Source organism: Mauremys mutica, chromosome 1 (assembly GCF_020497125.1).
Source record: "Mauremys mutica isolate MM-2020 ecotype Southern chromosome 1, ASM2049712v1, whole genome shotgun sequence".
NCBI lineage: Eukaryota > Metazoa > Chordata > Testudines > Geoemydidae > Mauremys > Mauremys mutica.
The window spans coordinates 187,853,055-187,925,143 of record NC_059072.1 but is presented as its reverse complement, the minus strand read 5'-3'; the positions used below and the strand labels follow the sequence as shown (position 1 = coordinate 187,925,143).

The following is a 72,089-nucleotide window of genomic DNA, read 5'->3' as shown; positions in this document are numbered from 1 at the left end:
ACAACGGCGCAGCTGCATCAGTACAGCTGTGCTACTGTAAAGTCTCTAGTGTAGACATGGCCTTATTTAGAGATCAAAATTATCTTCAGCTGACCCATTCTCCCCTGGTAACAGCATTTTCAAGTCAGGTGTTATGTTTCACAACCTTCTAGAAAATCTGTTTTAGCGAAAGCTAACTTTAATAGAAGCAATGGCATCTGGTCAATTAGGAAACAAAGAGTAACTAATTAATATCAATATTTGCAGACAACTTTCCTCACAAAAGTTGTCCATATACGACATGCTGGGAAAAGGACCTGGACAAACAAATTACTCCAGAGTAGTGTGGTTTGATCTGGAAGACAGAATCATCAACCTTCCTTTGTAGTACAGTAGAGGGGTCAGCGGGGGTCCAAGGAGGGTCCCTTTACGTCAGCAGCAGCATCGCGCAACAGTGAGAATCCAAAAAGGGGCCGCTTACTTCAGCAGCTATATTGCGCCTTGGGCAAGAGTATATGGCATTGCCCCTCATGACTGCAGCATTGCCCAACACCGAGAGACTTGGAGGGGGGCACCTCTCCTGGTGGCCGGGTTGCCCAGTGGCGAGAGTCTTAGGGGGCCGCCTCCCTTGCCAGCAGTATTACCTAGCGGCAAGTGTCTATGGGGCTGCCTCTTCTGTGGCAGTATTGCCTGGTGGCAAGTGCAGAGAGGTTAGTGGAACCTGGACCAACCCTACTCCACCAGATTCCGACCTGGGACCCTTTGAAACCAGTTATCCTGTTACAGGGCTCAAGTATCCATATTCCTCCAGCGCGTCTCCTGGGTTGCTTCTTGGCCTTTGTTCCAGCTCTGGTATCTCCTTGGCTGGTACTGGCTCGTCATCCCCTTTGGTCCTCATGATCAACTGGATTCCCAAGGCATAGTCAGGGTGCTTGGTCTTGGCAGTCTGGAGCCCTGGTGGCTTCTAAGCAGGAGCCTGCAGTATACAAGCACTCTCCTGCTCAGCCTGCCCAGATTGAACTGAGATGCTTCCTTTTATATGCTCCCTCCTATGGGAGCATGCCCAGCAGCGGTATGGGGGTGTGGCCTCTTGGACCCAAAGCAGTTGGTTAACCCCTGCATTGCCAGTATGGGGTTGGTACACCCCATTACAAGCACAATAAAACAAAATTTCTTTAAGGTACAGTTTCAATGGTACCTCACACCAGACAGGTTAAAAATAATAGTGAAGAAAGAGGAGATTCATGCATATATGGTGGACATGTCCGGCCATAAAAGAGTACTGGAATGCAATTCGTAATCTCACATTACAAATTATTGAATATTTATTACCACATGATCCTTGGGTAATCCTCCTGGGCCTTTCTAGTGGAAATGGTTATGCAAAAGGAAATGAAGAATTAATCTCTCATCTGTTAGTAGCTGCTAGGCTGGTAGCCTCCCGCTGAAAAAAGGAAAACAGTCCTACTGTAAAGGAATGGTTCAAAAATATGGGAGGTGGTTGTGTGACTCTCTGTACCTCAAAGAAGCATCTTGGAACCTGCATATTTACTACTCTCATATAATTATGATATATTTTGAGATATATTTATGAGATATCATTTTAAAAGTCTGGATTTGTTGAACATTAATATCCAGTTGGATTGTATGTGCTGTCACTGTATGTGAAGTTATGAAGTATTGCTATATGTGTTACTGAAATATGTTGTGAGGCTGAGAATGCTCATTGACAGCCTTTCAGTTGCAACAAAGGAGGGCACAGCATCACCAGATTATCATTATCCCTCACCCTGGAAAAACCCTTTCTAAGGCCTTGGCTACACTGGCGCTTTACCGCGCTGCAAGTTTCTCGCTCAGGGGTGAGAAAAAAACACTCCCCTGAGCACTGCAAGATACAGCGCTGTAAAGCGCCAGTGTAAACAGTGCCGCAGTGCTGGGAGTGCGGCTCCCAGCGCTGCAAGCTAATCCCCACAGGGAGGTGGAGTACGTGCAGCGCTGGGAGAGCTCTCTCCCAGCGCTGGCGCTGCAACCACACTCACACGTCAAAGCGCTGCCGCGGCAGCACTTTGAAGTTTCGAGTGTAGCCAAGCCCTAAGAAAGAAACTGAGGGCTTGGCTACACTTGAAAGTTACAGCGCTGGGAGTTACAGCGCTGGTCGTGCAGCTGTGCAGGGCCAGCGCTGGTGTGTGGGCACACTCACAGCTACCAGCGCTGGTGTGTGGCCACATTTGCAGCATTTACAACGCTGTTGGGAGTGCTGCATTATGGGCAGCTATCCCAGCATTCAAGTGGCAACAATGTGCTTTTCAAAAGAGGGGGGTGGAGGGTGGTGTACTGTGACAGGGAGCGGGGAAGATAGAGAGAGTGGATTTTTGGAGCCAACACTGTGTGTTAGCTTCCTGGATTTAAAAATCACAAAATGTTCGCGAGCCCTTAGTCTTAACTCTTAATTGCAAACAGCCTGCCTCCAACACGGACTTCCCGCTGTTTCACTCACTCCCTGTGGTGTACTGTGACAGGGAGCGGGGAAGATAGAGAGAGTGGATTTTTGGAGCCAACACTGTGTGTTAGCTTCCCTGGATTGAAAAATCACAAAATGTTCGCGAACCCTTAGTCTTAATTGCAAACAGCCTGCATCCAACGCTGTTTCTCTGTCAAGCAAACTGCTTGCCTCTCATTTGATCGTTCACAGCCAGGTACAGATAGCTCCTGTTTGCTGTGATCAGTGTTTGTTTTTTAGATAAGCAGTTCAACAGAGCTCCGATCGGAGTTCACAACAAAACAAAGAGAGGCTGCATAACAAAACAAAGGAAGTAATTTAGTTAAAAGCATTCTGGGATATCTCCTTATTCCCTGGAGGCCAATAAAAGCGCTGGTGTGTGTCCACACTTGATGAGCAGCACTGGATCACCAGCGCTGCAATCGCTACACCCCAACCTGGCCAGGTGTACAGCCAGCGCTGCAGCCAGGGAGTTGCAGCGCTGGATGTGCCTTGCAGGTGTGGACGGTTACTAATTGCAGCGCTGGAAAGCCTCTACCAGCGCTGCAACTTGCAAGTGTAGCCAAGCCCTGAAAGAGAGCTCAGAAGCCAGCTTTGCACTATGAGGACAGCTTTGTCCTCCATTTGTAACGCTGCCTGAGACAAAGCCTGGATCACAGCTTGCTTCCTCCTCTCCAGCACTCTGGTATTTTGTATTGTGGTCCCAGAACCCCAGACACAGGCTGTGTTTTGTACTGTAATCTACTTTAGTTTCCATTCAATGGTCAACTGTTCAGACAATCTCTGGAAAAAGCTCCAAAGTCTCTTAAAGACTCAGCAAAATTATTCTTTAAAGCACTTCAAGAGGCTTGAGAAACATTTATGGAATAATTTTATTCAATACATTTCTTATCTTTTCCTACCTACTTATATATTTGAGGTAATTATACATTCCACCTTTACCAAAGTATCTGAACCCTGCATAATCTTTAATGTATTTATCTTCACAACATCCCTATGCAGTGGCTGGGTTAAAGAATTTTGATGTCCTGTGCACTATGGAAATTGCCTCCGTCCACACACCTAGATTCAAATTTGGCCCAGTGCCCTCCCCCACATGATGACAGAGGGGCAGCCAGGCCAAACTTGAGTGGTGTTGCAACCCAGTGTGCCAGGTTGCCATTCCACCCACCAAAATCTGGTAGTTGGGGCCCCCAATCAGATAGGGACCCTGTGCAAGTACACCCAAGGCACAGTGGTTAATCTGGGACTTTCTCTGTGAGGTAGGAAAAAGACAGTTATCTTTTCCGTAACTGGGGTTCTTTGAGATGTGTTGCTCATGTCCATTCCACAATAGATGTGCGTGCTCACCATGTGCACTGGTGCTGGAAGTTTTTCCCCTAGCAGTACCCATAGGGGAGGGCCCGTAGCAATCACTGGAGTGGTGCCACTATGGCGCCAAATAAGGAGCGCTGTGCGCTCCCCGCACCCTCAGTTTCTTCTTGCCAGACAACTCTGACAGAGGGGAAGGAGGGCAGGATGTGGAATGCACATGAGCAACACATCTCGAAGAACACCAGTTACAGAAAAGGTAACTGTCTTTTCTTCTTCGAGTGACTGCTCATGTGTATTCCACAATAGGTGATTCCAAGCTATATCTTTTGGAGGTGGGTAGGAGTTCACAGACAGTCGGGACCCAGTTCAGCCCTGGCAAGCCTGGTGTCCTTCCTAGTTTGAGAGACGATCGCATTGCGAGGTGAACATGTGAACCAAAGACCATGTGGCAGCACTACAAATGTCCTGGATGGGGACATGGGCCAGAAATGTTCCTGAAGGGCCGCCCTGGCAGCAGCCGTACCCTCCTCCACCAGATTCTTGAACTCTTTTTTGTCACGCTTTTGGAGGGAGTCCTCAAATTTGGGCAGAGACCCCTACAAATTGAACTCGTATCTTCTCAGCAGGGTGTGGTGGGTCACCACGCTCGGTTGGAAACTTGAGGACAAATAAACCTTTCTACTAAATAGATCTAGTCTCCTCGAGTCCTTAGTCTTAGGAGTAGGAGCTGGTTGACCTTGCCTCTTCCTATGGTTGACCGACTCAACCACAGGGGAGTTGGGGGCAGGGTGTATATACAGGTGTTCCATTCTGCCCTCTTAGAGATGGGGGGCAAGGAAGCCGGGGTTTGCCACAAGGCATTCAAAATCTTTTCCACCCCTTCATGGAGTAGGAGAGCCACCCGGCCCAGTGCCGAAGCCAACAGGATATTGAAGAGGGAGTCCAAGGATTCTTCCACCTCCTCAGCTTGAAGGTGGAGGCTTGATGCCACCCTTTTCAACAGTTCCTGGTGGGCTTTAGAGTCCTCCTATGGGACAGGTGGAGGAGTGGCCGTGATCGCCTCATCCGGGGAGGATGAGGGTGAGGGTACGGTACTCTGCATCCCCACCAGTGCCGCAGGTCCTACCACATGGTCCCCTCCAGGTGCGGAACTGGGGATGAATGCTTCACTGACTCCTTCCTGAAAGGTTGAGAAAGGGACGCTGATGGTCTCTCTGAGGCTCTGGCCACTGAGCGAGCCACCGCCGGGTGCTGCATCGGGGGCCACAGGGCCCATTGGTACACATGGTGCTGGCCAAGGAACCCGGTGCCACAGCACCTGCTGTGGCACCGGCGGAGCAGGCTGTTCAGCCTGACTAGCCTGGCCCATCAATTGACGACACCGAAGGGAGGCCAGGATGGCATATGATCTGCTGCTATCCTGGGGCTGGGACGCGTGGTGGCATCGGGAACAGTGCCAACCATGAGACTGTGATCCTGGTGTGTAGGAGCAGGAGTACCTGAGAAGTCAGGAGCAAAAAGCTGAGACGTCTCCAGGAACTACTTGACTGATGTTTGTGTGCAGCTAATAAGGTAACCAAACAAAAGTCTTCACATCACATCCTGTTATTATATAAATGCCCTTTTGAAGTACACTGTGTACTTTCAAGTTGTGTCACACCATGAGCTGGTCAAATGCTTCATTCTAACTAACATTCACTGTTAATTGAAATTTTTTTTTTTTTACTGGTGAATTATTTGTGAACTGATCCTCATTTTTGTGAATGTATTTGTTATTTGTAACTAGTTGGTGGTTAGTTTTGAATTAACCATTTCAGAAGCTGTTTAATTTGGCCATTGATGTTGTTTGGTTGGTCGCATAAGCCACACGTATTACTTCTCTTCCCTGATTATGTGGCAATTTTCTTTTCAGCAGGAGAATAGTCTTGGTCACTTCAAAATATACATACCTCTATTTTCTGGAGAAGAAGTGTAAGAAAAACAGAAATCTCCCACACCTTTGGAAGAACAAAATCTGTTCACACAAATGTTGGAGACTTATACTTAACAATGGGTATGAATATGGGTAAGCCAAACAATGGTTTACAGTTTGAATGCTTGTTCCTGAATGCAACAAACAGCTAGAGTCAAATCTTCTCGTCTCATGCCTTGAGTAAAGCTTGTAGTTCACCACTAGAGGACCCCCTCTTCTTTTAAATGAGAAAAACAACTCAATGAGAAACCAAAGTGTATTCCTTTGCACATAAAAATGTGTGAATGTGGTCAGTGTTTAGAGACTTGTGGGCTGTCGCAAACGTTCAGAGCTTGGTTTAAGATGAAAAGAGATTTCTGAAGCAGTTTCTGGTTCAATTAACCAACCCATGTAATTAAATGTTTTAATGTACTGAAAATCTCACTCTCTAAGACATGTAATGTTTTATAGGATTGAACTGGACATAAAAGTGTTACACACCAAGAGAAGAATTTCAGCCTATTTCTGCTGCAACCTCAGAAAATGCTCACCTCCTCTCCTCCCCAAAAATCAAACTTTACCCTCCCACATCACTGAAACTCCTTGACATCTTAGGACCAAATTCTGATCTCATTCAACTTCAATAGGTTTGTGGAGGTGTAACAAAACAGGTAGCATCAGGGGTGGGAGGGAGGGGGGTTTCTATGCAGTTCACTGAAGCTATCATGCAGAAAAAAAAAGCAGGGGGGAGCTCGGGGGAAAGAAATTGTAGGCCCTGTACCTGAAGGGTGATCAGTGAGGGCAGATTCATATGCCTGTGCCTGTGTAGAGTCCCATTAAGCTCAGTGCTCCATAGGGTATGATGTCTACTCACACTAAAGCAATTGCAGGATTGTGACTTTGCAGAATTAAATTCACCATTAAGAAATGTGTGAGGTAAAACTTGGCCCTAAAATAAAGAAACCATTGAACATTTTAGTGAGGTGCTATTTCTTTCTCTCACTCTCAAAGACTATTTGCCTGAAGGATTTGGTCATTGCAATAATAATATGTTATGGGTCCGCTGTCAATAAAAGTTACCTGTTAGGATATGATAAATAACAGAAGTTAGACACTGAACTCAATAGGAAGTTTGGCAAGAAGAGAGACTGTACTACCTGACCCTTCATTGAGACAGTATCTACCATACTTATTCAAACGATCTTGAAATGTCTAATTTTCATATGGTAGGGATAAGAGCCTTTTAGACCAAAGAACTCAGTTGAGAAAGCAAGTCTAGTATTTGATATTTTCCTGGGATTAACAGATTTACCACCACACAAACTCATTTGTGAATGGGATAGAGATGATGATTGGTAAAACAAATGATATTACAGTCTCTCTAATGTCCATTATTCAAATAGTCTCAAAGTGCGCTTCAAAAAATATTTTGCCCGTTTCTCTTGTATTCTCATAATAGTGGGTGGTGCAGCAAACACTACACTTTCATTTTATTTCTCTTAGGAACATCAGTTTATATAAGTGTCCTTTAAAGAGATTTATCCCTTTATTAGTCTAATATTTAAAATATTTAACCTCAAGCATAATTTTTTGGCTCTCAAATTTAGCATGCGTTTGTTAGACACACTTGTAAAAAGAAGATGGTTTATGAAGTCACAATTTCACCTGACAGCCCCACAGTTCATAAAGAGATTATAAATTAACATTCATCGCCTATTACACTATTCAAATATCTTACCTTTCTTCTTTATGCTTCTACAATCAGCAGATTTTCAATTAAAAAAAACCAAACCATGTTAGACCTTGCAAGTGTTGGTCACTTAGATACTGAATTACTGGTTTGATTTAAACGTACAATAGATGCAATTCCTTAGTGATGTATTCTCAGTTGAATAGCCCATCGCATACAAAAAATGCTTATATGGATGAACATTCTATGAAAATCATCTTTCTTCTAAAGTGTAAGAGGGAGGACACTACAGTAGAACAATATGACCCAATCATAACTCCCTTTAAGCAGTAGCATTGGAACAATTTGTATGGTGGGGGTGCTGAAAGCCACTGAACCAAACTGTAAACCCTGTATATGATGGAAACCACTTCAAACCAGGGGGGGCTGCTGCACCCACAGCACCCCTACTTCTAGCACCCCTGCCTATAAGAGCAAAGAACAGAACTACAGGTAAGAACACACATTCTACTCCTCCTGTTGAGACAGCATATTGTTGGGCCATTTATTTTTAAAGTTATCAGTTTTCTGTAATGACATATATCAAAGGGCTTAGACTATGACTAGGATCACAACTCTGTAATGATCTTGGGATTCATTAAATAACAAACCAGTGAATGAGAAAGAAATAAAACTTTAATAAAACATGGTTATAGCTGCCTGTTGTGTCCTGCATTGTGTCTGTGAGGCCAAGGCCAAGGGAACGCTGGTGGTGTGGAGAGGCTGTTTGCTGAGTTTGACCAGCCAGACACAGGGACTATTAGGGCTTGGCTACACTTACAAATTTGCAGCGCTGGGAGTTACAGCGCTGGTCATGCAGCTGTGTAGGGCCAGCGCTGGAGTGTGGCCACACTGACAGCTACCAGCGCTGCAGTGTGGCCACACTTGCAGCACTTTCCAGCGCTGTATTGAGAGGTGCATTGTGGGCAGCTATCCCACAGAGCACCTCGTCCCATTTTGGCGCTGAGTATTGTGGGAAGGGGAAGGAAGTGTGCGGGTCATTCCGCTTCCTGTTTGCCAGCGCCCCGTGGTGCATCGCTTCACATCCCAGCATTCACTCTTTCCGGCAGCGTTTGGCGCCATTGTGAGTGTCTTTCTGTTTTACTCTCTGTGTGAATCGCGATTTCTGTGGCAAATGGAGCCCGAGCTGCTGAGGACTGTGCTGATGAGTGTCGCCAGCACAACACGTTTGGCAGTCGAGCTATTCCTTCAGCTCCAAAGTGACAGTGAGGAGTCTGACGATGATATCGATATCGATTCTCCTGCCGCGTGTGACACCAAAGTGCTTGTGGCATTCATAGAAATGCTCAGCACCGTTGAACGCCGCTTTTGGGCTCGGGAAACAAGCACTGAGTGGTGGGATCACATCGTCATGGAAGTCTGGGATGACGAGCAGTGGCTGCAGAACTTTCGTATGAGAAAAGCCGCTTTCATGGGACTGTGTGCTGAGCTCGCCCCCACTCTGCGGCGCAAGGACACAAGATTGAGAGCTGCCCTGACGGTGGAAAAGCGGGTGGCTATTGCAATCTGGAAGCTGGCAACTCCAGACAGCTACCGGTCGGTCGGGAACCAGTTTGGTGTGGGAAAGTCGACCGTGGGAATCGTTTTGATGCAAGTTTGCAAGGCAATTAATCGCATCCTGCTAAGAAAGACCGTGACTCTGGGGAGCGTGCAGGACATTGTGGATGGCTTTGCACAAATGGGTTTCCCTAACTGTGGAGGGGCGATAGATGGGACGCATATTCCTATTCTGCCCCCCCCCACCTGGCATCAGAGTACATTAATCGTAAGGGGTATTTCTCTATGGTTCTCCAGGCGCTTGTGGATCACCGCGGGCGTTTCATTGACATTTACACAGGCTGGCCTGGAAAGGTGCATGATGCACGCATCTTTCGGAACAGTGGCCTGTTCAGGAAGATGCAGGCAGGGACTTTTTTCCCAGACAGGAAGATCACAGTAGGGGATGTCGAAATGCCCACTGTGATCCTTGGAGACCCCGCGTACCCGTTACTGCCTTGGCTCATGAAACCCTATACAGGGAAGCTTGACAGGAGCAAGGACCGGTTCAACTACAGGCTGAGCCGGTGCAGAATGACTGTGGAGTGTGCTTTTGGGCGTTTAAAAGCCCGCTGGAGATGTCTGTATGGGAAGCTAGACTTGGGGGAAAGCAGCATCCGCGCGGTTATATGCGCTTGCTGTACCCTCCATAATATTTGTGAAGGGAAGGGTGAAACATTCAGTCAGGCATGGACCACCGAGGTTCAAGTCCTGGAGGCTGAATATGCACAGCTAGAGAGCAGGGCTAATAGAGAGGCCCAGCACAGGGCTACAAGGATTAGGGATGCCTTGAGGGAAGAATTTGAGGCTGAAAGCCAACAGTAATGTTTGCTGCCTTGCATGGGAGTGAATTGCACTGCTTACACTGTTATTCTATTATCCCTAATAATAATATGATTTGCAGTGCCTCTTTCTTTACTGGGCTAAGTTATCTTTAACTATCTGCTATAATAAAGACTGTTTTCAAAGCCAAGAATTGTTTTATTGAAAAGAAAAAAACTTCCTTGACAGACAGACAGACACACAACATTTCATGAACACAAGAGGGCAGGGGTGTGGGTTGGTGAACTGTACAGTCACAAGTTTGCATATGTCCTGTCTGGAGTGCTGTTTAATGAATCCTGCACTTCAGGGTGCATATACTGCATGGTGATGGGAGTTGAGTGCAGAGGGTAAGGGTGGTGGTAGGTATCAGGGCTGGTTGGTGAACGTACAGGTGTTGGAGGCAGCTGGTGGTGGTAAGAACCTGAATGCTGGGGAAAGGCGGTTTGAGCTGACATTGGGGCACAAGGCAAAAAGCTTTGGGACGGGGGGGTGGGGGAGTAGCACGGTAGTGCTCTGCTTGCATGGCAACGAGTGACTCTATAGAGTCCGCTTGGCGCGACAGGATGCTTAGCAGCCGCTCCGTGCTTTTCCTCTTGGCCACTGCATTTCTCTTGCGGATCCTGCTTTCCTTCTCTCTCCACTCCTTCAATTCTTTACTCTCTCGAGCAGAGTGATGAAGAACAGTTTTCAGCATGTCCTCTTTGCTCTTTCGGGGATTTTTTCTCAAATTTTGAAGCCTCTGTGATGTTGAACATCTGGGCAGTCCAGTAGTCAAGGTCACTGTAGAAACACAGAAATGACAACATTTAACACGGGCAGCATTGTAGCCACTATCTCCAGACATGAATTGTTACACTGAGGGAGTTCTCAGTTTAGCATTCTTTTCCCAAACGCATAACACAACAGAAGCCACGAAATGGTGAGTGAGGGGTGCTTATAGAGGGAGAAGTGGGGCTTGAGTGATAGAGGGGAGCTGGTTGCTTCGGGTAATCTGGAGTGCTAGAGGGGTTGAGTGAAGATGCAGCTGCAGGGGTGATCTTATCTCCCTATCTCTTCACTAAAGAGTCTCCCAACATTTTTCACAGGAGTTAATCCTGGAAGATGTCTCCCTGCTGCGAGTCACTAGGGAACAGCGGGAGGCTCTTTTAGAGCAATGTGGATTCCGCCCGGGACCCTACGCGGCTTGCCTGTGTTCAGAAATGGTCCCCCCACCACTGGCAGCACAGTGGCGCGGACGCGTCACCGTCACTGGGACAAGGGACACAGTGGCTCTGCCTATAAACCTGCGCAGGCATATTGCCCATGCTCTGGATGAAACTTTTGCTGAGATAACTGAAGCAGATTACCGCGACGTGATAGACCACATCAACGGGCTATTCCACATCTAGAGGCTGGCATGCATGCAGCCATAACCCCCCTTCCTCTCCAGAAACATTTCCACCCAGAAAATAAAAGCCGCTTACCGTTAACCCGCTCCTCTGCTTGTCCTTCTGCAACTGCTGGCTGCTGTGATTGGGTACTTTCCTCCTGGCTTGAGAAGAGCTCCTGGCTGCATGCCCACTCTGGGGTGTCTTCCCCCATCCCAGTAGCTTCACTCGCGGTTTCCTCCCCCCCCGCCGCCGCCGCCGCCGCCGCCGCCTCCGCCTCCGCCTCCGCCTCCTGTCCCCCAGCCTGCTCAGAAGTGTCCATCGTTATCCTGGGATTGGCAGTGGGGTCACCCCCAAGTATCTCGTCCATCTCCCTGTAAAAACGGCAGGTTGTGGGGGCAGCTCCGGATCGGCGATTCCCCTCACGGGCTTTGTAATAGGCACTCCGCAGCTCTTTAACTTTCACCCTGCATTGTAGTGCGTCCCGATCATGGCCCCTATCCAGCATGGCCCTTGATATCTGCTCAAAGATATCGTAATTCCTACGGCCGGAGCGCAGCTGTGCCTGCACAGATTCCTCCCCCCAAACACTGATGAGGTCCATCAGCTCGCCATTGCTCCATGCTGGGGCTCGTTTGCCACGTGGAGGCATGGTCACCTGGAAAGATTAACTGATTGCACTCCACACCTGGCTGCAGCAAACAGGAAGGAGATTTTTAAAATTCCCGGGGCATTTAAAGGGCGGGTCACCTGAGGCAAGAGCAGTAGAGTGCAAACTGATGAGCAGAGTGGCTGAACAGGAATTCTGGGATACCTCCTTATTCCCTGGAGGACAATTAAAGCGCTGGTGAGTGTCCACACCTGCTGAGCAGCGCTGGATCACCAGCGCTGCACTCCTTATACCCCTGCCGGGATGGGTTTTCAGCCAGCGCTGCAACCAGGGAGTTGCAGCGCTGGTTGTGCCCTGCAAGTGTGGATGGGGTGTAATTGCAGCGCTGGAAAGCCTCCACCAGCGCTGCAACTTGTAAGTGTAGCCAAGCCCTTAGAAGAGGTCAATGTGGAGTTCTGTGGTTGTGGAGGCCTTGAAAACAGCACTTTAATAGTGAGCCATAGTAATGAAGTGTGGTCTGCTGTGATCTAGCTGGACCTGCACTTTGGGGGCCAGTTAGGAATTGTGTGGTGCTTGCTGTACATTTATGATTATTACAATGTGGTTGTCACTGAACCTGAGATCTGCCGTCCTGTACTATAAAAATTAGTGAGTGCTTTGTGTAGCAGTAGGATCTCTGCAGCATATGTTGTGAAGTAATAAAGATGACTTAATTTCCCCAAAATAGAATTTTATTGTGTTCCAAAACCAGTGCAAAAAAACCCAACAATGTGCAATTAAAAAACAAATACAATAAAAACTTCTGAAATAAATTAATGGAACAGAACTTTACAAGGGAAAAGAACACTCCTGTCCATTTCAGTTCATTCACATCAATCATGGCTCTCCAAGGTCAGTGTATGTGAAGCTAGGGTTGTCCTTACTGTCCCCCGGCTTGGAATGGTAGGGGTAGGGATGTGCCTTTGATGCCACGTGGAATGTGGTGAGGTGAGGTGTGGTGCTAAAATGGAGTTCTCCATTGACTGCAAAGGGAGGTGAGCCTGTGCTTGTTGAACCTGTAGCTCCACAAGAGCCTTCAGCATTTGTGTTTGTTCCAGAAAAGCCCCATTATGTTCTGGTGCATGCCCCTTTCCTCTTCCTGAGGGGACTCCTGGGCCTTTCTCCTGTCCACTCTTTCCTTCTCCATACTATCTTCAGTATTCACTCTCCAGGTCCTCTGTTCATGGTCTGTTGCAGCATCTCACTGAACATATACTCCTGAATCTTTCTCCTCCTCCTCAGGGTTAGTCACTTAGTGTGTGTGGAGGGGCACCCCTCCAGGCCGCAGAGGCAGCAGCTACAGATAAAACACAGAAATGGACCATTGTATTTATAGTCACAATGTAACATGAAAGAAATTTCAGAACTCTCTTCTCTTAGTCCCCTAAAAGTTTTAAACAAGACAGCTTTGGAGCACCTCTGCACAGCACTGGTCTCCAGTCCCAACCCTGGTGACCATGGCCTATAGGGGGTGGGGTGAAGGGAATGAGGAGGGACTTGTTTGGTTGCATAAAGCAATAAAATTTCAGCCCCTATTTCCATGGGTATGAATACAGGGCAATGGCACTGAACACGGGCACTATTTTCCATAGGAATTGGTGATTTTTAGCTGATAGCTCACTCCTGAGGATAACAAAGGCACAGAGAGCATAGCTGCTGCTGGCGTCCTGAAGGCAACCTGGCCTATATGTAGCTAGCCTGTGTACTGCAATGGATGGCTGCTGAAGTCATGGACTGGTGTGGGAAAGTGTCCTAGCGCAGAGAAAGAAATAAGGCAGCCATCCCTAGAAACCATCAGGCTTGCAGAGAACCTCCATGAAAGTTTGATTGAGATCTCTCAGGAGGATTCAAAGGACATCCCTGTGGACATAAACAAACTGCTCCTCATGTACTTCCTCCACCCCTCCCCACCTAATTCTACAGGGGAATGGAAAGCAGATAACAACACTTTCTGTTTTTTATATCACTACTACTTTTAGTACAACAATGACAAGTTGATAATGGTGTCCTGCTAACCTGGGGTTGGTTGCCATTTAAATTCTGTAATGGAAAATGCATTCATACACTTATTTGAGTTTCCTTCCCCAAAACTGGGCTCAGCTGGCAGGTCTGGCTAAACTGCAATGGAGTCCCAAAAACAAGTGCTGGCTCGAGGCATAGCTGGACCTCACTGTAGCATGCCTCTCCCCATCTCCTCCTTCTTCTGTTAATGGCAGGGGTCTCAGGCTTCTTGGAGGTATCTATTGTCTTCCATAGGATGCTGGTGGGGACATTGTAAAAGCAGCAGATCTGTGGTTTGGCACTAGATCTACTCTTGGCTTCCCAGGCCTTGTGATATGCCTGCTGCAGATGCTTCACTTTCACATGGCACTTCTGCTGAACCCTGCCGTACCCTTTCACTTGAATCTCCCGTGCAATCTTTTTGTAGATGTTCACGTTTCTACAACTGCTCTGTAGCTGTGCTTGCACAGCCTCTTTGCCCCACAAGACCAGGAGAGCCAATATCTCCTGTCTACTTCAGACAGAAGCATGTAACTGGCATGGTTGGCTGGGCAATTCCACACAACAAGGAAGAGCTGCTAGGTGTGCTCACCAAGCTGGGCAATCAGGAAAAGACATTTAAAAAATACGCAAACTTTTAAAAAGTGTGTGTGTGGGTAGCTTCAGGTGTCTCTGACCCCTAAGCAGTGCAGTTCATAATTCGTGAGCAGAGCAGAGCACTCAGTGTCAGGCATTATGGGACAGCTGCTGAAGGACTGTTAGGGTCAATATAGGTCACGCAAAGTCTACACTTACAATGCACTGACTTCAGAATGTCGACCATGGCTTAATGCTGCTTGCAGAGGTCTGTGTCACCATAACAGAGCACTTACATTGGCTGGAGACAAATTTGAGCATAGATATGTGCACAACTGGTTGACACAAAAGTGATTTATGTCAACCTATTTTCTATTGTAGACCAGGCCTTAGTTACAAATCTCAGAGGGGGTACTAGTATATTGGAGTTTATCACTTCTGTTGTAAACTGCCAGTGTGAATCCAATCAAGGTTCACAGTGACTGAACTGTGTTATCTGAGAGCTGTTCAGTGGTCCATGTGAAATGAATTCACTGGTCTCAGTTCAGAGCTAATGACTGTCCACATTACAGAAACTGCCACGCAAACTGTCACCCTTATAGGGAATGGCCAAGGATTGAATGGGCACTGGGGAAGCGTATTCTTGCCATCCAAGCTGTACCTGGTCTCAGATCAAACGGAAGGCCTCATGCCCCAGGGATGATGACTTGGAACCATTCATGAGTATTAAAAAAAAATCCAGGCACAGTTTTTCTTTAAAACAAAAAATCTATCCCATCCTGTATAGTTAAGGAATTTAGGAAAAATTATCAGACTCATTCTAGGCCTATTTACAGGTCTAGGATGAGTCATTCATATGATCAGTATCTTTCAAAGGGCATGTCTAGACTGCAAAGTATGATGTGATTGTAATATGACGCAGAAATTACTGGGTGAGATTCTGTGGCCTGTGTTATGCAGGAGGTAGGAATAAATGGTCATAATAGTCCCTTCTGGCTTTTTAAATATATGAATCTATGAGCAGCCTATGGAAATCAGACTGTCTTCACCGTCAGCCAACATATCTCTCTGTTTTGCCCTTGCAGCAGCAAATGCATTTGACTTTTTGTGTTGTAAAATGTACAGAGGTTAATGTGACGCACTGAAAGAGGACATGCAATATCCGTGTTTCTTTAAGAAAGCATTTTGAATCACACATCTGGCATCATGTCCTTGTTTGTATTTCATCTCACATTATTCCAGAATTTAACCCCCCCTAATAGGTCCTGATTCAGCAAAGCACTTAACCGCATGAATAATCCCATTGTTAGTTAAAGCAAAGAAGTTAAGTGCCAGGCTATAAACAGGAGTGTAAGAAAATGCAACACTATGGCCTAAGCCTGTGCTCCCATTGAAATCAATAGAAGTTTTGTCATTGACTTTGATGGGAGTAGGATCCAGTCCTTGATGTCACACAACACAGTTCTCCAACTTTAGCACCACTTGGTTCAATGGACACTGGAATCAATTAGCTGTCACCTCCCCACATAAACAATAGATTGGAGAAGTATATAAAATTGCCTAAGCTCTCCATTTGCTCTGGTTGTGATGCTGGTCACAATGGAGCAGTCTCTGAAGGTAACTGTCAGATTCATTTTGTTTAGGTGTTGTGTCTGATAATCAGTTTGATCAAATGAGAAAAATCCATATAAAAACCCATGGCATTGTCATTTGTATAGAGGATGGCGTTGCAAATACGAAGATAGAACAGGAATTGGGTATCAAAATGAAGCATACTATTAGGTCTGAATATCTTGCTTTCAAAATCGTTCAAATAATTGCCAGTCTTATTCATCTGAATTTGAAATTGGCTAGATGACAGAGTTCTTTTGACTGATACCATTTATCAAAAAGCCAGCTTCTTTGCAAATAGCAGAATTCAGTATTTGTGAACTGCCAGTTTTCTATTAAAAAAGAAATGATTAAAGAGTTTCAAAATCTATCCTATCAATCCACAATAGAGGGCAAGCACTACGAAACCAAAGATCCTGCAATACTTTTACCCTCACCATCATCTGTGACCACAGTTCAACTATTCGTACACTTTCTCGTCAAAGCTAGTGAGTGGTGATCATGATCAGTTAAATTCAGTCTCCATAATTTGGCACGTCAGATGTTCGCCCATCTCCACACCCCAGTCTATGTGCTTCTTCTTTTCACAATAGCTACCCACTATCTAGTAGTTTGCTACAAATGGATGTGGAAATTGTCTCTGGAATTTCTCACCACGTACCTCATCATTCTAATAAAAATTGTATTGATTCAACTTCAAAACAGCAGTAACGGTGCACACGTTGGGCTTGATCCTCTGTCACTCCCCCACCCCCTTTTTGGAGTCAATGGTAAAGCTCCAATTGAAGTCAATGGCACAGCATCCAGCCCATTATTTCTTCAACCCTGACACTGTGTCTTTTGCCAGTTTTGGAAAGCAATAAGAGAGTGAGAAGTTCGGCTTCCAATAGGACAACCCCTGTGAGAAAGAGTTTTCAGGATCTGGTCCATGGCTGCTTTTTACTCCTTTCTAACAAGCTGCCACATAATAAGCTATATAACATACTTTTTTAAAAAGGTCTTTAAAACCTATTTCCGTCCTTCTCCCTTGTTATCACCTCATTGTTTTAACACTTATAATGATAAAAGTGGTAATGAGTAATGACATCTATTCATGGAATGTGTGAAAGTGGGTCTGAAATTCCAGCATTTTGCATCAGGAAAATGTATCTTGAGCAAGGTCAGCTGCATTGACTACTTCAATTCATCCCTTATTAAAACACAAGCTGAATTTCTTATACATCTGGGTACAATGCTCTCTGGCTTTCTCGACTTTTAAGCAGGCAGTTTTTAGATGGTGCTGGATAGCCAAATTAAGGAAACTTTCAGACTCTTAGGCCTGGTCTACACTAAGAAGGGGGGTCGAACTAGGGTACGCAAATTCAGCTACGTGAATAGCGTAGCTGAATTCGAAGTACCCTAGTTCGACCTACTCACCCGTCCAGACGCAGCGGGGTCGAACTCCGCGGCTCCCCCGTCGACTCCGCCACCGCCGTTTGCAGTGGTGGAGTACCGGAGTCAACCGCAGCGCTTCCGGAGTTCGAACTATCGCGTCTAGATCAGACGCGATAGTTCGAACTCCGAGAAGTCGAACTCACCGCGTCGACCCAGAAGGTAAGTGTAAACCTACCCTTATTGTTTTCCATTAATATGCTAATTCTGCTTGTGTTTCCTATTGTTCAATTCGAACACAGAGTATCCATTCTCTGAGGGCTAGTCTATACTTAAAGCGCTACAGCGGCACAGCTATGTTGCTGTAGCATTTTAGTGTAGACACTACCTCCGATGATGGGAGGGATTCTTCTGTCAGCAGAGGCAGTAGCTAGGTCGATGAAGAATTCTTCCATTGACCTAGTGCTGTCTACATGGGGAATAAGGTCAGCTTAACCGTGTCAGTCAGGGGTATGGATTTTCACATCCCAGGCCGATGTGATTAAACTGACCTAGTTTTCTGGTGTAGACCAGGCCTGAAAATGAACTTGCTTTGTGTGTCTCTCCATTCTCACATACGCAGTGTGCAGCGGCAGTCAAAAAAGCAAACAGGATGTTAGGAATCATTAAAAAGGGGATAGAGAATAAGACAGAGAATATCTTATTGCCCTTATATAAATCCATGGTACACCTACATCTTGAATACTATGTACAGATGTGGTCTCCTCATCTCAAAAAAGATATACTGGCATTAGAAAAGGTTCAGAGAAGGGCAACTAAAATGATTAGGGGTTTGGAATGGGTCCCATATGAAGAGAGATTAAAGAGACTAGGGCCTTGTCTACACTACAAGACTATTTCGAATCTACTTAAGTCGAATTTGTGGATTCGACCTTATGAAGTCGAATTTGTGTATCCACAGTAAATACACTAATTCGAATTTCTGAGTCCACAGTAACGGGGCTGGCGTCGACTTTGGAAGCGGTGCACTGTGGGAAGCTATCCCACAGTTCCTGCTGCCCATTGGAATGCTGGGTAGAGCTCCCAATGCCTCCTGGGGGAAAAATGTGTCGAGGGTCACCAGTTTTGGGTAACTGTTGTCATTGAACCGTCAATCACGCCCTCCCTCCCTCCCTGAAAGCTCCGGCGGGAAATCTGTTCGCGCCCTTCTCTTGTCAGTTACAGCGCGTACGCCACAGCACTGTGAGCATGGAGCCCGCTGCGATCATCGCTGCACTTATGGCCGTTGTCAACTCCTCGCACCTTATCGTCCACCTCTTCCACAGTCAGCTGCTGAGAAATCGGGCGAGGAGGCTCCGGCAGTGCGGTGAGGACAGGAATTCACAGAGTGGCGCAGACCTCTCACAAAGCAGGGTACGCCGCGCCGTGGAGATCATGGTGGCAATGGGTCAAGTTCATGGTGTGGAACGGCGATTCTGGGCCCGGGAAACAAGCACGGACTGGTGGGACCGCATAGTGCTGCAGGTCTGGGATGAATCACAGTGGCTGCGAAACTTCAGGATGCGTAAGGGCACTTTCCTTGAACTCTGTGACTTGCTGTCCCCTGCCCTGAAGCGCCAGGACACCCGGATGCGAGCAGCCCTGAGTGTGCAGAAGCGAGTGGCCATAGCCCTCTGGAAACTTGCAACGCCAGACAGCTACCGGTCAGTAGCGAACCACTTTGGCGTGGGCAAATCTACCGTGGGGGTTGCTGTGATTGAAGTAGCCCACGCAATCGTTGAGCAACTGCTCTCAAAGGTAGTGACTCTCGGAAACGTCCAGGACATCATAGATGGCTTCGCCGCGATGGGATTCCCAAACTGCGGTGGGGCTATAGATGGGACTCACATCCCTATCCTGGCACCAGCCCACCAGGCCAGCGAGTACATTAACCGAAAGGGCTACTTTTCAATGGTGCTGCAAGCACTGGTAGACCATAGGGGACGTTTTACCAACATCTTCGTTGGGTGGGCGGGCAAGGTTCATGACGCGCGTGTGTTCAGGAACTCTGGTCTGTTTAAACGCCTCCAGGCAGGTACTTTCTTCCCGGACCACAAAATAACAGTTGGGGATGTGCAGATGCCTACAGTGATCCTCGGGGACCCAGCCTACCCGCTAATGCCCTGGCTCATGAAGCCCTATACAGGCGCCTTGGACAGAGAGAAGGAACTCTTCAACTACCGGCTGAGCAAGTGCAGAATGGTGGTGGAGTGTGCTTTCGGACGTCTCAAGGGGAGATGGCGGAGCTTACTGACTCGCTCGGACATCAGTGAAAAGAATATCCCCGTAGTTATTGCTGCTTGCTGTGTGCTACACAATCTCTGTGAGAGCAAGGGCGAGACCTTTTTGTCCGGATGGGAGGTTGAGGCAAATCGCCTGGCTGCAGTTTACGCTCAGCCAGACACCCGTGCCAAGAGAATATCCCAGCGGGAAGCACTGTGTATCCGGGAGGCTTTGAAAGCAAGTTTCCTCGGAGAGCAGGGTAACCTATGACTCTCCACTTGCTTTCAAGAGAAACTGACCCTGGGCCTGTGTCTGTATGTGTCGATTTCGATCTGCGGTTACATACTCCATTCTCCAAGTTTCCCCCACTTCCAAAGCACGTTTTAAAGCAAATTAATTGTTACACTCATTATTAATAAATCTTTGTTTTACTTTGCATTTCTGTTCAGGTGTTGAAACATGGACGCATACTGTGCTGGGCACGGTGTGCACTGATGTACAGACCGCTTGTTCCATAGAGGAATGACATCCTCCTGCTCCTACATAGGTCTCTGGGGTGGGGGACGGTTGCAAGTGGTTGTGCATGAAGGGGAGGGTTTGCAGGAAGGGGTGGGTTTGCAGGAAGGGGCGAGTGGTGCCTTCTTTGGATAGGGGTTTGGATGACGGCAGTGGGCTGCGGGTTTGGGCGTAAGAAGGGGTGAGGGGTGTGGGGGAAGGGTGAGTATCTGTCCGTGGATGAGGGCTCTTGTTGGGGCTCAGGGCAGCGGAGAGGCTCGTTGCTACGGTGGAAGTGCATGGTAAGGGCAGCGTGCCTTAACATTAAGGGGGTGGCAGGCGCTAGGACCCTGGACAAGCATATACATCACAGAATGACCCGGGGCAGCATACACCACACAGAGTGACCCTGGTGCCTACTGACTGCAGTGTGTGTGTGCCCTGCAGTTGATCATGCCCCCAAGTCTGTACCCTGGTAATGTAGGCTATACCGTGCAATTATAAATCCCCACCCCCCCCCATACACAAAAAAATCCTCTGACACGAAAGATGTGACCGAAACAGTGAATAACAGCAAACAGCTTTTAATAATCTAATACACAGTGGGGGGATGAAACTTGGATTTGGGACTGGGTGAGCCTGTAAGGGAAGCACTTCTACAAATTTATAGCGTGAGAGGTGTGTGGTACATTAGCGCTATGCAGTGGTGCAGTGACAGTTCTCACGGCCCCTACCGCCCCTCCGTCTTGTACTTTTGGGTGAGGGGGGGCAGGACTTCTTGGTGGGGGAGGGCGGTTGCAGATACACTGCAGGGGGGCTCTGTCCTCCTGCCTGCGGTCCTGCAGAACATCAACAAGGCGCCGGAGCGTGTCCGTTTGCTCCCTCATTAGCCCAAGCAGCGTTTGAGTCGCCTGCTGGTCTTCCTGCCGCCACCTATCCTCCCGTTCGATGTGTGTGCGATGCTGTTGACATAGGGTCTCCCTCCACTGTCTCTGCTCTGCCGCCTCGGCTCTGGAGCAGGCCATCAGTTCCGCAAACATCTCGTCCCTAGTCTTTTTCTTTCGCCGCCTAATCTGCGCCAGCCTCTGCGAGGGGGATGCCGGGGCAGTCCGGGAAAGAGCCAAAGCTGTGTGATGGGAAAAATAAGTGATTTCCTTGAACAGATACATGTTTGCGAACAGTGAACACAGTCTAGTCAGTTTCTCTGAACAAGACCATACAGGGCAACAAGTCTCACGAGATCTCAGGACAAGTTCGAGATTTCGGAATACGCTCTCATTGGCTGCGGCATTGCACAGGAGAGCGGACAAGTGGGGAGAGACAGCTGAATCCGTCTAGCAGACAGTCCTGGTAAGCCTTACAGTACATTCTGCTTATCAGTTAATGATTAGCTGTGCACTCCCGCTAAAGGCAATCTGGAAATCATATACTCTGACCCTTTTCCAGCCACTCCCGCCAGTGCACGGGAAAGATCAATGTATGCTTTTCCTATGTGGCCTACAACACGTGGCTGTTAAGCGAGGGTCATTGTTATGCAAAGTAAAAGTCAACCATTCACAACAGTAACAATACACTAATTGCCCTAATTAGATGCAGCATTTCATGAACGAGATCACCCTGAGGCGGGTCCCTCAGAGTCACAAAGAGCGGATGCTAAGGGAAGCCCTGCAGAGACCAGGACCATATGCGGCCATGCTTGTGGAGGCGATGATTCCCATGTACATAAGGATGTCCTGGCGCGGAAGAGTGTGATTCCACGGAGCACCCAACAAGGCACCTCTCCCCAGGAACCTCCTGCGGAGGCTTTTCGAGGACCTCTATGAGACCTTTGTTGAATTGTCCCTGGAGGATTATTGTTCAATCCCTATATGTGTGGACCTACTTTTCATATAGTTTTTCATTGAAAATTTTATATATAGTATTTCTATTTTTTTATACCTGTTTTATAAAAAATAAATGTTTACATGTTTATAGCACTTACCGCCTGATCCTTCCCCTGATTCAGAGTCCGGGTTAACGGCCGGGGAGGGTTGGTAGGGGATCTCTGTGAGGGTGATGAAGAGATCCTGGCTGTCAGGGAAAGCGGTATTGTGTTCGCTGTCGCCTGCGCGATCCTCCACAGACCCTTCCTCATCTTCCCCATCGGTGAACATCGAGGAGGAACTGTCCAGGTTCACTATGCCATCCACTGAGTCCACGGTCACTGGTGGGGCAGTGGTGGCAGACCCACCTAGAATGGCATGCAGTGCCTCGTAGAAACGGCATGTCTGGGGCTGGGCTCCGGAGCATCCGTTTGCCGCTCTGACTTTTTGGTAGCCTTGTCTCAGGTCCTTGATTTTCACGCGGCACTGCATTGCATCCCGGCTGTATCCTTTCTCTATCATTGCTTTGGAGACCTTCTCGAAGGTCTTTGCATTCCGCTTGTTGGAGCGCAGCTCCGACAGCACAGACTCCTCGCCCCACACACCGATCAGATCCAGGACTTCCCGGTCTGTCCATGCTGGGGACCTCTTTCTATTCTTGGATTGGCTGGACTCCTCTGCTGGAGAGCTCTGCATCGTTGCAGGTGCTGCGGAGCTCGCCCCGATGTCCAGCCAGGACGTCAGATTCAAAGTGCCCAGACAGGAAAAGGAATTCAAATTTTCCCGGGTCATTTCCTGTGTGGCTGGACAGAGAATCCAAGCTCGGACTGCTGTCCAGAGCGTCAACAGAGTGGTGCACTGTGGGATAGCTCCCGGAGCTACTAAGTTCGATTTGCATCCACACCTAGCCTAATTCGAGCTAGCCATGTCGAATTTAGCGTTACTCCACCTGTCGGGGTGGAGTACCGAATTCGAACTAAAGAACCCTCTAGTTCGAATTAAATGGCTTCCTGGTGTGGACGGTTGAGCGGTTAGTTCGAATTAACGCTGCTAAATTCGATTTAAAGTCCTAGTGTAGACCAGGCCTAGGACTCTTCAGCTTGGAAAAGAGGAGACTAAGGGGGTATATGATAGAGGTGTATAAAATCATGAGTGGTGTGGAGAAAGTGAATAAGGAAAAGTAATTTACTTGCTCCCATAATATAAGAACTAGGGGCCACCAAATGAAATTAATGGGCAGCAGGTTTAAAACAAATAAAAGGAAGTTCTTCACACAGTGGAACTCCCTGCCTGAGGAGGGTGTGAAGGCTAGGACTATAACAGGGTTTAAAAGAGAACTAGATAAATTCATGGAAGTTAAGTCCATTAATGGCTATTAGCCAGGATGGGTAAGGAATGGTGTTCCTAGCCTCTGTTTGTCAGAGGCTGGAGATGGATGGCAGAAGAGAGATCACTTGATCATTACCTGCTAGATTCACTCCATCTGGGGACCTGGCATTGACCACACCTGTAGACACGGTACTTGGCTGGATGGACCTTTGGTCTGACTCATTACGGCCGTTCTTATGTTCCACTGTTAACAACGGGACAGAACAAGTGATATGACCTAGCGTACCACAGCAAAGTCTTTAACAAGGAGTAGAAATGAGGTGGCATGGAGCTTGTATTCACTATGCTTTTTGATGCTCAATGGAATATGTCCTCTCCTTGGAAAGATAGCATTAAGTTTTTTGTCTGTGTATTCATATTACAGATATTAATTTTTTGGGCCGGGAAGAGGAGAAAAACCATCAGGAAGGATTTTCCCTAGTGGCTGCCCTTTGCCTTACAATATGGGACTAGTGAGAATGATGAGTAAAATGTAATAGATTATGGCTCAGGGCTTCTGCATCTTTGTTTCTCCAATTCTTCCCATCAGTTTTTCTCTTTATTTTAAGAGCAGGGGAGATAGAGCTGTCTAGTGGGTAGTGTGCTAGACTGCGAACCAGGGGATCTGGGTTCTATTCTTTATGGCAGGTCTTACACTTAAAAAGCTGCAGTGTGCACTGTGCAAAGAGAAAAAGTGTCTGCCCAGAGAGTTTATAATCCAAAAGTCATTAAAGAGTCTGTGGAACCTGGAGAAAGTCCACTTACAAAAAAAATTATGTATTGCTTTTTACCTGCAGACCTCACAAAAGACACAGAGGAGGAAATCTTGGTTTGAACTTTGCAATGCCTTGGTAATATCTGAATTGTTATTTAAATATGATTTGTGTGTGTGTAGTTTACAACTTTTTTTTATGCAAGTGCATTTATCATGGAAACAAATACAGGGCCTGGAAATCTTGTCCATTATGAAAAGTTGTTTTCACAAAGAATGTGGATTTGACTTCTCTGTTTCCCTTGTATAACTATCCAAAATAATTCCTTGGATCACTGCTGCAAGATCACTTGTTCTTAGTCTGTGTCTCTTTCAGCTGTAATGATAGATGTGTCAATGCTTTGACTATCTTTTCCCAGTGCTTCCATTTTTCACTCAATGTCCTCCAAGATTAATAGTCATCAAGGTATCATACTGTAACGGGGAACCCACAGTGCTCCTCCGGAGTTGACACCTCTCCTCTGTGAATCAGGGACACTTCCGTCTGGTGTAACACCTGTGTTCTTTATTCATGATCAGTTTCCCACCACCAGTTTCCAACTATATACAGGCTTTTCAACTGCTTGGCCTACCACAGGCCAGGTAAACAACAGACTAGGAGGCTCCTACTCCCTCTGAGTCTGAGCCTGACCTCCTCCTCCTAGTCTTCACCCCCCTTTCTCTCACTTCCTTCCAGCCTTATAGCTCCTGCTAATGAGTCTGGTAGGTGTAGTCAGTTACCAGGCAAACATAGGGTGGTTCACCCAGCCCCAATCCATTCTTCCTGATTGGGGCTGGAGTGGCTGGAGATGATTAAGGGCATCTCCAGGCAAGTTATCTTCTTTGAGAGTTAGGTCACTCGGACATTGCCCTTTTCCTCCAAGACCAGGTGAACATTGTTTCAAACCTGTATTGAAGTTCTCACAGAAATTGAGCCTATCACCTATTACACTAGTCCAAAAACGTAATTTACCATCATATAGATTTGTACCTGTTGTGTACAGACAAAGACCCATGCAACCTTCAAGGTCAAAGGAGGTGATACGTGAATAAAAAATTACAACAAAAATTCTGAAAAATTGAAACCTGAATCTGTAATTGTCAAATAATTTTTTGCAGAGATTACCCATTCCAACTTGATTCTGAATCTTTTAATGATGGAGAGTGGCCTTACATTGCCTGTTAAATTATACCAGTATTTATTTTGCATCGGCGTACAACTTTTGGATTGTCTTTAAACACTTGAGAGTTCCTCATACTCCTGTGATTACACTTGCTGAGGTAACTATTACATTTTTGATCTATAACAAAACTAGTAGCACACTGCAGCCATCATGTAAGAAAGCTTTGTGGCAGAGATAGTCAGCTTTACAATTTATATTAGTAACATTATGTGTCCTGTCATTATAATCTGCTTTACATTCATTGCAATGGTTCTGATTAATGCTGCATTAATTTTAGCACTCATGAGAACTTCAGGTATTTCTGCATGCAATCCATCTAAAGTTGTTACTGCAAATAGTAGTTTGTAAAAGCCTTTTATTACTGTCTTTGGGCGTGTCATTCCTGCTGTTATTGTGAAGAGGTGTGGAGATTTAGAGCTTGATTGTAAGCATAGCCTTGAGCAAGACTTGATGCATGAACTGCCCCAACCCAGGAGTAGCTCTGGGAAGAATTGTGACTCACTGCTAAAAAAGGGTGTTGTTTTTTTTACCATGTGGTAACTAATATGCATGAGTTATCCCAAGCTGAAAAACATAGCAAGGACATTTCCATTTTACTGTAAACTCAACTCAATGAGATCAGTCCTTAGAGAGGTAGAAGGCTGTAGATAAGCCCTGAGGGAATGTCTACACTGCAATTAAAAACCCACAGCTGGCCCAGGGCAGCTGACTCAGGCTCATAGGGCTAAGGCTGTGGGGCTGTTTAATTGGAGTGTAGACATTCGGGCTTGAGCTGGAGCCTGGGCTCTAGGATCCTGCAAGGTGCATGGTCTCAAAGCTCAGGCTGCAGCCCGAGCCTGAACATCTATGCCACAATTAAACAGCCCCACAGCCCAAGCCATGCAGGCATGGGCCAGTCATGGGTGTCTAATTGCAGTGTAGACATTCCCTAACTGAATACCCAATGCCTAGCCCCAAGACCTGGGAAGCCTATCCAGAGGTGTAAGAGCATTCTTACTCTATGGCATGGGGATTGTAGAAGATTATAGTTTAGAGGCACTCCCTCATAAGGGACAGTATTATGAACATAGGAATTTGGAGATGTGCCCTGGAGGCGGGGGTTGTGAATAACACATGGCTTTGTGCAGTTCACCAGAGATGTTCTCCAGTTTGTTTTATTAAAGTTTTATTCCTTTCTCATTCACTGGTTTCTTATTTAATGAAGCCCAAGATTGTTATAGAATCTTTCCTTAGTGTTGTTGAGGTGGCCGGTGTATAGCTTCATGAGCCAGGGGCGTAGGGTTTAGGTTGGGTCCTTCAGGGTCACTATTGGCATTTCACCATCACCAATGGTAATCCACCGGTCAGGACAGAATATCCCTGCTTGTAGCGTTCTGAACAGTCCTGTGTTCTTAAAGATGCCTGCAGCATGCATATTCCTTCTGTAAGGTGTCCCCTTACTAAAACTCAATGTGGGGTGTTTTGGTTGGCTATCTCCCAGTACCAAAAGAAAGGGGAAGGGTTGATGGGAAATCGGGACCATGAGACTGACAGTCCCCAGGACCAATGGGGAGAAGCCAATGTTCCAGGTCAGCCTATTGACAGAACACACAGGCTAATCAGGGAGTCAGGAGGCCAGGGTGGATCCCTCCGGTTGAGCTGGAATTGCCTGGGTCAGACAGAGTGGGGCTGAGCTAAGGAAAGAGCAGGGGCCCGAGCTAAGCTACTGGGAGCAGGGCTGCAGCCACAAAGACAGAGCATAGCCCAGCAAGAGCAGACCTGCCCTGGGAGCAGAGCTGTAGCAACGAAAGCCAGAGGAGCCAGAGAAGCAGCCCAGGGAGCTGGAGGCAGAGCAGCAGCAACAGCCATGTTGAGGCAGAGTGGAGCAGTGCGGAGCCAGGTATGGTGAGCAGCTGGGGAGAGGGAGGAGGACCCTGGGCAGTGGACCCAGCACAGGGAGACACCTCAGCCAAGAGGCTGTGCAGGCCAGACTTGGGGGGGGAGAGAATCGGAACCCCAACAGGGCGGGGCGATACTGGGAAGAAAGGTCCTGCCACCTAGAGCCTGAGAGTGTGGCCACCGCCAGAGCAAGTCTCCAACCTGCAGCATCCTGGCAGCACAGCCAGGGCCTGAGAAGTGACCTGCAACTTGTGAGGAACAGACTGAACCTCCCTTACATCCAAGAGATGTTGTTTGTGACATCCCCATGCCACAGAGCAGGGTTATGTGTTTTCCTTTAACCTTTCCTATTTTTTCCTTTTTTTTTATTCATTGCTGTTTAATAAATTGTATTTCCTTTGACTTGTATGTAATGATCAGTGGGTCAGGGAAGTATCCAGTGCAGAGAGCACTCCCACTAAGTGTTTATTTCTGAGGCCCAGAATCAGCACTTCACCATCTGCAGCTGCTCCTTGGACACCACCACCAACCTTGAATTGGTTTTTCCCTTATGTCCCACAGCAAACTGTCCTCCACAAAATCATCACGTCCCCATTGCTGCGTTTCTTCCTGCAGCTCTTCAAATATTGGGGGATCATTGGTCCTGTGTTTGCAATGCTCATGATAATAGTGCAGAGCTAGGTGGACTCCATGCTTCTGTCAGAGATGGCAGAGAGGGAAAAATGCTCTCATTTGTGGGACTCTAAAGAGAGGCACAAAAGTTATAGAATATGGTATAATTATGGGATGAAGAAAGTGCATGATGGGAACTTGAGCCCATGCTCCCAGTCACTTCTGGATGACTCATGTCTGCCCACCATACTTTACCAAAATTTCCTAAAATAAAGTGCACCAGATGATAGTGAGCTGCATACTGGGATACCTAGCCATGGTTCACCACACTGTGCATCAAACATAAGCACTCCTGGTGAGTACATGCACCACTGACAAGTATACATGCACTCAATACATTAACTGCAGTAGTGATACGCCAACATAACTTGTGTCAACCAAACTTTGTATGGTAGACATAGAAAATAGTAGGCTAACAACTCCTTTTTTCCTTATAAAGGAAACAATTTTTATTTCAGGTACTTTGTTCAAATCAAATTATAGTAACAAAGATGTAACATAGTAATAAAGATGTTATGCTACATTTTACTCTGATTGTCTTACAATAATGACAAGGAAGACTATTCCTGCCCCAAGGAGCCTACAATCTAAATAGACAAGAAGAACAAAGGGTGGAAGATAAACAGGGGCACAGAGAGGGGAAAAGGACTTGTCCAAGTAAACGCAACAGGTCAGTGGCAGAGCCAGGAACATAACCAGAGTCTTCTGATAACCAGGCCAGTCATCTATCCACTAGCCCACACCATACTCTGTAAAGGTTATTAATTGAATTGAGCCCTGGCATGAGATCATCTTCATGATTCAAGTTGGTTAGAAATTTTCTGGTAGAATAGAATTTCCTGGTTCTCTGCCAGTTTGCTGGGAAGTCCAGGTTTCTTGGGTCTGGTTGTGGTAGCCAAACCATGCCAGGGGTTCCAAACTCCTAGTGGTGGAGCTAGAAGCTTGGAAGCCCTGGGAACCCTGACTTTAGCTAGGACATGGCTCCAGCTCCAAAACAAGGCTCCTGGAAAACTGGGGGGAGGGAGGTGTCTCAGGGTTTCTAAGCTGCTGGATACGGAACTGGGAGCCTGGAACCCCTGAGCACCTTGACAATGTCAATTCCAGTCAGCAGCTGATGGCCCAAGAAGTGTATTTTGTTTTAGAAATACCATGTGTCAGTGTTTCTGAAATAATTCTCCCTTTTCCCCACTAGGATTTCTGGTTCCTCAGAAATGTCAAAACAATTGGTTTTGGTACGAATTGGAGTGAAACCAAATTTTTAAATCTCTTGTGAACTGAAAATCCTGTGTTTCAGCCAGCTTTACTCATGATACACCAGAAAACAAGATATTATGACATAAAATAATTCCACTCCAGAATACATGGCATGATACAGATCTTGCAATATATTATATGATACGATAACTCAAGTTAACTCATGTCACTACTCTTTTCTACTTTCCTTATGTTTCCTGTAAATCCATCTTTAGTTTTCCAAATGTTAATCTATTGAACTGCACTGTACAAAATAAATGGGCTCTTTTAAAAATAGCCTAGTAATATAATGAATTAAAATGACAGTAAAGGGGGAAAAACATCTTACAGTTGTGCCAGAAATCAGTTCAATATGCTGGCTTAGTATTTTTTTAAAATGAAATTGGATTTGATAAAGTTTAATGCAGTTTTTGCACTGAACACTATGTTTGATAAATATTTACATGTTCTGCACTTTATAGATTATGTGGTCAGACTGAATGATTTCACTGTATGCAGGTAAAAAGGCAATTATAACTTTACAGTGATGTAAGAAAGCAGAAAAGGTAAGTAGCTTATACGGCTATATTTGTTAAAATAAAATATTTTACATGTGTTCACGGCTTTATATTGTATGAAGAGCAAAGATTAGAAACAAGCCCCAGGATACGAGGCAGAGAACAAATGCCACAGAAAATGGCCACCATATAGCAGTGACATCAGTCTATACCGGCACTGTCTCACTACATCTATCAATAGAGCTCCCTATACACATCACTATTCCTTGGTTATCTGTCAGCAGAACAACTTTATAAGCAAAAAGCCAAATGTCATCAAATACTGACACTTACAAACTTGGGGCCAATTCCTGCAAACCCTGACAGGGATTAGTTATGTGAGTAAGGGCATCAAGCTCTTGAATACGTGTGTTGCCTTTTATGCTTGGTTTGGTTACATTGGCACCAGCATCCTTCAAAATACATGTTTCATTTGTTCTCAGCTGTCAATCCCAAGTGCCAATTTGTATCTGCAGCCCATCGGCAAACGTGGTCCGCAGATATACATTTTAGTCAATCTGATTATGTGTTGCCCATTAGGACTGCTGCCCCTGGGGAAACTAAGTGATATAAAAATCCACACTTCAGGTCAGAGGAAAGGAAAGTGAGAAAGACCTGACACACTGATGTAGTAAAGTGAGGATTATGGACATTATGACTTCTTGCCACCAATATTTATTGTGGCATGGGGAATATTTATGAAGTTATTCTGCACTCTGCTCTGGTATGAAAATATTGCTCTTGATTTTGGTAGTTATTTGCTAAATATCACAAAGCAGTTGCTGGTCCAAAACAATAAAAATAACCACCACCTTTGGATTCAGCTTTTGTTACTGAAATCTCTATTAAACCAAGAAAATGGGCAACCACCAGCAAAATGTATGAAAACACTTGAGTTACTGGTGCTTCCTTTATGAAAAATTCACCAATATTGTCAAAATTATGATAAATCAATTGAAATATTTTAGAAGTACCTTTAAAACACTTCATTCACTTTGAGACATTTTTCTTGTCCTTATTTTTTGTAACAAAAATGGTTGAAGGAAGAGGACAGCATCAGCATTGACAAGTGGCAGCAGAAAGGAAGAGGAATGGTGGTTAACCAATTTATTTTAATACATCCTGTAACCTCATGATTGATTATAGGAAAAAAACAGATTGTTTCACCCTTTTTCCACGATTGGATTTTCTAGTTAAATCCAGAATTGCCAATGTGCAATAAAACACCTTTGTGAAAGCAAGAATCTCTAACTCATCATTCCACCCTCCCCTCCAGCACAAAACAATGCATAAAAGCCACAAAACTGATTACCATCAGCAGAGTTTTCTTTTTAATGTATTAGACCTTTAATCTTTTCTTAAGTGATAGCCATTAGAATTATTAAACTACTTCCCTTCCTCCTGCCAATGTCTATTTTTTGAATGAATTGACTCAGGTATTTAAAATATATTACTGCATCATTTCCACAGACCCCCATCTGTCTTTTAGAGTAAATCTTGCATTGTTTAGTTTAATGAAGTCCTCCCAGCACCTTCTGCAAAGCCTGTAGCTCCATTAGAGAATAGCAGCAGTTGCTGCAGCTATTCTGTCCTCAATGCGATCCCAGGGATTCCTAAATTCACAGGGATTCCTCCAGATAGAATTCAAAGCAGAAAGAGGTCTCCCCACTACCATTGTCTGCTGGGAGAGGATCTCTGGTCTCAGGGATTCTGATTTCACTTTCCACTTCCCTTTCAAGTCCATGAATTGAGCAAGTATTGGCTTAAAGAATGTCCTGACCCATTTATAACAATTTACACACTTCTAAAAGGATTACAGCACTGCAAGCTCAATAGCTAGCAGTGGCAGGCCAGAGAGGTTCTTTTCATACAAGGAACAACTAAAACAATTGGCTCAGATGTTCAGAAGTGACTGGTGATTTGGGGTGCCAAGTCTGAGACATCTTAAAGGGTGGGGTCTGTTTTTCAGAAATTGATGAACATTACTCTTTGAATATCAAGCCTTTTAAAGCACCTCATGCTGGGCACACAAAATTTGAGGTACTCCAAATGACTAGTCATTTTTTAAAATATTGGCCAATGATTAACATTTTATTATTATTTACTACAATTTAAATGTTAACACCTAGAGCCCAAGAAGTTTGGGATCCCATTGTGCTAGATGTTGGACAAATTATGAAGCAGTCCCTGCCTCACTTCTAAATTTAGGGCTTGTCTACATGGCAAATTACTGCACAGTAAGCCAGGGTATGATTACAGCCCACCATCTTGCTGCACAGTAACATCCTTTGAAGACAAGTCCTTAGTGTAAGTGCAATGCCTATAAACAGGATGAATTAATAGTGCGGGTTTAGAACACGTCATGGAGAAAGACTTGGCTAAATTCTTCTACCAAATGCAACCTCACTGACTTTTGATCCATGCGGCTACTGTCCTTTGAGAAGAGTAACATTTAGGCACTGTGGGGAAAGCATTTTGGTAGCACAGATATTGTGCATTTCGGCACGTTATGATCCAATCCTACAAACCCTTAAGCACATGAGTAACTTGACACATGTGAGTAGTCCCACTGGACAGAATTCAATTCATGCTTAAGTGTTTGCAAGATTAGGGGCTTTGAAGACCTCAGCTTGTTCCACAAGCAAAATTTAGCAGCTCACACTTCATTTGTTACAGTCAATTTATCTTCAATAAATAAATTAGCATCTTAAAAGAGAACAAGTAATTTTCTGACATGAATAAAAGGTGGTGCTATGTATATACAATAAGGAAACATTGCAGAGTCAAGATAGCATAAATTATGGGTTACAGTAAACATAGATAATATCAAAAGTTACATCAATGATTTATTTTTAGCAAGTTCACCCACTTTGGCCCATTTTCCCTCATAGCTCATTTGTTTGATATAGGCAATAAGACATTCCATTTATCTTAATTATTTTATTCTTGTTAACCACATTCCTAGAGTGGTTTTTGGTTTTGCAACTATAAACATTAGGTAAGATTGCAGCAAGTAAATGTGTCTATCATCAGTAATAAAAAAGGTAGGTACTATATTTGGTTTATGAAATAGTGTAAGGGGGCAATGACTCACATGGCAGCACCTCCTGCTGGTCATCCAGGGAATTGGCGTTCCAGCCTCCAGAGTGCCCTTTGCAGGCCGGTGTCTCGCTTGCCACTGCTCCCCCCACCAGTGCCCCTTCTCTTGGGGTTCTGCCCCCTGCAGTACCCTGCAGTCTCACTGGGTCTCCCCTCCGTGGGGAACCCCTAGCCCCTTATCCCCACCTCAGTCTTTGGCTACTGCCAGTCACCATCTAGCCCTGCTCACTGGGGCAGACTGCAGTGTAAAAGTCACTCATCATTGGCAAGGAGGGTTTGGACCTGCTGCCTCTACCTACTCTTGGGCTGCCTCTGCAACCCCAGTACGTTCTTGGCCTTTAACAAGGCCTGCAGCTTGGGAATTTTCCAGGCTGGAGTTCCCCAGCCCCTCTGGCCTTTTCCCAGCCCTGCTCCACTTTAGGTACCCTACTCAGCTCCCAGCAGCCAGGCCCATCCATCACTCTCAATAGCTAGAGAGAAAGTTTCTCTTTAGCGTCTGGCCCCAGCCCACTTATATAAGGGTGACAGCTGTGGTCAGCGACTCACTCAGCTTCTCACAGCTGTTCTCACTTCCTTTCCCTGCTGCAGCCCTCTCCAGGGCTGCTTTTAACCCCTTGAGAGCCGGAGCGGGGTGATGAGCCCGCTACAAATAATGTCTCTCTTCTGGAGACATGAATTCAGCTGTTGTCTTCGATCACAAATGAAAATAAGTTTGGCTGGATCAGCTTAGTCCTTGATAAATAGCTCTCTTTGTAACAAAACAATCAAAACTTTGGCACAAATTGGCAGCATAATTAGTTGTCACTGGCTATTTGGAAGAGATGCAGGTGTGGGGTGTTTAGGTCATGATTAGGATGCATAGCTATCGTTTTGTGAGGAATCTTGCATACAAGGTGAAAAATCCTTTTCTCAGTTGCATCAAAGTATCCCCAATGAAGACACCTAAGAATATTGCACAATCTTCAACTGAACAGCTCAGTTTTAGACCTTGCCAAAACAGACTGAGATTAACAGGTTAGCGGATTGAAAATTAACTAAATTGTGGCAAAGTTAATAACAGTCACAGATTTTAAGGCCAGAAGAGACCATTAGATCATCTAGTCTGACCTAGATATACATATGACTCAGAAAGTCCCCCCACCAACCCATATTAAAAGACAATTAAGGCTGCAAAGGCAAGCATTCAAAAGTTAGGAAATGCCACAATTAAGATTGTCTGTATACCCTTAATTCAGGTGTGTGTGTGTGTGTGTGTGTGTGTGTGTGTGTGTATTATATATATATTATGATACAGTACTTATTTACATGACCACATACTATTTTTGCCATAGAACTCTTGCTTCATTCAGTGAACTTGATCTGAGAATGAATCAGGGTTGGATAGTAAAAGAAACTTGTCTATAGAACTGCTGAGTCTCAATGAAAACGTTGTCAGAATTTTTTTAGTTTGGGCAAGATAATACATTTTTCCCTGGCCTTGTTCTTCAAAAAGGCTGAATGGTTTTGGCAAAAAATTTCCAAACTAATTCAGCCTGAGGCAGACAGCCAGCATGGAAAATTTCAGCCCAAATGGTTAAAATGTAGCAATGTTAAAAGCAACTGAAAACAGGGTTTTATAATGGAAAGTGTTAACAGGCAGTGCTACCTGTCCCACTTTATATATAAAGTGGAACGGGAAGCACTGCCTATTAAGGTTGCCCAACACTTTCCATGTGTTAATGATATTGTACTAAGGACAAAAAAAATAATCTAGTAGGGATCGGGCTGAGCACATTTCAATTTTTCCTGTGCCCTGAGCTAACATTTGAAGTCAGATCTCCAGAAGTGAGGGCTAGTATATTAACCAAATACACCATCTACCCTTATAGTAACAATATAGCACCTTTCATCTGAACACCTTAAAGTGCTTTGCAAACATTACTTAAGCCTCACAATAGCCCCAGGAGGAATGTAAGTGTCCCATTTTACAAATGGGGTAATGGAGGTGCAGTGGGGTTAAATGTGTTGCCTCACCTCCACAGAGGAGTTCTATGGCACATATGAGAATAGATCCCAGCTCTCCTATCGCTAAATCCAGTGCCCTAGCCACAAGACCACCTTTCCACAGAAAGATTCGTGGTAGAACTGACTGCAACAAATTAACTACGTGAGGGCAAGCCAAGTTAAGTTTTAAATTTTAATAAACACATAACCTAAGCTACTCCAGAACTCTTTTACCATTAGCATTTTATACAAGTGACTTTTCCCCAAAGACTTGAGCCAAATGATACTATGCATTTTGCTAGAAAGGAGGTGGAAAGAAGAGTCAGGAAATGCTGTAAACCAGTGTTACCCAAACTTGGGAAGTCACTTGTTCAGGGAAAGCCCCTGGAGGGCCGGGCCGGTTTGTTTACCTGCTGTGTCCGCAGGTCCAGCCAATGGCACCTCCACTGGCTGCGGTTTGCTGCTCCAGGCCAATGGGGGTTGGAGGAAGCGGCGTGGGCCAAGGGATGTGCTGGCCCCTGCTTCCCGCAGCCCCCATTGGCCTGGAGCAGCAAACTGCAGCCAGTGGAGCTGCCATTGGCTGGACCTGTGGACGTGGCAGGTAAACAAACTGGCCTGGCCTGCTAGAGGCTTTCCCCACACAAGCAGCGACCCAAGTTTAGGAAACACTGCTTTAAACCATATGGGTGGGGAAGATCAGAGGAAGACCTCTTAACTCCATGGATCCTAAAGATCCATGAGAAAAGCTAACTTCCCTGACATTTCCATCCAAGTTACTGCCCCTTCCCTCTCCTCAGAGCAGGAGACATCACACAGTAGAAATTAAAGGATTCTTTTAGTAGTGTGCATTTTCACTGGTCTTTTAGATGGTATTTAAACTGTTGCCAGGGTTCATGCCACCAGTGACTCCTTTCCTGCTCATCTCAGTGCATACACAGACTTGTATATCCCCACTCCAGCCCACAGAGCCCAATTGCACAATGTTAGTACAAAGGAGCTTTCCTGGAAAGGGAAATTAGGGGCAGGTCACAAACCTACACTCATTCTTATGGAGCCACTGTTGACTCCTTTCCTCCCCACCCTATTACACACCATAAGGAATAAGGCATAAGGCCTCTTAATAAAGTATCTAGCAGATTAACTTCTGTATATTGCTAGAAACAGAGCCTGATTCATCACTGCATTGACTCCTCTTACGCCATTCTAAGGCCTGGTCTACACTACAGGGTTGAGTCAACAAAAGCTGCCTTGTGTCGACTTAACTGTGGAAATGTCTTAACTTAAATTTGGCTCCTGCTGCTGTAAATGCCTCTATGCCAATTTACACCACTCAGGGAGGTGGTGTTGAGTCACGGTTGATGTAATTCAGTTGATACGGTGTCAGTATAAACACTGCATTGCTTACATCAACTGTTACAGGCTTTCAGGAGCCATCCCACAATGCCCCACACTGACAATACAATCAAAACAAGTGTTCCTGGTTAGGACACGCACCAACACAGGGAGCAAAGTATTCACACACACACGCGATTTAATATCTGTGGTGGTTGCATGCCAACATAACTTAGGTCAACATAATTATGTAATGTAGACATGGCCTAATACTATTGAAATCAAATGGGATAAAGTTGGAGTGGGGCTGTGGTGAATCAGCCCAGAGAGTACAAAGTGCTAATACTGATACAGATGGTGTTATTTTTGCAGACCTCATGAATCAAATGTAGGCTTCTCACTGCAGTGAAGCTGTAGGACACTTGGAAGTACAAATGAAATACAGCTCTTTGGACAGCATGACAAGGGTGCTGACAAATACAGTAGTCTAGTTCTGTGTAAATTTGTTAGTGTTTTTTTTCCCCCCCAGAACTCACTGCTTACCAACTTCCTTTATTCCACAAGCGTAATGCCAAACGCTTTTGTGTGTTTGTATTCTGCAGACTATGACCACACGTTAACCCCAATAGTATGGTTTTAACTTTTGCCTTTAAACCGGTGCAATGTTAGGACACTTAAAGCAGAACAAAATGAAGGGAAACATGACATAAAAGAAATGTGTTTAAACAATTGGAATCACATTTGCTCTGTGAGATGGTTTAAGGGTTTCCACATATTCAAGTTTGGGTATATGTACAGCCCAAAGCAAACAGTTGGTGGGAAGGAAGATTAAAAAATGAACTTGAGATATTATTTATGAAGTTCTCTTTACCAAGCCTGCAAATGCAGTTATTTCAGATACATACTTGATATGAAATGTAGCTATTGCTTGGGAAAAAAAACCCACTTGTATATCAATTGATGAAATATAGTATAATGATTATCTAATGGGTATAATAAAATAACCTCAAATGATTAAATCTGCTATGTCCTAATTTATGTAATTACTTTACTTACAAGGAAACCTTTCTTAATAAACACTTGGTAGAATAGATGTCTTAAATATGTATAATTTTAGACCTTTTACATATACTGCAACAGAGATCAAATTTTGGCATATCATTTGCAGTTCCAGCCTCAGAAGTACTTTAGTAATTTATGACCTTTAATTTTCTCAATTACATAAAACTTACAATTGCCAAATTATGATTGTTTCCAGAAATGAGATTACTATAGCAAAAAGCAAATAGTGTGGCTTCCTAGGATTGCAAGATTCTGGGCCAACAAACAAAGAGTTGCAGAGATGTGTCCAACACTGATCTAAGGTAAGCCCTAATTTTACCATTTAAGGGTTGCATATATTTACTGAAAGATAAATGAAATCAGCTGTAACTGCATAGCTAAACCATCACATCCCATGGCTAGTAACCTCCATGTGCGTCCCAGGGAATTGACTAAAAGTTGCCTACAATTCTCTCATTGTCACATACTCTGCATCTCCTTTGATTTTTACTTTGCCACTGTAAACAGCCCAGAGAAGGAGTGGGTGTGGGATGTATGCAGTGTTGCTGTAGCTATGTCACTCCCAGGATATTAGAGAAACAAGGTGAGTGAGGGAATATCATTAATTGGATCAACTTCTGTTGGAGCGAGAGACAAGCTTTAGAGCTATGCAGAGCTCTTCTTTGGGTTTGGGAAAGGTACTCCGAGTGTTTGCATTTATCCTAAGGGACCATTCAAGGTGAAGTGGCCCAATAACACCTGTAGTCATAGGACAAAAGTGGGAGGCACTAGTGGATTACAGATAATAGTAATAAACCAGAAATCCAGCATCTGTGGGTGAATACTTTTCACAAAGCAATCACTCTATGTCTGACCTATCAGTCCTCAAAGGAAAGCTGCACAACACTTTCGAGACGAGCCTGGGAGCTTAAACTCATAACTTTTCTAAACACTAAAAACTGTGGTCATATGACTAGAGGGGTGTTAATGGGCAACTTCACCTTGAATGGTCCCTCAGAATAGGTGCGAATTACTTATATTAAACTATCTGTTCGACCTTGTATTTAGCTGTGACACTCAGTATCTGTCCCAGACCTGAGGAAAAGCTCTGTGTAGCTCAAAAGCTTGTCTCTCTCACCAGCAGAAGTTGGCCCAATAAAAGATTATCTAACCCATCTTGTCTGAGTGTGGACTGGTAAACCAAAATATAGAAACTTTATCTCATTAATTCATTAGGGTCTGAACAGTTAACTGTTTTATTACTCTAAATATTAGATTTTCCCATTTCCCAAAGGTGAATATAAAAATACAGGGTGGATCTGAATGGCTCTCTTCATAAGCAGGCAAGTTAAAAGAAAAAGACAGTGGCCTGAACAATAAAAATGCAATGACAGTTTTTTATAGCATCTTTCATATACAGTACTAAAAAGCCCCTGTACGGACACAGCTAGACTCAGTGATCCTGTAGCTTGTGGAGCCATTTACACCAGTGCAAAGGGACTGGGAAACACTGCCCTTCTGATTTCTAAGCATTTTGCACCCTCTTTACACTGGTGCAAATGACTCCAAAAGGTGCAGGACAACAATGAATTGGGCCCAGTGTTCTACTTAAGATCTAAAGTGACTCCGAGGTTTTGTGGGGGAGGGGCAAGATTCCAGAGAGATGCCGTGGAACAAGCAAGACTGCCAACTTGGGAGAGTCATAGGGAAGAGAGCAGGCCAAAAACACAGGTGTGAGGAGGAAAACAGGTTATTGTTAGAATGGAGAAAGTCAATGGAGTCTGTAAAGGCAGGAAAGCTATCTTGAGTGGCATTCAGATAAAACAGTTAAGCTAGTGAAGGCGACCTAGAACATGAGACATGTGATCCTGACTCAAACTCCCTCCCAGAGGGAAAAGGAGGGAGGATTTTGGGAGACCATTAAAAAGAAGAGCATAGTTGTTAAGAAGAGAAGCGTTACCAACCTCTGCCTTTTGGGATAGTGAATGTGAGGGCAGTAATCTCCTACAGTGATAGGGTTATCAATTGTCTAATTGTACAAACCCCAACACCCTTGCCCGCCCCCACTCACTCCATCCCCCCTCCTTTTGTCACTTGCTCTCTCCCACCCTCACTTTCACTGGGCTGAGGCATGGGGTTGGAGTGTGGAAGGGAATGTGGGCTCTGGGTGGGGGGTTCGGATTGTGGGAGAGGGCTCCTGGATGAGCCTGGGGCAGGGGGTTGGGAGAGATGCAGGCTCTGGGAGGGAGTTTGAGTGTGGGGGGGCTCAGGGCTGGGATGGGGGTTGCGGTGTGGGAGGGGGTTCAGGGTGAGGGCTCCAGCCGGGCAGTGCTTACCTTGGGCAGTTCCTGGGAAGCGGCCACCATATCTGGCTCCTAGATTTAAGGGTGGCCAGGTGGCTCTGCATGCTGCCTCTGCCTGCAGGCACCGGAGCTGTAGAGTCAGCGCTCGGGGCGGGGGCAGTGTGCAGAGACCCCCTGGCCTTCCCTGCACCTAGGAGCTAGAGGGACTTGCTGGCCACTTCTGGGAGCCGTGTGGAGCCAGGGCAGCTAGGGAGCCTGCCTTAGCGCCCTCCGCCGCACCCCCCCCCTTGCTGCCTACTGGACTTTTAGGGGCCTAAATCTCCTGGATTGGCTTCAGTAGCCACCAGGAGATCGAGGCCCATTCTGGGAGACTCATGGCCAATCCAGGAGGATTGGCAACCCTGTGATGATTTGACCAGTTACTCCACCACATTCACCTCTTAGTTTATCTTTGAATAGGGTATTATTTAGCATTCAGTAATGCCCCTACAGCCTCTTTCCCTCTCTCTGTAACCCACAAAGTAGTAGGTAACAGAATTGTCAGAGGAGAGTGAATGTGTGTGTGAGAGAGAGAGAGAGAGAGAGACATACAGACTGCACTGAATAGAAAGGTGGCAATGCATGATACTCCCCCCTCCCCCGCCATTATATAGTCAACCTCATGGCTTACTGCAAAAGATTCACAGACAGAATGATCATGAACCAATATGGATTGTTGAAGGGAGGAGCTGCACCAAATGATATACTTACAAGAACCATGTACCTTAAAGCCTAAAAGGCTCTGCAAGTTAATGCTGGTTCAAGCAGCACTAATGCAAGCCCTCTGAACCCCCTCTGCAGGGTCACAGAATGCTAGTTAGCTGACAAGGTGATGGCAAGATGGCTAATGGCCTGGGCATACAGTTTAGGCCAAGCTGAAAGCAGTACAGATGGAGAATTCTATACATTTGGTCAGGAGCTGGTGTATTAGGGCATGGATGTGTGTATCCTTGGCCCTCTGCTAGGTGTCACAGGCCCAGCCTCTGTCTGCTTCTCCTGAAGGCTGGATAGAAGAATGCATGATCTATGTGGGCATTACAACATTGTGGAATTTTTTATATAGGTGAACCCCACTCACTTCTCTTTTAAAGGAGGGGAACACGGAGGCCTAATTGATTGGTTGGTGAAAAATTCCATATGAACAAAAACATGTGTCTAGCTTCTTGCACATTACTACAAACCATAGAACTTACATGGTAGAAATAATCTGCATTTGCTGTCAGCCAACATAAATGTATTGTTTGGTATTTTTCTGAAACTTTCTACTGTCTGTAATTGTGGACTGCATTATGGGATTTTCAATACACTTTTGATGCACCCATAGGGGCACAGAGTATCCAAAGACCAACTTTTAAAAACCATCAGCCAGTGTCTTAAATGCCTACACTGAATTCTGAAATTAAGCACATTTCTGAAGTTATTTTTGGTAAAAAAATTAAACCAAAATTTCTGATGTTCTTTGGCAATCTTTATATCACACATGCTGAATACAGAAGAAATATTATGAAGGCAGTTGATCTATAAGGTGGATACCTTCCTTTCAGGTATCTTGAGAAATTTTGTACATCTGTAATATTTAATTATGGTAAATACAGTACATTACACAGCTACAGCTTGTTGTATGTCATCCTGGAGGCACCCATTGCCCCATTCTTTCCTCCAGATCTTTTCTACTTCTCCAGATCCATAGAAAGAACATGTACGTATTTTTCAGGATTCATATGTTAAAATAAGTTATGAGAACTTAGATTTAGGAAGCGGCATTTTCTGCAAAACAGCCATTCAGTCACTCATTAGAATAATTATGAACCCTCTGTCTTTCATTCCTGCAGGTTTAATATATTATTTTTTCATATATAAACAAGCTGGAAGAATATCTTGTGCTCTACATTAGTGTGACTTATTGCTAATTAACCCATTTGTGCTACCACTGAGGAAGAGGTAAAGGAGATTTGTCTTCCCAAACTTTTAACTGTCTTAAATGCAGATGCAAAATTAATGCATTCTCACTTCTGCTCACTGCCCCCGCCCCCAATAAGCACTGTGTTGTTTTTTTTTAAACACAGTTGCTACATTGAATTCATGAGATCATGACATGGCTATTCAGATCCATACCAATTACCCAGCAGAAAAAAAAAAGCTGCTCATATATAGCATCTGTCAGTCCCCCAAAAGTGGATTTGTCACATCCTTGCCCTGTTAGCCCATGCACTCTTGGTCAGGAATGGCTTTAATATTTGGGGGAGGGGCAGCAAGGTTAGTCGTAGGAGACCTCAAGCTGTGGTACGATACCTTGTGCCGTCACAGGATGTTTATGGCTTCACATCACAACATTGCTTGATGGTGATGCTGCTGGCTCTTTTCCTATTGGCATAAAAATCAGTACAAGGTGATCTTGCATTGCAATGCAATGGCCCATTCTCCTATTTACCAATGCAGATAAACTAAAAATAAATACAATTTAATGAGCTCAACGTTGCATTTGTCTCTTCTGTATTTTTCCTTATCTTTAGTCCCTTCTTTTTCTCTACCTCCCACTTTCATACCTCCATTCCATCTTTTCTTTCCTTCTGATATGGTTTTATCACCATGCCATTTCTAACTTTTATATTATTTTCTGCTCTTTCCTTCCTAGATCTCCCCCATCCTCACTTCACTTTACCTCTTGCTCAGTCATTCTCCCCCTTCCCCCATCTATTCATAGACTTTTCTATAGTGCTCATATTGACAATACCTGAGTGCCATGCAAGAGTAATGAATTTATACTCATAAACACCCCTGAAGTAGGGAAGTGCTATTATTTTCATTTTACAAATGTTACTTTCTTTCCTTTGCCCCCTTCTCTATCTCTGTTACTTAAAGGCTCTTTCCTTTGCCATGCAAATCAAATTTTCTTCACAGGATTTTCTTCCACAGTGAACTCCTGGCAAGTCAAGAAGGGATGAGGTTGATATTCAAGGCCACTGACCTTTTGCTGTCAGTGGAGCTGTCTGTGCATGGCTCCTTGGGCAAGCTGCCTGTGGTGGTTCCTCCACTGAGCTGCTTTGCTCCTGCTCCTGCTCTCTGCTCATTAGAGTCTGTAATGGCAGCTCAAGGGAGGATCAAGATGGCCCAACAATGTTAGCAACCAGTGGGTTAGTGGAATGAAGCTTGCTGTGGCTCTCACACAGTCAATACCTTCACAGGTAGCTGCTGCTGCAGCAAATGGGTCAGGAGTCCTCAAACAATCATTGAGGGGAGGGTCCCATGGATTTGCAGGCCTCAAAGGCTGGTTCTTGCTACATGTTTCTTTAACATTTTGAGTTGGCTCCTAGTGATTTAATATTCTTTAAACCACATGTGAAGAAATACTAAAGAACCTTTGCCATCTACTATTATTCTCAGTTCTTGTTTGGAAATACTGCGTTCCAAGCATTTCCCTACCATTAGATAGCTGCCTTTCAGGTGATCTTTCCCCATATGTACAGTAGCAGCCTGTACTCTGGTTCAATTTAAATATTTACTCCCCAAGGCCCTGGTCTTGCAAAAAGAACCACAAAGTCGAGCCCTGTGCCTGCACAGTGCTCCAACTAAAGTTAACTGATCAAGGATCCACCCATGTGGTTATTAGTGCAAATCCAATTCCCTATGCTCAATAGTTCTCCTAAATCCATCAAAGGATTGTGCTATTTACCTCTTACTCCATGTCATTAACAAAGAGTGCATCTACACTACAGCTGGAAGCACACTTTGCAGCTTTGGTGAGCAGAGCTAATGTGTGTCTGTGTGATGGGGTGTGCAAACCCCACACTGGGCAACAAGGGGTTAAGGAACTGCTCTGGGCCCATCTAGCCCTGCCCTGCCACACCTGTAGGAAATACTCCAGCTGGAGGAGGGGTTAAAAGGCAGGGGAACAGCTGACTTAGGGGAAGACAGCAGATCTGCTACTTGCAGCTCCAGCAGAGGAGAGTGGAGGGAAAGGCAGAATCTCTCCCTAAAACAACTGCCCAAAGGTCCCTCCTGGAGGGAAGGGAGGACCTGCCACAGAGACTACTGGAGAGGGAAGCATTCCCTTCTCCCCCTCATATGAACTCTGGACTTTCATAACCCCCTTTATTTTTTGTTTGGACTACCCCAGCAGGGGAAAGCCCTTGGACTGAGCTGGCTCAGGAAGATGGGCCATACCATGGGAACAGGCAGTTGCTGCCTGTTGCAAGTCAGGTATATCCTATCAGGGCGACTGTCCTTGGATTCAGGGCAATATGGCCTAATGACTAAATGAGACCACTCTCCTCTGAGCAAGGTGGCATGGCCTAGTGGCCAGAGCCAATGGGGTAACCATCCTATGCAGGGCAGTGTGGCCTAGCAGACAGAGTCTGTAGGACTACCCTTTGGGGTGGGGCAGTATGGCCTAGTGGCCAGGCAGGGGGTGGGCCACTACCCAGAGCAGGTTGGTGGCCAGGGTAAGGGGTCCCCAACAAGGGTCCTATCAGCAGCAAGTGTATCTGCCACTGAGTCAGCAGGGATCTGTCCAAAACACACTGACTGGTCTGATTTGTGGAACTGGAACAATGCCTAGCAACCCTGGGCTACTCCATACCCTGTCTTCCTGGGCTGTAGTCCACAGGTCCTCTGGGATAGTTGGCTGGTGAAGTTCCCGATGACTCCTTCCCCTCATGGGCTTCTGCAGGCAGCTGGGTATTCACCTGGGTCTCAGCACACCTGGCCTATTTGGTCTGGTGCTCTGGCAGTTCCCAGGCAGGAGCCTGCAGCACACATCCTCTCTCCTCAGCAGTCAGGGCAGACTGAACTGGGCTACTCCCTTTTATACTGTGGTTCCAGTTGGAACATGCCCAGCAGGTGTGAGGGGCCTGGCTTCCTCAGCCCACAGTATGGGGTTAACCCCTTCCTGACCAGTGCGGGGCAGGAAAACCCTTCACACCGCCAAAGAGAGGAAGAGAACTACCATGCTGCACACCAGGGATCGGCAACCTTCGGCCCGGGGCCCGCCCGGGTGAGCCCCTTGGCAGGCCTGGCCTGTTTGTTTACCTGCTGCGTCCACAGGTTCAGCTGATCATGGCTTCCAGAGGCTGCGGTTCGCCACTCCAGGCCAATGGGGGCTGCGAGAAACCATGGCCAGCACATCCCTCGGCCCGCGCTGCTTCCCGCAGCCTCCATTGGCCTGGAGTGGCGAACCACGACCAGTGGCAGCTGCAATTGGCCAAACCTGCAGATGTGGCAGGTAAACAAACTGGCCTGGTCTGACAGGGGGCTTATCCTGGCAGGCCGCATACCAAAGGTTGCTGATCCTTGCTGCACACCATCACCAGCAGGTACCTTGTGTTGAATGAGCACCCTTCACACTACCTTAACCGATATGGTGACTTTTGGACAATTGAAGTGGGAGAGATAGGAAGTGGCCCAGGTAGGGCAGTCTGAAGCAGCCTCAGCTGTCAGATCACAGATAGCCATCAAAGGGCCCTGGGTCAGAGCCTGGTGGAGTAGGGGTGCACTGGCTCCCTTATCAACAACGTCCAGTAGGTCATAGGTCTAAGCCTAGACTATGAGGTGACACTACCATACCAACCAGCCCCCAAGTGAGGACCGCCAAAGTCTGTCTAAGCTAGAGTGCTAAAAACAGTAACATTGCAAAGAGTGGCATAGGCAGTGTCTTGGGCTAGCCACCTGAGTACTAACTTGCCCACTCCACCTGGGTACATACTCTGGTGACTAGCTAGAGCAGCCACCCATGCTATCCCTCGCTACACTGGTATTTTTAGTCCGCTAGCCCAAGCAGAGCTAGCACATCTGTCTACCTGAGCTGGGATCTTGCTCCCAGTGGCAGTGTAGATGTACCCAAAGAGGCCAGGTTCATCTGTGTGAATGAATGTGACATCTCTTTCACACAATGGGTTTCTGATTATTGTTGTCTACCCTTTGTTTGCATTCTCTCAGTCAGCTTTCACTCCACATCACCAAATTCCCATCCAAGCCAATGTAAATTAATTTGTTTACATTTCATAAGCATTATAGGAAACACATTTTTGGATGTCCAGATTTATGATGTCTGAATCCCTTCTGTACACTGGTTCTATAATTTTGGTTAAAAAAAAAAGTGGTTGAGTTTAACCGAAAGCATTTGTTTGGTGCTGTCTCAGGGCCTGGTGAAAACTCAAGTATGGAAGTCTTGAAGCTTAGTCAAGTTTAACAGTGATTATAGAACACTAAGGACTTTCCCAACTGGAACAAAATGCCAGCTTCTCTCCATGCCCCTCTCTGTCATCTCTCATAATGAAACAACTCTTCTTTCCCTCAGGTTGACCAAAAATCTTAGCAGCATGTTTAATCTCCACTTGTCATTTGATCCTAATTTGATCCAGGTGGTGACAATAGATATTTTCTATATCTGAAATATAGCCATACTCAAGCCACTTTCTCTCAGATATTAATGCCCTCATACACGATAATATCTCTATTGGCTGGAAATAAATTAATTCTTTATACTTTGATATTTCTTAATATTCTGCAATGCACACCCTAGTTCTTATGCACACCCTAGTAATGCAATGCACACCCTAGTAATTATGTTACAGCCTTTTCACACCACTCTGGTGTCATAAAGCAGTCCTACAGTACGTAGAAATAACCCCCTGAGAATAACTCCTGCACAAAAAGCCTTCCTGGTGGTGTAGAACTGGCACAAGGGTTCTACTCCCAGGTCTGGCTGCAAAGGGCCAAACAACAGGTGTGGCAAGAGTTTGCTGCACCGGGACTGTTCTTTGCTTCCTAGTGCCCATAAGGGGCCATGAAAGTCAGAGACCTGAGATGGCTCCAATTTACCCCAGGAGCTGGGCAGGCCCCAACATAGTCCTAGAATAAAGGGAGTGCAAAGGTGGCTTAAATCCTTCACTCTGAGAAACAGGCACGTGTTGTTCTTTAGTCACAAGTTGGCAGCAGCAACACCTGCACAATTTTTTAAAGTAGTCTTGCGTGACCTTTCATGACCCTAAAAAATGTCACCACAAAGCTATCCCGGTTTTTGAAAATATCTTCACTCCTGCGTTTACTTCTCACATTGGCTTGCTGTGCATAATACTTCTAAACTATCTACATAGGACATCCTTTTTTAACCAGTATGAGTTCATAGTCCCAAGAGAGTTTTAAAAGTAAATGGAAGCCTATTATACAAAGGCTTACAGCTGTGAAGCTGAAGCTCCTTGGGGATTTTCTCAGGGTCTTCAGTTATTTTTTATTCAGCATCTTGATCCTTTTCTTTGGAAGCACTTTTGCCATGCCTATAAAATACTTGATACCTGTCGAGTATTTCGCCAACAAGTCTGGTTTAAGAGACCACCACCCTAACAAAAATGTATGAGCATAACAAATGTAGATCACAGCAATTTGTTTTAGCTACAACAGCAAATTCCTCTTTGTACTTATTTGGGTTCTTCACTAGCAGCGGGTAGTGCTGTCATGGATATAAACATCAGGCTGATAAGTGTACACAAAATCTTTTAAAACAAAATAATGATACATAGTGCATCATTGAAATGCAGCCAACTGTAATCAAATGGGCACAGAACACCATTAGGAGTAAGAGGTATATTTTGGCCAGTGATGGTGGGGAAAAACCTCTATTTTACTAAAAGTGACATGACATCTAAAATCTAGAGAGAATGGGCGCAGGATATTACTTTTAAAAAGGTTTTGCCTGAAAAATATGTGCACACTATCCACACACAACTCAATTTACCCAACTTGGAAGGAGGAGACAGCTTTGCAGGGATTTGAACCTGTGGGTCCACAGCACCTAAGTATTTTAAAGCTGATGGTTACTGTGCTAGTCTATCCCCAAACAAAGTATTTAATATTACAGACAAAAACCTGAACTAAAAGAATTTTATTTAGGCTGCAAAAGCAAACACTCAAAACATAGGAAGTGATAGATTTATGGTTGCCCAAGGAACTTTCATTCTGCCCCCATTTGTATTCGTCCTGTGCACTAAAGAAGGCAGGGGTCCTCTGGCAAAAAAGAAGTATGTGACCATGTAATTCAAGACTGCATCATAATGCAGACACACAAAGGGGGTTCATTAAGGTTGTACATGAAACCTTAATTCGGTCATTTTCTAACTTTTGAATGCTTGACTTTACAACGTTAATGTTCTTTAAACATACTTTTTTGTATTTAATTTCCTTCGGTTGTCTTTAAAGAAAAGGTAAAAAAAACAAATTTTATTATGTGTAACTGAAGAATGTGAGAAAAAGAACAGAAATGGTGATCTTTAACAGTTTGTATCTTAGGCTTGGTCTACACTAGGAACTTACGTTTGTATAACTATGTTGCTTCAGGGAAGCTCTCCTGTTGTGTAGGTAACAGCTTCACTGAAGCACTACAAAAACAATGAGGAGTCCTTGTGGCACCTTAGAGACTAACAAATGTACGCCCAAATAAATTTGTTAGTTTCTAAGGTGCCACAAGGACTCCTCCTTGTTTTTGCTGAAACAGACTAAGACAGCTACCACTTTGAAACCTAAAGCACTACAGCAGCTGTTACCAGAAGTGGAATGGAACAAAGAAAAAGCACTTTGGAAGCCCAAGGGTGTTCTCCCCGCTGAGTATCAAAAGCCTGCTGCAGTTGGAGACACATGGTGAGTGAGGAGCACAACCCACAGCCCTGCTAAGATTCTGGACAGGGCTGCAAACCATGTGGCTTCTGTAATTCAGATAAGCCCATAGGGCTGATGAAGTTATTCTGGAGGCCTCTCCAGCCTCCAGAACAGCTCAGGATCAGGCAGGCTAAGCCACTATTGCCCTCCTTGCCCCTGGGCTGCAAGTTCTCTGCTGCTCCTTTTAAATTGTGCATCACAGAATCTCCCCAGCAATGTTTACAGCACAATTCTTTGCTCCATTTGCTATAGGTTTTCATGTCTGATACAAAAAGCCACAGAAGACTACACAAAATAAAATATAATTAAAATATAAAATAGTTAAAACACTACTGGCACCTTGAAAAAGCAGAAATCTCAAATGGAGCAGATCTTCTGTTTGGTAGATGATGTTTCCCAGCTGTGCTGCTTACCTTATTTTGCAACATTTGCTTCTGCCTTCCTCTCCTTCCAAACAGTCATTTATTAATATTAGCATCATGAAGACACACAGATCTTGATAAGAAGATGGAGACACAAAGGCATAAATCAAGGAGCTCAAAAGGCAAAAAAACAAAGTGTGTGTTTCAGTCAAAAATGCAGTTATCTGTGTCAAAACCTACCTTTTATATAACCGGTCCTAAGTGACTACCCCATGTGCTGTATAGTTTTACAGTAAGAGAATTGCTGAAGTGCAACTATAGAGTCATAGAATAACTCATAGAGTTTAAGGCTAGAAGGAATTATTTGATCATGTAGTCTGCCCTCCTGTATATCACAGGCAATTAGGTTTCAACCAGTTACCTCATATTGAGCCCAGAGTTGGTTCCAGACACAGAAACACCTTCTCCTAGGACACTTGCTCAAGCACTATGGCTGCCCAGGTATACACATACAGTGTGTACACAAGAGGCTGCAAGTGCCTAGCTCCATTCTTGATAAGAGTCTGAATGCCACTTCCTCTAAAACCCTCCAGTGTTGTTCCTGAATTAGCCAGAGGGGTTTTGAACTGAAAAAAGGAAGCCTCAGTTCAGGCTTCTGGCATTTTACTGGTGCAATGCCCTCCGACTCTGTTAGTACAACTATTCTGCCCAGAAATAGGCCCAGACCAAAGACCCAGATTTCAATTCTCCCCACCCTCACATTTTGGGAAGGGTTTAAAATCTGAACCAAAACCATGCAACTGAATCTCCCCTCACATCTGGGTCTGAATTTCACAACTTGGGCCCATCCATGGATCCAACATCAGTAATGAACAATGACACAAAATGTAGAAGTCTGGGGTGTATACTAAAATTACATTATACAACTGTAGTACTATCAACTTTAACTATGTAAGCATACAGAGTATCTGGTCAATGAACTGCATAGCAGGGGTCATGTCTTGAAACTAAGCAAGATTGCAGAAGCAAGATTCTGTGGTTTTGGTTTGTTTTTTTTGCCCAAGACTTACTGGGAAAGGGGAACTGCAGTTTTGGTGGTGGTTGTGCTTTTCATATTGTGGCGTTATCTGGGGAGTCAGGATCTATTGATTAGGAACTAAGCTTTGATCACCGGGAAGATGAATCAAGTTTTAATACTGAGGTATTTTATGTACATTTTTCATTTTAACTGTCTAATATTACAAATTCCCTATTTTCATTTTTAAGTGCTGGTGCCATTTGACACCATTTAGTCACTAGCGCCCTCTCTTGCTCATTATACTACCAGTCTTCTCTGCAGGGCCTTTGGAATTTGGTGATTTTTCATCGCACTCTGGTTTTCATGTGACAATTCATATTTTACTCAAGTCCTGTATTGAGATGGTCAGGAGATATAAATATGCTAGAAAAACTTGGTGAGCTAAACGTCCTTTCCTAAGTAATTTGTATTCTGTTTCCAGCTAGCTGTAATAACATCAACTCAAAGTGATAAGGATGCTGCTAAATTTGCTTTAATTAATGTCAACTCTCTCAGTAATAAATCACTATTAATTCTCAAGTTAGTTTTTGAAAATGGCCTAGATTTTTTGGCTGCCACTAAGATTTGGCTGGAAGTTCTCCCACTTGTGGAGGTCTGTCTGTCTTATTACTCCTTCTTTTCTGTTCTTTGCCTTTCAAGGTGAGCTTCCATCTGGCTTGAAGATACACATAATTACTCTTATTCTTTTAACAAGGGACCTAACTAAATTGTATGTCTCTATCTTAGAAGAAAGCCTTGTTTTAATTCTTAAAGGTAGATGAGAGGTTGGAAGCCCTTGTAGTGTAACGTTCTGAATTTCTTTACACCTTACATTTCATCATACTGGGCAATTAATTCTAATTGGTTATGGTCATCCCAGGGCTGGCTCTAGCCACCAGTGTCCCAAGCATGTGCTTGGGGTGGCACTTTTCAAGGGGCGGCACTCCACACACCCTTTTTTTTTTTTTTTTTGCTTTGGCGATGGCACTCTGGCTTTTTTTGTTTGTTTGTTTGTTTTTGTGTGTTTTTTGTTGTTGTTGTTGCTTGGGGCGGCAAAAAACCTGGAGCCAGCCCTGGGTCACCCTGTGATATTAGCACATTGTTCCAACTCAGCAATGACACCTATGTTTATTAACAAAGGACTAGATTCTGATGCCTTTTCACAACTCGTATAGGGTGACCAGATGTCCTGATTTATAGGGACAGTCCCGATTTTGGGGTCTTTTTCTTATTTAGGCTCCTATTACCCCCCACCCCCTGTCCTGATTTTTCACACTTGCTGTCTGGTCACCCTACAGGGCCGGCTCCAGACCCCAGCGCAACAAGCACGCGCATGGTGCGGCACTTGCCGGCAGGGGCGGCAGATTGGGCTGGCGGACCTGCCGCAGTCACGCCTGCGGGAGGTCCACCGGAGCCCCGGGACGACCGGACCTGCCGCAGGCATGACTGCGGAGGGGGCGCTCCTCCCGCGGCTCCAGTGGACCTCCCGCAGGCATGACTGCGGACGGTTCGCTGGTCGCGCGGGTCGGCTGGACCTCCCGCAGGCATGACTGTGGATGCTCCACGGGAGCCGCGGGACCAGCGAACCGCCCGCAGCTGCGGGAGGTCCAGCCGAGCCGCGCGACTAGCGGACCCTCACCAGTCAAGCCCGCGGGAGGTCCGCTGCTCCCGGGGCTCCGGGGCGCCTCCCGCACATGACTGCTTGGGGCGGCGGACTATGTAGAGCCGGCCCTGTCACCCTAAACTCGTATAATACCTTACTCCTTGATAAGCCCATTGATTTCAGTGGGACTACCTGCATATTATTGTAATACTTAAGATAAAAAAAGGATTCAGAATCAGGCTCTCACAGCACATGTCTTTGGAAGAGTTGTTGAATCTACAGTTTAGTGAATGTTTAGCAGGCCTTTCCTAAATTTCATTTGGAAGTTTGCACAGGTTTGTCTAGTACTGTTTTATACGTATTGATAAGTTCCACTTATGCACTGGGGGTTCGTTCATTAGAATGGCTCCTGTACTCTGCAATTCCTTCAAGGTTTCAGTTTTGATTTCTATTTATACACTTCCACTACTTAACATTATTCAGTCTCATGGTTTGCAATGTCATTTGTATGCGGACAAAACTTGGATATCCTCTCAGTCCCTGCAGATCCTACAAAGAAGTTTGATGTTTTGTATAATTGCCTCTGTGATATTCAATCACAGATAGCTTCAAATTTTGTTAAACTTAAGACAGACAAAAAACTGAGTTGCTATTGATTAGTTCACTGATGCAGAGGTCTCAGGTGTCATCTATAGCAGTTTCCATTTGTGGTAGTTCTTTTTATCCTTCAGATAATGCTTGTGACCTGGGGGTCATTGTGGATTCTGTGTTTCTTTTGAAGTTCCCATCAATCATGTAATTAAAATGTCTTACTACTGTCTTTGGAAGCTAGCCAGACTGAGATCTATGCTGTTCTTAGTCCACTTGCTAAAACTTTATTCCATATTTTGTGTCAGACAAGGCTATTGCAATTCTTTGTATGCCAGTCCTCTCTGTTATCACCTTCCACTATTTGCATTTGGGACATAATCTAGCTATTAAGTAGTCTAAGTAGTACATACAGCACACAACTCCCCTTTACTGGTTCCCATTCAAAGCAGTGGGCTGATTTTAAGATGTTAGTACTCTTACTTTGTGTAGCTTGGCTTCCACTTATCTGTGAGGTTTTTTGGTTCTTTATTTAACAGGATGCTCCCTTTCATCATGGCTGCCAGAATTTTACCATGAGTCCAATGGATTTGCATCTTTGTTGTGTCCTATCCCTGAATTCTGAATTGACTTTTGTTCTAGAACATCAGAATTTGTCACTTTACATGATTAAACTTCATATATTAGTAGTTTCCAGCAGCACCAGTTAAAGTTGCAGAATAATGTCTGTCCATTAAACTCCTGCTTTCACACACACAGCACTTTCTAAAACATATGTCTTTGGAGCTAAAATTGTTTATGCTTATTTCTGCCTAAAGATTTTTTTTTTCAGTTTGAGAAAAATCTACTTAAACAAACAACCCTTTTCTAACATGGCTATGTTTCTAGGTTCAGTGTCACAGGCCAAATTCTGCCCTCAGTTATGTCCACAGACTTCAGTGGGATTTTACAGCAGTAGCTGAAGCTCTGTCTACACAGAAAAATTGTACTGGTTTAACATATGGTGTGATTTTAGAAAGATTTCATTAAACCAATGCAAACCCCTGTTTGAACCCTCTTATTTCACATTAAGAATGTCTTAATTTGGTTTAGTTTAAGCCACGTCCTAATCAATTTAAGCTAAATTGAAACAAGCCTGGTTTTAACAGAAATTAGTGTGCACGCAGGCTGGTTTAAAAACCGGTTTAAATAAGTCATTATAAAAAATCACGCCATATGATTAAAACAATGCAACCTTCCTTCCGATCTGTATCTGGTTCTCTCATTACCTAACATGAGATTCGTTTGGGATGAAATATTTCTTCTCTACACTTTACAGCCAGAGCTAATGCACCAAAAGCACATCTGCTATAAATGACTGTTCACTAGAATAGTGTACCAGTGAGAAATTGAGCAACACTGCTGATATCAGCCTCTAAAATGTTGCCATCTAAAACATCATGTCATTTTTCTAGTTAAAGAAGGAGGGCAACACAGGGCTTCAAATGCTTTCTAAAATGTGCAGACATTAGCTTGTCAAGGTGATGTACTATTGCTTCCTTAGCTCCCTCACCTCCTGTTGCAGTACTCCAACCACCACTTACACCAGACTGCAGGACAGAAGAATTATGCTCAATGTGGCCCTGTCATCCTTTGCTACCCAGATACAACAAAAATACCAGTGTGTAGAATCTGTGCTCTGGCAGACTTCCGCTAATAAACCTAAGCTGTTCACTGGTATTGTAGAGATTGTTCTTACAGCCTCAAACTCTATATGGCAACTTGGAGCAGGCCACGGGCTTCTTCCCAGGTTGCTGAATGTCTGAGTTTCACTGACACAAACTACTTATTATAACAAAGACCCATGGTCACGGAATTAAAGCACAGTATTCTATTTTCCTAGGATGATATTCCTCTGCATGCTCACACATGCATATCTATGTGTGGTGTATAGATATGAATATATACCTCCATGCACACATACACACAGTATATAAATCAGATGGATGAGATAAGCTTCATATTTTATTTATTGCTAGAACATTAAAATACTGCACAATATGTACTGTGTATAGTGCTAGTCTAATGGCATTTTAGAGTAATTTGTTCCTTGCTGAAACATGAACTTTCATCTATGACAAAGAGATACTGGAACACTCCAGCCTGCTTCAAAGTTGGATGATCTTCCTGAATCATTACAAAATTGTCTGGCAGTAACCACAAGTGTTAATTGCTGCAATGAAAAGATAACTTAGCCTAGCTTCTAATTAGGGAAAGCAAACTGGCCCAAGAAAGAACTGGCCTGAAGCTTTGCCTGTTCCCCTAAACTGAACCCATTCCATTTGGATAAATCTCCCCCAACCCCAGTACCTTAATTCCACTCCCTGCTATTACTACTGCCAGCTCCAAGATCGGATTCTGTCTCTGCCTCGTCTTCCTACTACCTCTCTACCCTCTTTTTAATATCTGACCTACTTTTACCTCATCCTGATCCAAGCCCTCCAGCTCCCCACCCTTCCATTGCTACTCCCCAAACACAACACAGTCTGAACCCTCCCTCCTGTCCATTCCCATGGGATCCAGTCTCTGACCACTGATGGCCCATCCATGACAGTTTTCAGGTTCACAGTGCACAATGGGATCCAGTCTCTGCTCTTAGGCAAACCTCACTTTTGAAGATCAAACAACTATTAGCAGATCTTGCAATTTTCTGCTGAGCCAGGTGCTGCTACTTAATTCACACTTCCCAATGTTCTTGGGCTCATTTAAAGGGGAAACCTAGAGTCTATGTTATGCCTTTGACCACTAGAGCTGCTATATTGCTCTCTGCCTCCGGCATTACTCTGTCATTCACTCTTGGTTACAACATGGGGAGGAAACACTAAAATGCTGGGAAAGTTGACTGATCCAGCAATCTGAGACCATTCAGGCAGGTTTCCATACCTGTAGTCAGAGCTTAAAGTGATCTGAAAAAGATGCTAGGATCTGTCAATCTGGGTGCAGAACCTTTGGTAAAAGAATGATTAAAGTGCATCCCTCAGAGACCTGGTTCAACTTTTTTTTTTTTAACCAGGTCTGCAACTCCTTGCAAACTCCTGCCTCTACTTTAAGCACTGTCAGCAGGACACCTTAGCTTTTCTGCAAGTAAGTGATTTGGGGAATTAGGGGTGTTTCTGGGAGTTTGAAGGGAAGGAGGAAACTGGCACATGCTGGGTTTTTATGGGCAGGCTGCCTATAAGTTTCTAGAGGAGTGCAGTTTTCTTTCAAAGAGTCAGAGGTTCATTTAAGGTTTGCCTAAGCAATCAGACCTTTTGAGTTCACCCATTCATATAGCCAATTCATTTTATTCTGCCACGTATTATTTGCTACCATGTCAAAGTACTGCTCCAACACACAATGCTAAACATATCAGTGAATTCAGCAGAGATTTTCTTAGTCAGTCCCTTCCCTTAGCTTTGACACAAATAGGTCACAAATAGGTAGCAGAAATTACCTAGAAAATAGGGGAAGTTGCAGACTCCCTTTACTCCCAAGCACAACCCAATGAACAGGTTAAAAGATAAAAATAAATAAATGGGATATAGCTTGCAGCAATATTTGTTCTGCATTATGATGCACTGCTTTTTGGCAGCAGTAGAGGTGCACAGAGAATTACTTTAGCTCAAATACAGACATGAATAATAGATGGCAGAATGTACCAAAACTTATACAAGCAGATTTTTGGGACATGCCAAAAATATAGTGGCCCACTGGGTTTATTACTGGCACAGAATCTAAGGAAACTGGCTGAAAACACTACAGAATTCCATGCTTTCCTGATATGAATAGTGCCATGTACTGGCTAAATGCACCACTGCCTTCTACCAGGTGAAATCAGACATGCTCAGCAGCTTGTCAAAGCAGTCTGGGCTCTTACAGTTAATGGAGATTATCCTTTAGTTCAAGGGGCAGCAGTCTATGCTTTTTGAAACAGGAGAACCTGAATTCTATACCCACTGCCAAGTTTTAAAGTGCCCATGATTTGCAGTATAGCAAACCATAAAGCTCTAGTTATCCATATATCTGTAACAATAGATTTTTAAATAGAGATCACAAACTATTGTGTAATTTAGAAAATTTACTTTGATTCTAGGGTGTTGGTTGGGGTTACCAGGCATCCAATTTTTGACCAGAAGGCCCAGTCGAAAAGGGACCCTAGTGGCTCCAGTAAGCACTACTGACTGGGCCATTAAAATTCCAGTTGGTGTGGGGCTGTCAGGCTCCCTGCCCGGCTCCGTGCAGCTCCCGGAAACAGCGATATGTGTCTCTGGCTCCTAGATGTGGGGCAGCCACAGAGCTCTGCACTCTGCCCCCGCTCCCAGTGCCAGCTCTGCAGCTCCCATTGGCCGGGAACCAGAGCCAATGGAAGCTGCGGGGATGGCGCCTGCAGTGTGAAGAGCCCTCTGGCCCTTCCACCTAGGAGCTGGGGGGTGGCTGGGGAACATGCCATTGCTTCCCAGGAGCTGCCTGAGGTAAGCACTGCCCGGACCCTATACTGCAAATGCCCTTCTGTACCCCAACCCCCAGCCCAGAGCCCCCTCCTGCACCCCAAACCCTGCATCCCTGGCCCCACCCGAGAGCCTGCACCCCCAGCCCAGAGCCCATACCTCCTCCCACACCTCAACCCCCTGCCCCAGCCTGGTGAAAATAAGTGAGTGAGCGAGGGTGGAGGAGAGTGAGCGACAGAGGGGTGGAGTGAGCAGAGGGCTGGGGCTTCGGAGAAGGGGCAGGGCAGGGGGGTTTGGTTTTCTGCAAATAGAAAGTTGGCAACCTGAGTGTTGGTGCTGGGCTGTTTGTATCCTCTAACCTGAAAAATATTTTTGGAGGTGCCAACTTGAGAGTCCAGGACTGATTTATCCTCAAAAGCAGCTTGGTTCTTTCTCTTCTGTTCTAACTGGAGTCTGATTTTTGGATATGTTGAAACTCATAACTCCCAATGATGTCAATCGGAGCTGCAGGTGCTCAGCACTCCTAGAAAAGAAAATCCAGCACTAAGTACTCCCAGATTTGGACACCCAACCATCAGTAGCGGCCTTTGAAATTTTTGAGCTAGATGATGTCCCCAAGAACACAAGAGTCAAGACAGATCTGGGATTTGAATCCACAGCTCCAAACTCTGATACCTGATGAGACTCTTGCAGCTGTATTGGAGGAGCAGCCCAGTGCTTTCTGGGGCCTCGGGTTTCTTGAGGAACTGCAGCTAAGAAGTCTAACTGACATGTGGGGGGTTTTGTATGTACATGAATATTTACCATTCTTGGCAAGGCGTGATACACATTTCTTTCAGGCAAGATGTTCTTTTAGGAGGGTATAAGAAAATGGCTTTCAGCTGCTGTGGGTGAAAAGATGAGCCAATGCAGCTGTTCCAAACTGAGAGCAGAGTTCTGTAAACTGAAGTCTCCTCGAAAACACTTCCTAAACCCCTGAGTCATTAAAGGCTGAATCACATTATTCCTGTCAGTAAGATCTCTTTCCTCTAAGATCTTGCTCTATTTACTGTACATTACCTCATGGACTGCTTCCTGGTCAAACAGCACAGCTTTTAGATAACGAATCCTACTCATTAGGATGAGCTCAGCATGATGTGGGCTTTATTTAATGGTGCTAGTTAGAAAACAACAGTCTCATTTCAAGGATTCGTTTAGGCCATCTGTGCACAGGAAAGGAACTCCTAATAGACAGGTCATACAAGAAGCCTTGTTTGCTGTTTTCCACATTTCACTTATTTGCAGAAGCTCACGACCGTCTGTTACTTGGGTTTTTCCAAAGGTCAAGAGGTTACAGAAAAAAATCACCCTTAAAAATTCATCATTTATCTGTCCAACAGTAACCTCATGATGAGTCTCTGGTCAGCTATAAAGCCATTGATTGCATGTCCCTTCATTCAGCTTCTATAAATCCTCTAAACAAGACCCCTTAAATAATAGATGTAAATTTAACATGTGACTCTTGTCACATTAAAATGATAGAGTATTAGATTAGATATTAGACTAATCACTAGATATTTAGCTATTTTGGCAACATTCTATTATGTAAAATTAGGAGATAAAACAATGTATTCTGATAATTTATTAAATTAAAATTCACAGACACAAAAGTGAAGCAAAAAAAAATTGTGCCCCTACTAATCTGACAAGTTCTGAAGAAGATAATCCTCTGAAGTTGAGATGCATAGATCAAACTGCAGAGGCTGAATTTTCGCGCTCTTAGACAGATGTTAAGATCTGGAAAGGTGCAGGATTAGGAAGGTTAAACATCTGGAAAATGGGAATAAAAATTAAGTAGAAAATTATCTTGGTTAATTTGCTTCTTCAGTGATCAGGGAGATATTATTTTTTAAATGACCGAGTCAGCTGTTTAAATGCAACTGCTGAATTAACTCTCCAAATAGTAAAACTAAGAAGCAACTTAGTAAGAATTAGAGCACAGCTCTTTTCTGAAAAGTGACTTAAAGTTACACTAGGTTTCTGTTTATTGTCCTTAAGGTGACAAATTTGTATCAAATTCTCAGTTTACAGATTTCCCCCCCTTCAACTGCTTGCCCTTTAAACTCACTTTGGGTTCTGAAAGTCAAGTTGGGTTCTTCTCTCCTCATGCATTATTGCCAGTAACAAAGATGCTATAGGTCAAATTATCACCACATCACAAAAGCGCAACCTTATTATCATATTATAGCTTCCCCTGTATACCTATTATTTATGATGATGAATAAGGAGGGAAGAATTCAGACCGACTTTCAAATTCCAGGTGGAGTTTGCAGATTTGTCACTAGAAATACAGTAGTTTCCTTATAAACTAAATAAATTTCAGGAAATCATTGAGACAAAGGCATAGATGCTCACAATGCCAATTTTACAGTCACCGTTTCAGAACAGAACCTTGCTTTAACCACCACCATTATTATGGGAATTGCATTTGTCTTTGATCATGTTTAACAGACCCCTGAGGCACTTAAAGGATAATAATCACAAAAGTAGTCCATGCCGGGATATGCAGCTTCCAAATTAGAATATAGGAGCTGCCCTATCAATTCAGGGAGTGTTGCCTGGCAGCCTGCCTCTGGTAGGTGCCACCGTGCCAATATTTTCTTCTTCAGATAAAGTTACCAATCCCTCTCCCCTCCTCATTATGGGCCTGATCCAAAGTCCATTGAAATCAATGGGAATTTCTCATGGACTTCAATGGACTTTGGGTCATGCCCTATGCATCCTGCCAATTGTGCAATATTAGTTCTCATGTGTACAGAGGTAGAAATTCCTTCATGGCACTTCCAGATACCTTGAAGCAGGAACCATTTGTGTGTGAAAACAAGGCAAAGAATTGAGAGTAATAATGGGCAAACCTCCACGGGTTTGGCCAAGAGGTCCATCAGATCTTCACATTCCCCACATAGCTGCCCTTTTCCCACTGACTAGCTTTTTGAGGAGGGAAAGCTCCGTTGCCTGTCACTCCATCTAGTACAGGGGTAGGCAACCTATGGCATGAATGCTGAAGGCGGCACGTGAACTGATTTTCAGTGGCACTCACACTGCCTCTGGGGGGCTCTGCATTTTAATTTTAAATGAAGCTTCTTAAACATTTAAAAAACCTTATTTACTTTACATACAACAATAGTTTAGTTATATATTATAGACTTATAGAAAGAGACCTTCTAAAAATGTTAAAATGTATTACTGGCACGCAAAACCTTAAATTAGAGTGAATAAATGAAGACTCGGCACTCCACTTCTGAAAGGTTGCTGACCCCTGCTCTAGCAGAAAGAAAGCAATCTGCTCTGACACTGGGGATGAAATCCTGTTCCCACCGAAGTAAAAGGCAAAACTCCAATTAACTACACCAGGGCTAGGATTTCATCCCAGGTCTCTCAGGCACTGCTGGGTCACTTGCTTCTCATTTTCACCAGTGCTTTCATACCTGAACTTCTGGGATAACTTGGCGGCCTTTCCTGCTGTTACAACAAGACTCAGTAACTCAGCATTAGGGTCTCACTGCTATGCCACTTAACTTTCCCCAAGTTTATGCCACATTAAAAAAAAAATCCTTATCTCCATTCTGTTGAGAACCATTGCTTTGTCAGGAAAGCAGGGTTTCATAATGCAGGTGTATACTCTATGGTGAGTGTATACTTCAGAGTCTCTCTTAAGCCCCTGATCCCATGAACACTAACCCACAAAAGTAATTCCAATGGGATTATTCACATTCATGACATTCATGAAGGTAAGCATAGGTGTGTGGAGGATTGGGACCTAGGTTTGCAAGTGATAGAGTTGATGGACCTAGCATAGGGTTTACTAAAACTCCTGCAAAAATCTTAAACCTTCAATTTTTTTCATGTGTTCATAAGTCTCTCACTCTGAATGCAAATGCTGTCTCCCTCTCAATTCCACAAAAGCCTAAGAACCACACAGCAAAAGCTAATATGAAATTAAATTTCAAATTACTGAACTTTTGCCATTTGAATTTTAAACTATTTCTGATTTAAGCTGATAAATACTATGAAATAGTAAACAACTTACGGCCAAGAAAGAAAGTCTGTCTTTAAGTTTTTATAATACACCCACGCAATTACTAATACTTTGTTCTTGAGGTAGCACCCTCCCTCTCCCATTATATACCTGACTAATTGTGCAATACTGGTTATAATGTGTATATAGAAATTCCTTTCTGGCTCCTTCAGGTGCATCATTTTGTACCCTGAAGCAAACAGCAAGTGAGACTAGAAGTCTCCATGAAGGCATTTGAGACAATAGACCTGGATACATAAGAATACTAGCCAGCGTGTGAGCATTACAAATCTATCCAGGCCAGTTCTCAGAAATTATCTTGGAGGCTGTCAATAAACAGTAAGTGCAGGGTTTGTAAAATAAATCATTAGTCAGAGCCTGACTTTTAGCATGCTACTGAAACATACACACTATTTAGCAGTGTTTAAAAAACAGGAACACAGAGCAACATCAACCTCTATGTCCATGAACAGGTCAGTATCAAAGATCACTGACAGATCAAAACATGAAAAATTCAAAATGTTCGGATTAGAATGCAAATAAAACATCTGTGTGGAGAGTGGATTTATATTGTTATATCATGAATAATTCATTAGCATAAGCAATACAATTAGTCTTCTAAAAATGATATAACTACTGCATTTGTGTAAAGCCAGTCTAACATATAGTCACATCAGGAGGTAGAAATGCATAATGCAGAAGAAATTAAAACAAATTTCTATAGGAGTACAACTGCCTTTGTTACTAATGGGAAACGGGCACTGGATTAGAAAGACAAGATCCTGCCCAGAGAGGTTAAAATGTCAATACCACTGTGTTTGCAGGTATGCTCTCAATTGACCTCATTAATATGTGGTAACCCTTGGTGGAAAACTTATTTCTGAATCACTAAGTGCTGGTTGTTTGAAGAGGTCCCAATTACAATTAAATGTTTCAGAAACAGGTTGGGGTTTTGGGGGAAAGGGAAATGTCATAGCCTGACAGATGCCTTTCTCCACTTCCAGTAGATAGAAATCAGAGGCTTGAAGCTGACAGAAGATAATCGATGCTGTAGCTGGCATACTAAATCAATACATTACTGGCAACTGTAGCCTGGATCTCTGCTTTCCATAGCAATAACTCCAAACCCAACTTCCCTCATTTTCATGTTGAAATTGCATCAAGCTCTTAAATCTCTATTGTACTGTTTTGAGGTTAGCCATCCTATTGATACACAGAGTGAGTTCCTCAGAGGCTAGCTGTTCTGCTGACTGCTATTCGCTCAAGAACTGGAGTAGGCATGGTCATATAGCCAAGAACTTGCCATAGAGAAACCTTCCAGAAGCTATTCTGGTTTTGCCTTTATTATATATTTCTGCAGCTCTTTTATTTGGGGGAAGCATAAATGACTCACCTCACAGGGTGTTGGAATTAGTTCATATTTGTAAGGAACTTTGAAGACTGAAGAGTACTATAGCTAAATTGTATGAAAATGGAGCAACAAGCTGATGAAACATTTCAACAGCATGCAAAATGCAAATCAACCATTTCAGCTCTAATGGCTGGAGAAGGACTAGGTGTCGCCATCAGTATTTTGATTGGCACTTGCAAGAGCAATAAACCTTATTTTTATTTGATCTTGTGTTGCACTCTTTCTTTTAGCATACCTTTCACTGATGATTGAAGCCCTGGTCCAAAACTTATCAAATAAATGGGAGTCTTTCCATTAGCTTCAACAGAGTTCAAATTGGATCCTGAGACAGTTTGTCTTCAGTCCCCTACTTATATTGCTACATACATTACTATACATACTTTGGACTGAAGAAAACATACATTAAAAAAGCGGGGGAAAGCATATACCTCTTTCCCTCCCCCTTCCAAAGAATGAAGGCAGACAGCTATATCAACAGTCAAATACACACAATCCCCCACAAACCTTGAATCATAGAATCATAGAATTCAAGATCAGAAGGGACCATTATGATCATCTAGTCTGACCTCCTGCAAGATGCAGGCCACATAAGCCGATCCCCCCACTCCTTTAGCAAGCGACCCCTGCCCCATGCTTCGGAGGAAGGCGAAAAACCTCCAGGGCCACAGCCAATCTACCCTGGAGGAAAATTCCTTCCTGACCCCAAATATGGCGGTCAGCTGAACCCCGAGCATGCGGGCAAGACTCTTCAGCCATACCCTCTGGAAAAAGGTTAAGAATATCATATCATTGACCCATTGTACTATTTACCAGTGTGGCACTTAATTAACCTATTGACTAAGCCCGGTATCCTATCATACCATCTCCTCCATAAACTTATCTAGCTTAATCTTAAAGTCATGGAGGTCCTTCGCCCCCACTGTTTCCCTCAGTAGGCTGTTCCAGTATTGCACTCCCCTGATAGTTAGAAACCTTCGTCTAATTTCAAGCCTAAATTTCCTGACTGACAATTTATATCCGTTTGTCCTCGTGTCCACATTAGCACTGAGCTGAAATAATTCCTCTCTTGTCACCTTGTCTACGCTAGCAGGTTTTACTGACAACAGTTCTGCCAGCAGAGGGCACACTTGGCTGTTTATATTGGGGCACTGTGTTCCCTCAGCATCAGATTGCATCAGCAAATGTGTGTTGCACTGTGGGAAGGCATCCTAATGTTCTCTGTGCCACCTTTTGGTGTGCAACTTAATGGGAGATTTTTGCTGTGCATTGTGGAGCAGCAGCTGTTTATTGCAGAATACCAGCCTTTTCCACACACACAAACTATCCCCTCCCAATTCTATTAGTTGTGAGTGTTTAGTGTAACAGTCTGGTGTGTTGGAAGGGATAGTTTGGTAAATGCAATGATGGGAGGCTGGCACTCCTTAGGGGGCAGAGTTAAGATTATGCTGATGGTATATGGTAGTGGTAAGGTGCAGGACATGTACTGCTCAGAGGCTAACTTTTCATTTTCTTGCTTTTATTGTTTTGTGTGAGATATATTATGTGTGTGCCAACATTCCACTGTTTCATACAAAATTTGTGTACATTTTTTAAAAATGTGTAAGTTGGAGTGGAGGGGTATGGATCTGTGCAGGGGTGGTTCTCAGAGCTGTACGCCATAGAAATGTAGCTATTGACTGAGAAAATGTTATCCACTTTTCTGCCAGAATTTATCCTAAAACAGAAGGTTTTACTTGATAGATAAATGCAGCTGAAGACAGAGATTGAAGTTAACCTCTCCTGAAAAACATGCCAGCAACATCAAATCTGGAGGGGTGGGAATAAAAGTGTGGAGGGGAGGGAAGCAGGGCTGTGCTGGGACACAGCTCTGGAGTCTGAAATACAGAGAACCAAGGAGTAGCTAATAATTTATCCAAGAGATGGTTAAGAGGTTACTCGATCATGGTTTGCAATACCTACAACATTGGGAAGAGATTTCTGATAGAGAGAGGGCTCTTTAATACAGCCAAAAAAAAAGAAAAGAAAAGAACAAAGGCAAAAAAAAAAGCAAAATGAGCAGTACCAGGTTTACAATGGTGCCAATGGTGCCAGGTCCACACTGAGAAGGACCCACTCCTCTCCACCCCTCCCTCATTGCTCGCTCCTCTCCGCCCCCGTCCCCTGTGCAAGCAGCAGGCAGTGCCTGGGGGAAGGGTGGGGGGGGGGGGGAAGGGAAGAGGCCAAGCATGGGTGGGGCCACGGTCCAGGCGCTGGGGCCCACAAAGATTAATCCAGCCCTGAAATGAGATTAACAATGGAATCTGAAAGCTGAAGGTAGGCAAATTCAGATTAGAAATAAGGCATAAATTTTAACAGACAGGTTAATTAACCATTGGAGTAACTTACAAGGTATGGGGTGGATATTCCACCATTTGAACTTATGAAGCCACCACTGGATATCTTTCTAAGGGATATATACCTCAAACAGAAGTTGTAGATTTGAAGCATAGATTACTGGGTAAAATTCTGTGGTCTATGTTAAGACAGAGGTCAGACTAGATGCCCACAATGGTCCCTTTTGGCCTTAAAATGTATGAATCTAACCCTGAGAAGGTTTGTACAGGACTTTTGGCCTTACTTCTTTGCTAAAAAGTTAATACGTCAGGAAGGGGGTGAGGACTGTTTTACAGCATGTAGGATACCAGCTTCTTATAGAGTATAACTGCAGACAGCAAATTTCTAATCTGTGTATGGTGATTCAGTCCATCTGTCAATGGAAATAAAGAAGTGCCATAGAAGAGTTAAGTTATCATACAAGTCAGCTTCCAGAATGATCTTCTTCCTTCATTGTTAAACCAAACCACTCAGACTGCAATCCACAGTTCCCATAACACAAATACAGCATGTGATGTGGATCTTTCCTCACTTGGCCACTGCTTTTTGTTGGATGCTTGAAGAACTGACTGAAGCTTGTAGGAGTCAAATCCTATACCTTTTGTTCTGATAAAACAATAAGCCAATCAGAAGCATTGTCAATTCAGTGAGTGTTCTCTTTTAAATTGTTGTTCTTCCCTTTCTTTCACTGCCTTGAGAGAATCTGTACCATCTGCCACTCTCATATCTCAATAGTTTGCATTCGATCCAATTCACCAGTAGTAGTTTTCCATCTCCAATGTGTCTTGCAGAGTAAATAAGAGTCGATGTGCACCAAATCAACACATGAATCTCCTGCATCATTATAAATTTTAGTGAAATACTGGCACACCTGTGGCACACATCAGATGATCGGGGCCAGCAATGGGATTTGTATCTGTCCTAGAACAGATTGTTAAAATGGATATACAACCTATTGCTTACTAGGACCCACCCCAACACCCACATCTCTGCACCTGCATGGCTGTCTTGAGCCCACATTATTACTAATGTATATTGCAGTGGGGCCTAGAAGCCCCAATCAAGGCCCCATAGCACTAGACACTGTACATACATGTAATAAAAAGACTTGTGGTCTAAGCCAATGATAAGACAGCAGAAGGAGAGAACAGGTGATGAGGGAAGACAAGGTAACAGTGAGCATGCACAATGTTTGGTATGGAAGTGGCAGACTCAGGATACCAACTGGTTAACCACTGGATCCACGTGACTCAAAATCTTCCCCCAGGATGGTCTGGAATTCAGTACACCACTCTAAAAATCCTCACTGTTTACTTTTTAGTTTGTAGGCGGCACTTGGTTTGTGATCTACCTCCCATCCCAAAGTCACTCCCTGACTATGTCCCTCTCAACCAATGTTCTTCACATGTTTTTGATTATCTTATTAGTATTTGCTGCAACCTGGTTTTCACCAGAGCTCTTTTCAAGCAGACTAACAGCCCTATGATGAAATCAGCAAGGGAGGCTCTTCATGATTGTAATTCTGGCAGTAAAGTCTCTGTACTTTTATTGCTGTACTAGTATCAATTATTTGGAGCAATATTAAATAAATGAATATGACATGCTCAATTCATGTTGGGGCTCATGAACTCTTCTTAAAAAGTCTCTTTCATCCTGCTGCTTTTCTTATTAATTTTTTGTGCAATTGGACCTTCGACATTTCACATGCATCACAAATGTGATTAGTTCAGGACTGAATATACAACCATTTTATAAGGGTTCAGGGGTACAAAAATCATGAGAAAAAGAGCAGGCATAAAAATGACTTTTTAAAGAAAGTTCAGTGACCTCCATATAGACTGGGTATGACACGTTAAAGTCACTGACTTCATTTATACTCTCCAGTTCCCTATATATAGTGTTATATTAGTTTACTTGTAAGTTCAAAGGCACAGCAGTGCTTGAGCTACAATATTTATTGTACAGTCGAGAGTAACCTGCTCGACAGAACCTATCCCTGCGTGCACACTAGAGTCGCCATAACATCAGTAATGACAATGGGAGGGCATTAGCTTTTGCCCTTTGGGTGGCTGAATACGGCAGAGCAAAGTAATAGTGTAAGCATTCTTCCTTTTCTAAAATGCTGCTGAATAAGAATTAGGTTTAGTAGATCTTATATCTGCAGAACTGAATCAAGATCTTGCAGAATTCACAGTCTATATTTCATTAAAAAACCTTTTGATTTGAGAGGTTTAAAAAGATATGATCATAAGATTGCGTATAGTTTTTTAATTGGCTCATTTAATGTGATTTACAAGAGCGGGATAAACTAGAAAAGGAAAATAAACATGTAACTATGAATTTTAAGGGGCCACTTTTGCTAGGAGTATATAAAATTTTGTAGATATTCAGAATAATTTAGTGAGGGTAGAATCAGAACTTGGTGTCATGGGCAAAAATGATTTGTGACCATCTTTGCAAACACAAACTCTTTTTGATTTGGCCATGTTCAAATTTATTTTATTCACTTGTCTATCAACTCTCTAACTAGAACACGTTTCATTTCAAAGAATGTTGGAGAAAGGCTATTCCAAATGCCAATACTCACTTAAACATGGTTATAGCTTATTTGATACTTGTGCTCAGTGTGTTTGCCCTGTTTACAATTCAGTCATCCCAATTTGGCAGCAGAAAGAATTTCATCTCTCTTAGATGACCAGTTACATACCACAAACAAGGAACAATTAATAGAATCGTAGGACCATAGGGTTAAAAAGGACAGCAAGGGTCATCTAGTCTAGCCCCCTGGCAAGATGTAGGATTTGCTGTGTCTAGACCAGGGATCAGCAACCTTTGGCACGTGGCCCATCAGGGAAATCTGCTGGCGGGCCGGGATGATTTGTTTACCTGCAGCATCTGCAGGTTCGGCCAATCTCAGCTCCCACTGGCTGTGGTTTGCCATTCCAGGCCAATGGGGGCTGCGGAAAATGGAATCAGCACATTCCTCGGCCCACGCCACTTCCTGCAGCCCCCATTGGCCTGGAGCGGCGAACCGCAGCCAGTGGGAGTTGCAATGGCCGAACCTGTGGACACTGCAGATAAACAAACCGTTCCAGCCCGCCAGCGGATTTCCCTGATGGGCCGCGTGCCAAAGGTTGCCAATCCCTGGTCTAGACCATCCAAGACAGATGGCTATCTAGTATCTTTTTGAAAAGCTCAGTGAAGGAGCTTCCATGACTTCCATAGGCAGTTTGTTACATTGTCCTACTGTTCTTACAGTTAGGAAGTTTTTCCTGAGATTTAATCTAAATCTTCTATGCTGTAGTTTGAACAACAAAGCAGATTTAGATTAGTCAAAGACATAGTGAACATGAATAGCTTGTAACCATTCCATAAGTCAGAATATGGTCACATGAAGTGTTCAAACAATTATGAATTTAGAGCCCAATTCTACAAAGTTTTATACAGGTGCTTAACTTGAGGTACTGTGAGTAGTTCTATCGAAGTCAATGGGACAACTCACAGGGTGAAATGCTGTCTTCATTGAAATCAATAGCAAAACTCCCATTAACATCAGTGGGGCCAGGAATTCAACCAGAGTGTGTTAAGTGAAGTGTAAGGTTAGGTGCTTACATCTTTGCAGGATCAATACCAAACTCATAAAAAACCCCAAAAGTTTGCTCCTGGAAAATTCCCAGTCAGAAATATAGGGCAAATCTCTCAGATAAACTGCTCACTACAAATAAGTGGCCAAGGTTTAATGAAGAGGAAGTTAGTGAGTGATGGGTTAGGAAAAACACTTGAGTTTCAATAAACCCTGGTTTCTTACCCATTAATTAATGAGTTAATTGGGACAGCAGAGACTACTCAAGTGTTACCTCTGAAACAGCTCTCACTGCTAGGTCAGCAATATGTATAATTCTGTGACAATTATCACACCAAAAATCTCAATGCGTACCATTACCAATTAAGCCACACAACAAAACTGTGTGGGTAGGTATTATTATATTCATTTGTCACATGGCAAAAGTGAAGCACATAGAAGTTAATTGAACCTACCAACTTCACTGGATGACTAACCGGCAGAGCTAGAAATATAACCCAGGACTTCCAGTTTAGTGCTTTCTAATCACTAGATCACACTCCCTCTCCTTTATATAATGTACCAATGTTTTCATGAGTGACTCTATAAAAGGATGGTGTATTCAGTCTACAAGATTGCCCATAGGTACTGCTCAACTGTCTGATCTGCTGTGGATACCAATGGTAGCCTTTTTCTCTGCTGCTCTTCCTGAAAGTACTGTCCTTAAAACAACTAGTTTTAAGCTTCAGCCAATATACAGTCCTGACACCATTGTGCTATTTCTTGAAGTGCTATTGTCAGGTCCACACTTGAGGTAATATCAGAAACAATGGTATTGTACTGACATTCAGGTAAGAAGGCAAAAGTCAGATAACCAAAGATGCAACTCCTCATGCGGAAGTGACAGGTGCCTCCATGTAACTCCTCATTTAAAGTCGTCCTGGTTAATGTTGTTTCGTTGTTACATTGCTGATCAATTAGAGCACATGCTCATTTAAAGTTGCACAATGCTCCCTTATAATGTCGTTTGGCAGGTGCCTGCTTTGTCCACTGCTTGCAGGAAGAGCAGCCTGTTGGAGCTAGCTGGTGGGGGCTTGGAACCAGCGTGGGCCAGCAGCCCCCCATCAGCTCCCCCTATCAGCTCCCCACTCCCCTAAGTTCCCTGCGCGGCAGCTGTCCAGCAGCCTATCAATTGCCGGGCAGTTCAGCTGTCCTTCCTCCCCCCACCCCCCGCCATGTGCTGCTCCTGCCCTCTGCCTTGGGGCTAATGTCAGGGTGTCCCCCTCACCCCTGCTTCTGCACCCCACTTACCCCATCTCCATAGAGCAGAGGTGGGGGACATGACAGAGCTCAGGACAGAGGGAGCTTGCTGGCAGCAGGTGCTGCCTCAACTTGCTGATCTACTTAAAAAGACAATGTACTTGGAGTGGGATCAGTGTACTTAAAGGGGCAATGCGCATCTCTCTCTCGCACACAGGGTATGTGTCTCTGTCTCTGTCTGCCATGCTGTCTCCCCTCCCTTCATTCATGCTGCCTTGTAGAGTGTGAGGCTACGTTAACAACAATGTGTTAACCCTTGAGGGCTCAGCTGAGTGCCAGTTCATCCTTTAGCAGTAAGTCATTCCCTGGGAAATATCCCACCCTCTTCCACCCTCTGACTCCACCACCTCAACCAAACTTCACAATCATCATCACTGTGTACAGTATTAAATTGTTTGCTTAAAACATTTACTGTGTATGTGTATATATATATAAACATTTACTGTGTATGTGTGTGTATATATATATAGTCTTTTGTCTGGTGAAAAAATTTCCCTGGAACCTAACCCCCCTATTTACATTAATTCTTATGGGGAAATTGGATTCACAACCAACATTTTTCAGGAACATAGCTACACCGTTAAGCGAGGAGTTACTGTATTTCCAAATTTTCCACAAGAGAGCTGGATTGTCATTGTTGGGACAGACTTAAAGTCACTACTTTACAAAACCATGACATTAAAACAACAACAACAACAACAAAAAATGCACCACTACATTCTGCATGTGAAGTGACAGTTCTGGGTGGCAGCTGGTTAATGGGACAAGAATTGCAGAAGGCCATGGTGACGGTTATCGCATTGCATGATGCAAGGACTAAGATTGAAGCTTGAATCTGGTGCTGGAAGTCCATTGCAACATCAATTATTTGAAATAAAAATGTCATGGTTATGATACTTTGAAAACTGCTGCACTTAACTTCCAAACTGTTGTTTTAAAACGGCTGATGTACCCAACCCTGAATTAATGTCAATGTCCTATAAAACTGACTGTTTAAAAAAAGTCAGCAAATAATTTTTTTAGTCTATGTCAGCTCAAAAGGGTGCCTCAGTTGTTTCATCTCAAAACAGCTGCATGCTTTCATTGACATTTGTTGACCTTTCTTTGTGCACTCATCCTAACCTCTTAGGTTATTTCCTGGCCTCCCTTCAGTGACCTATGACTAGTGATGACCTTTAGCTAGAGAATGCAACATTTTGTTCTCCTCTGGCTGACATGTGATGCTCTCATTATTCAAAGGTATGTGAAAATAATGACCTCTAGTGACCTTTCAGTTTCCTTTCATTTATTGGTCTGTGCTAGATGCTTGTTCAGCATATTGCTATGCTTAGGTAGTTGGGGTATACAATTTCTTCTTTAAGCATGAAGCTGCTCAGTTGAATCAATTTTTAAGTTCTTGTTCATATGGCTCCCTTGAAAGATCCTTTGAGGAGGTAGAAAGTGCAAAATTCAGAAAGTTTGACAAAGTAATTCTCAGCCTTCCCATCACCAATATTTCTGAATTCCCTCTGATGATATTTTTGACTAATAGAGATGCAGTTGGTATGGATAGAAGATAAATACAAAAATGTAGTTGAAAACATGTTAACAACAACAATGATCAGTCAGGTATGTTGTTGTCATTTGGGTTTCACAATGGGAAAACTCCCAGTATTCTTTCCAAAAGAAAGACTTGAGATGTGAAATGTTTCTGCAAGAAGTAGGTTTCAGTTTCAGAGCAGGCGAGAAACACTCGCATTGCCTATAGCAAACATTTTAAAATGAAGAGGGTGTGAGGAGGAAAGGGATAAATGACTTTTGTTTGGGAGATTGTCATAGCAATTAACAGTTTAGCCAGGATTTAACCAGCATGAATATTTAATCATCCCTTACTTGGAGAAAGGATGGTGACTCCAGGTCAGGATTGAGGGCATTTATGGAGCAGTGCTAGGCTCAGACAGTTGGTCTAGACACTTTTTGACTATGAATACAATATTTCCTATTATAAGTCTAAAACTCAATTAAGGACTAAATTATGCTTCCCAATGCATGGAAACCCTAGAGGAAGGGAGAGTGCAGTAGGAGCCCTAGTTCATCTGCACAGAGGTCAGGCAAAAACTGACCCCCAGAGCTAGCACAGCGGCAGCACCAGAGGAGGTGTTTCTGGCTGGGGCCAGAGTAAGGCATTGTCCCAGCCCTTCCTCATTCAAAGCTGGGAAGTTCCACTGTTCCTGAAGAGACAATTTGTCAGCCACAGTTTTCATCCTGGAGCTTTAGGTATCTTGGCTTCAGGCCTTTGACTATCTTGAAGATAATGACTACACCCTTGAACTTGACTCAATGTTCTATGTGAAGCCAGTGGAATGAGTAGAGGATAGGTTGATGTGCTCACAATATCCTGTGTTGGTAAGGAGACACGTTGCAGTAGTCTGTACTAGTTGGATTTTCATTCCTAAAGGCTGAAATCTTCAGGCCCAGGTTTATCAGATTGCTGTATTCCAACCAGGATGTAATGAAGGTATGAATAACTGAGGCCAAGTTATCATGTGTTAGGATGGGACTGAGTCTCATACATAATTGGACAAGTAGAAAGTGTTAATCATGTGTAGTTACCCTTTACTAGAGGGGCCTCTGAACTTTACTGGAAGTGTACCAGGAAACCCACTCACCTGTAATACCCACAGACCCCAGTCGTCAGTGGGCAGGATTGAACCTGGGACCTATTTGGGCCTTAGTGCATGAGCCTCTACTGCATGAGCTAAAAGCCATATAGCTGTTAGCTAGGGCTGTAGAGCAGACTCATTAATCTCTCTCTATAAGTGGTCTTGGTATCACTAGATGGGGGTGTGTGGGTTACACATGTATCCTGCTATGTGAAAGCTGCAGCATCAGCAAGGAATTCAGAAACACTCTGCAACTACAAACCAACTGTGTGTGTTCCTTCAACCAAAGGAGACTGCACTACAATTGCAATCTTTCCAAGCATGTTCCTCTGCCCATCAGCACCATCTCTGTCTTGCTCAAGTCACCTTCTTCATCCATGAGCTGGTCTCTTCCAAGCACTGTGCCATCTTGGTGGTAGTGGTGTGATCATATGTGATGAATGATAAGTAGAGCTATGTATAATCTACACATTGCTGGCACTTGAATCTCTGCCTTCTGACTATTTCATC

General features: G+C 44.2%; 1 long non-coding RNA gene across 2 annotated transcripts; it reads right to left on the bottom strand.

Annotated features, from left to right (window-relative positions):
- Positions 1-12,748: 12,748 nt before the first annotated feature.
- On the bottom strand, positions 12,749-44,254 carry LOC123362278. Of its 2 annotated transcripts, none has more exons than XR_006576390.1 (4): positions 44,069-44,254; positions 42,458-42,578; positions 41,782-41,853; positions 12,749-13,168 (listed from the first exon to the last, which is right to left on the bottom strand). It is a non-coding gene; the product is annotated as an uncharacterized LOC123362278 (long non-coding RNA). The 2 variants fall into 2 exon arrangements; XR_006576391.1 differs by lacking the exon at positions 12,749-13,168 and adding an exon at positions 41,133-41,256.
- Between the last annotated feature and the right edge of the window lie 27,835 nt (positions 44,255-72,089).